Consider the following 72,089-nt stretch of genomic DNA (forward strand, 5'->3'; position numbering starts at 1 on the left):
TCCCCGGATGGGGAGGGAGTTTTTCTCCCATTAATGGTGTCCGTGTGTTTATTGGGGTTATTGGGTTAAGGGTATTGCATCACATAGCAGGTAAGGTATAGAGAGCTTTACCCTTAAGGCTGCATTTGTACATCCTCAGCCAGACTGACTACAATCTCAGCAGGTGATCAGGGGGTGGGACTGACAGCTGTTAACAGTGATGCCCCTCTGTGTGCTGGGTTACGATTGGTTGCTAAGATCATCACTAGGGGGCGTGTTGTGAGCTGACAAGAGAGATGGGCATTTTCAAAACCACTTTGCGTGGGAAAAGAGAGAGTTATTAATACCAAGTTGCCTGAAAGAAAATCCAGAAAAATAACCGTAAACTAATAAATTAGTTTCCGAATTTTCAGATCCATTCTTTATTCATATTCATTGAATTAATATAAATAAAGAATGTATCTGAAAACTCTAATCTAACTAAACCGCCGTCCCCCCACACCGCCAACACAAAATAAAGCTATTAACCCCTAAAAGCTATTAAACCCGCGGTCCCCCCACATTGCAATCACTAATAAAATGTATTAACCCCCAATCCGCAATTCCCCCACATCGCCAACACTAAATAAACCTATTAACCCCTAAACCGCCGTCCCCCCACATCGTTGACACTAAATAATCCTATTAACCCCTAAACCGCCGCCCCCCCCCACATCGCCAACACTAAATAAACCTATTAACCCCTGAACAACCACCCCCCACATCTCCAACACTAAATAATCCTATTAACCCCTAAACCGCTGTTCCCCCACATCGCCAAAACTAAATACTGTACACCGAAATTAAAGTTACAATATTACTAACTATCTAGTTAAAATAAATACAAACTTACCTGTGAAACAAAACCTAAGCTAGTTACAATATTACTATTTACTAACTACAGTACTTTAAAAAAACAAAAAAAAATTACCTTTGAAACAAAAATAAAACCCAAGCTTAAACTAAAAAAACAAAACTAACATTACTTGTTTAAAAAAAATACAAAAAAAACTAACATTACTAAAAATAATAAAACCTAAAATTACAAAAAATAAAAAAAATACCATTACAAACAATAAAAAATGAAATTGTCCAAAATAATCAAAATTATTCCTATACCCTGTATAAAAAAAACCACCCCAAAATAAAATCCCTAATCTATAAATAAATTACCAATAGCCCTTAGAAAAGGCCTTTTGTAGGGCATTACCCTAAAGCTAACAGCAATAAAATAAACCAAATACCCCCTAACATTACAACCCCCACCCAAAATAAAAAAATAACCCTAATCTACCCATTGCACCGAAAAGGGCATTTGTATGGGCATCATCTTCATTCATCATAAAAAATAGAATTTACCAGGAGTGCTAAAAAAAGCTAAAAGTGATATCCTAATATTAAAGTGCCAAGTGGTAGTGCAAATGAGTATGTGCAAAAAGTATTCTATCGAGTGAGAAAAAATTCAAACGGGAAAACAATGTATTCAACCAGGGTTATATATCTTAATATAAGCCTAAGTATTATATAAGTGGTACAGATACGTCTGAAAAAAACTTGTTTAAGTGTACAAATGTGATCCAGAAGGTCTATATATCTTAATATATGCCTATAAATACTAATGTCTCTAAAATTTCTTAAAGTGCAAGAGTGTAAGAATGGTCCTCTGACCAAGCGTGTATAGAAACCAAAACAGTAATTATCAAAATAATTCTATGAATTAGTGCAAGTGTAGGATATACATAAAAATGTATTAATACATGGCCAAATATGCAAACATTATATGCAATAAAAACAGAATATAGAAAATAGAATATACAAAACGGACGTCTCCGTATAAAATCAGGTTGCCACCACACAAGATTTCCTAAATGCGTATAGTTATTCGAAAAAACTTTCAGTCTTTGTGCAAAAAGTCACTTTTCTTAAGCGAAAGTTTTCTATTTGAAGGGAAAACCTTTTAGCTTACCCCCAGCAGTTCAGTCAGATCAGTCCGTCAGTTTGGAATTACCGCCGTGACGGAGTGACGTCACTCTTATAGACGTTGTCCTCAATCCGTGATCCGATTGGTCCTTAGATCCCAGCTCAAGTTTCTAAGCTGCCGTGTTCAGTAGACAATCGTATCCATAGTTTTCTTTTTATCCTCTTTTTTATAGTATAGATTTTAATTACTACACTTCTAAGTTATTGGATTTTCACATTTTAGACTCTTATATATGCACTAATAGAATTTGATACAAATCACAAGTAAGGTTGCCATAATAGAGGTTTGCCAATACCACCTTAAAAAATGTTCTAAACCACCTTAACTAATTATACTGAACCAATGAGAAATTGGGAACACCTTTAAAAAGGTGCAACTGTGGCAACATTTTCATCTTGAAAAAGCCCTGTATAGGGAGAAACGCGTTGATATTATGTACTGTTGTTGCTGAATACTCTTCTTAAGCTGTGGACCTATTCCTGTCATATTAATACCCTGGCAGATGGACATTCACAAACTTATTGGAATTTGCGCTTAAACACTGATATAGCGCCCTCTGAACTCTAAGGTGAAATCAGGAGTTCCAGCACTTACTCTAACTGTCTGCATACTGCAAATAGTATCCTGCGTGCTACTCAGCACTAAAGAGCGGATACGATTGTCTACTGAACACGGCAGCTTAGAAACTTGAGCTGGGATCTAAGGACCAATCGGATCACGGATTGAGAACAACGTCTATAAGAGTGACGTCACTCCGTCACGGCGGTAATTCCAAACTGACGGACTGATCTGACTGAACTGCTGGGGGTAAGCTAAAAGGTTTTCCCTTCAAATAGAAAACTTTCGCTTAAGAAAAGTGACTTTTTGCACAAAGACAAAGTTTTTTCGAATAACTATACGCATTTAGGAAATCTTGTGTGGTGGCAACCTGATTTTATACGGAGACGTCCGTTTTGTATATTCTATTTTCTATATTCTGTTTTTATTGCATATAATGTTTGCATATTTGGCCATGTATTAATACATTTTTATGTATATCCTACACTTGCACTAATTCATAGAATTATTTTGATAATTACTGTTTTGGTTTCTATACACGCTTGGTCAGAGGACCATTCTTACACTCTTGCACTTTAAGAAATTTTAGAGACATTAGTATTTATAGGCATATATTAAGATATATAGACCTTCTGGATCACATTTGTACACTTAAACAAGTTTTTTTCAGACGTATCTGTACCACTTATATAATACTTAGGCTTATATTAAGATATATAACCCTGGTTGAATACATTGTTTTCACGTTTGAATTTTTTCTCACTCTATAGAATACTTTTTGCACATACTCATTTGCACTACCACTTGGCACTTTAATATTAGGATATCACTTTTAGCTTTTTTTAGCGCTCCTGGTAAATTCTATTTTTTATGCTGATTTTATACACCTTTGATAGGGACCCTTAGGTTACTCAGGAGTTTAGTGATTACACTCTGCGCTTACTAGTCTTTTCTACCCTAGATCATCTTCATTCATCCTGGATCCATCTTCTATCTTCATGGCGGAGGCGGCGTGGTCGGTGGATGCACGGAGGTGGAGCAGAAAGTTATTAAAAATGATCAAATGTTTTAATGTATTTGAGTGGAAAGGGCACCAAAGTGCGTGTATGTGTATATATATATATATATATATATGTATGTGTGTGTATATATATATATATATATGTGTGTGTATATATATATATATATATGTATGTGTGTGTATATATATATATATATTTATGTGCATATACTATATATATATATATGTGTGTGTTTATATGTGTAAATATGCATGTATATATATATATTACATACACACACATATATATATTTATTTATGTGCATATACTATATATATATATGTGTGTGTTTATATGTGTAAATATGCATGTATATATATATATTACATACACACACATATATATATTTATTTATGTGCATATACTATATATATATATGTGTGTGTTTATATGTGTAAATATGCATGTATATATATATATTACATACACACACACATATATATATTTAGACATATGTATATATTATAGCCCTTTCCAGTCAAACACCTTGCTATACAACATATACCTTTTAACCCTTAAAAAAAATATTTACAAGAATAATTTTTATCAGAAAGTGTATATATGAGTGTAACACTTTATTTGAATGTATTCATGTTGTGTTTGGTGCACTTTTTTTTAACTCTTACATTTGTTGCTAGGTCTTCAGTCTGCACTTGAGCAAATGTGCTTACTTTCAACTTGTAATACGCATGTTAGTTAGCACAGTTGTGATATTGCTTAATTACCAATTTATACTCTGCATATATAAAATATGTATTATTAGCACAGGCCTTTTTTAATGCTGTGCTTAATTACTGATATACAGTATACCATGTACATATATACTGTACACATTTATTGTAATGTAGCATTTAATTACTGATATATACTGTGCTTATATAAACATTTATTGTGTGTGCAGACCTTATGTAATGCAGCACTTAATTACTGATATATACTGTGCTTATATAAACATTTATTGTGTGTGCAGACCTTATGTAATGCGGCACTTATTTACTGATATATACTGTGCATATATAAACATTTATTGTGTGTGCAGACCTTATGTAATGCAGCACTTAATTACTGATATATACTGTGCATATATAAGCATTATTGTGTGTGCAGACCTTATGTAATGCAGCACTTCATTACTAATATATACTGTGCATATATAAACATTTATTGTGTGTGCAGACCTTATGTAATGCAGCACTTAATTACTGATATATACTGTGCATATATAAACATTTATTGTGTGTGCAGACCTTATGTAATGCGGCACTTAATTACTGATATATACTGTGCATATATAAACATTTATTGTGTGTGCAGACCTTATGTAATGCAGCACTTAATTACTGATACATACTGTGCATATATAAACATTTATTGTGTGTGCAGACCTTATGTAATGCAGCACTTAATTACTGATATATAATGTGCATATATAAACATTTATTGTGTGTGCAGACCTTATGTAATGTAGCATTTAATTACTGATATATACTGTGCTTATATAAACATTTATTGTGTGTGCAGACCTTATGTAATGCAGCACTTAATTACTGATATATACTGTGCATATATAAACATTTATTGTGTGTGCAGACCGTATGTAATGTGACATATAATTACTGATATATACTGTGCATATATAAACATTTATTGTGTGTACAGACCTTATGTAATGTGACATATAATTACTGATATATACTGTGCATATATAAACATTTATTGTGTGTGCAGACCTTATGTAATGTAGCATTTAATTACTGATATATACTGTGCTTATATAAACATTTATTGTGTGTGCAGACCTTATGTAATGCAGCACTTAATTACTGATATATACTGTGCATATATAAACATTTATTGTGTGTGCAGACCGTATGTAATGTGACATATAATTACTGATATATACTGTGCATATATAAACATTTATTGTGTGTACAGACCTTATGTAATGTGACATATAATTACTGATATATACTGTGCATATATAAACATTTATTGTGTGTGCAGACCTTATGTAATGCAGCACTTAATTACTGATATATACTGTGCATATATAAACATTTATTGTGTGTGCAGACCTTATGTAATGTGACATATAATTACTGATATATACTGTGCATATATAAACATTTATTGTGTGTGCAGACCTTATGTAATGCAGCACTTAATTACTGATATATACTGTACATATATAAACATTTATTGTGTGTGCAGACCTTATGTAATACAGCATTAATTACTGATATATACTGTGCATATATAAACATTTATTGTGTGTGCAGACCTTATGTAATGTAGCATTAATTACTGATATATACTGTGCTTATATAAACATTTATTGTGTGTGCAGACCTTATGTAATGCAGCACTTAATTACTGATATATACTGTGCATATATAAACATTTATTGTGTGTGCAGACCTTATGTAATGTGACATATAATTACTGATATATACTGTGCTTATATAAACATTTATTGTGTGTGCAGACCTTATGTAATGCAGCACTTAATTACTGATATATACTGTGCATATATAAACATTTATTGTGTGTGCAGACCTTATGTAATGTGACATATAATTACTGATATATACTGTGCATATATAAACATTTATTGTGTGTGCAGACCTTATGTAATGTGACATATAATTACTGATATATACTGTGCATATATAAACATTTATTGTGTGTGCAGACCTTATGTAATGCAGCATTTAATTACTGATATATACTGTGCATATATAAACATTTATTGTGTGTGCAGACCTTATGTAATGTAGCACTTAACAACTGATATATACTGTGCATATATAAACATTTATTGTGTGTGCAGCCCTTATGTAATGTGACATATAATTACTGATATATACTGTGCATATATAAACATTTATTGTGTGTGCAGACCTTATGTAATGTGACATATAATTACTGATATATACTGTGCATATATAAACATTTATTGTGTGTGCAGACCTTATGTAATGTAGCACTTAACAACTGATATATACTGTGCATATATAAACATTTATTGTGTGTGCAGCCCTTATGTAATGTGGCACTTAAGTACTGATATATACTGTGCTTATATAAACATTTATTCTGTGCACAGACCTTTTGTAATACAGTACTTAATTACTGATATATACTGTGCTTATATAAACATTTATTCTGTGCACAGACCTTTTGTAATGCAGCACTTAATTACTGATATATACTGTGCTTATATAAACATTTATTGTGTGTGCAGACTTTATGTAATGTGGCACTTAATTACTGATATCTACTGTGCTTATATAAACATTTATTGTGTGTGCAGACCTTATGTAATGCAGCACTTAATTACTGATATATACTGTGCTTATATAAACATTTATTGTGTGTGCAGACCTTATGTAATGTGGCACTTAATTACTGATATATACTGTGCATATATAAATATTTATTGTGTGTGCAGACCTTATGTAATGCAGCACTTAATTACTGATATATACTGTGCATATATAAACATTTATTGTGTGTGCAGACCTTATGTAATGCAGCACTTAATTACTGATATATACTGTGCATATATAAACATTTATTCTGTGCACAGACCTTTTGTAATGCAGCACTTAATTACTGATATATACTGTGCTTATATAAATATGTATTGCCTGTGCAGATCTTTTGTAATGCAGCGTTTAATTACTGTTATATACTGTGCTTATATAAACATGCATTGTGTTTGCAGATCTTTTGTAATGCAGTGTTTAATTACTAATATATACTGTGAATATAAACATGTATTGTGTGTGCAGACCTTTTGTAATGCAGCCTTAGCCAGAGGGCAGTTTTAATATAGTCATTCTCAAACAATTCAGAAACAATAATATTTTCAGTCGAGAAAAAAAATAGATATTTTTATTAAAATACAAATGAAACATGCATTACCCTCTCCCCTGCACAAACAAATCATTACAAACATGCACACTCCGGAGTGATTGGCCATTCATATGATGCACATTATACAATTTAGGCAGCTGCCAACGGCAACTTTTGTTTATGGCTGGTTAAGTAATAGAACTCTGCATTACATCATCTCATGTAAACCTAGATCCCTACTACAGCTTCTCACAAACTGCACTCAGGTTAGTAGTGACATGAAGACCTGGAGTATCCAAGTAAGGGAACAGTGGTTGCTGCAAGAAAGATAACTTTATATATAATGTATGTGTGTGTGTGTAATATCCATCTATATACAGTATCTATCTTCTCTCTCTTTCTGTGTGTGTGTAATATGATATATCTATCCTCTCTCTCTCTCTCTATATATATATATATATATATATATATGTGTGTGTGTGTGTGTATAAACATAGGAACATATTATAGTGCAGTATCTTTGTTCAAACTGTAACTCTAAAGGCAGAAAATACTTCAAGAGTTAAAATAAACCCTATTCATTAACGATATTAATCTTGACCAATGAAAAAAATATTTGTACTGCTGCTGGCTTGTAGCACTAACATTAGCTACTATTTTAAGTTTATTTAAAAGGGACATGGAACCCAATTTTTTTTTCTTGATTCAGACAGAGCATATAATTTTAAACAACTTTTAAGTGTACTTCTATTATTGAATTTCCCTAATTCTCTTGGTATCCTTTGTTGAAAAGCATATTGAGATAGGCTCAGGAGCTTGGAGCTAGCTGCTCATTGGTGGCTGAAATTGTATGTCCATTTTCTTTGGATTACAAATGTGTTCAGCTAGTTCCCAGGAGTGTATTGCTTCTTCTTTAATAAAAGATACCAAGAAAATGAAGCAAAATTGATAACAGAAGTATATCGGAAAGTTGCTTAAAAACGAATAATATATTTATCACAAAACATTTTTTGGGGGTTTAAAGTGAAGGTCAATTTTGACAAATTAGTTCCCGTTTCTTAATAATCCTATTAAAAACAAGGGCACTTTAATTCATCAAAATTGACATTTCAAGCGTTTTCTTCAAAAACTTACCTTTTAATCCTGAGAGCCGCGGCAGCGATTCCTCTGCCCGTCGCAAGAAGTCTTTGTGGGTCCAAAATGACAAAACCGGCTTCATCCAATCACGGCGTTCCCTCAGGCCATGATCCCACCGGGGGGAACGCTGTGATTGGAGGAAGCCGGATTCGTAATTTCTGACGTAAGCAGGGGCTTCTGACGGCCGGGGGAATCGATGGAGCAGCTTTTAGGATTAAAAGGTAAGTTTTTGAAGAAAACGCTTAAAATGTCAATTTTGATAAATTAAAATGTCCTTGTTTTGAATAGGATTATTAAAAACCGGACACTAATTCGTCAAAATTGACCTTCACTTTAATGTACCTTTACGTTTTTAAGCTGGAGAGGTTTCCTATAGAAGATTAGGGGTTAACAAATGTCCATTAACAAGCAAATAATGTTGTTATGATTTAACTAATGTTGGGCAAAATGAAAGAAGAGTTTTTGTTGTGACGTGTGCTTGTCTGTGCATGTGTCTAACATATATATGGATCCCACATTGGTTGGAAGCTGCAGATTTCTGAATGACCCTGACCTTTGGTGACCTATGATCAGGAAGGGACAGTTCACAGATCCTGGTAGGTTAATGTAGCTATATATTTTTTCACATAAACACAAATGCAGCCACCTCCTTACTACAACACATACATAAAACAGCACTTTGGTTTTTCATTGTAAACATTCCCCTTGTTTGATTTCTTTTAAAGTCAACAGATTTGTGTAAAAAAAAAAAAAAAAAGTTTTACAAATATAGAAAAAAAAGAAGGAAACATATTTATCGTTACTTACAAATAAAAAAGTTGTTGAACCTGAGAGTGATATAAGGGAAAGACTGGTATATTCACAAAGTGTTACTTATTCAGTAAAAAGTACTAATAGAAAAGGATTCCTTGTAATCGCTCAAATGTTCCTTATAAATGTATTTGGTTTGTTTTAAATATTCAGACATTGGCAACAGCACATAAGCTCTTTTGATCTCTGTGGGTGCTATTTTGACAGAGTGTTTTGGCTTCTGTAACCGTTATCTTTGTGCCGCTAATACAGCTTCTTCCAGAATTGATTCCCAAGACTGGGTGTCTGAATTGGACGGACGGTTCGGAGTCACTGGCACTTAGATTCCAAGCTGCACCTTCATCTTCTCGTACACAACATAGCTAATACTGACAGCCGGCAGCACCTTTAGGAAATTGGGTGCGATACCCCTGTATAATCCTAGTAATCCCTCTTTAGCAATAATGTTTCTGAAGAGTCCACCCATATTCAGCTGTGGGGCACCCTCTATTGAAGCTGCAAAACAGGGAAAGTATTGTAGATGTTATTGAGATTCTGCTAATATTGCTACTGAAACTGGCTACTACTCAAGAAGCCCTTTGGCAAGTAAATATAGGAGTAATGCTCTGGCTTTGGAGGTTAAATATGGCCCTTGCAGTATTAGAGTCTACAGCAAAACAAATGGTTAATGAGGATGAGATAAAATTAAGTTTTAATGAAAAAAACAAAAACTAATTTGAGTAGAAAAGAATTTATTCAAACCCATTAATGACATTATAAGTTAAACAATGTCACATTCCTGTAGATATTTCTTATATTTAGCTTGCTCCTCTCACAGAACTTTGTTGTTGCAATTCTTCAAGTGGTTTCCTATCTTTTGTTGCACCAGGCAGTGTCAGTCTTGTGAGTTTGAAATGCTGTGAACACAACCAACCAGCAGCACCCAGCGACATAAATGTTAGATAATTATCCACTTTAGGACTTGATACACCAAAGACATATAGAAGGGTAAACTAAACACTTTAAAAGGGACATAATACCCAAATGCTGAAGGACTTGGAAATGATGCACCACATCTGTAAAAAGCCGACTAGAAAATATCACATGAACATCTCAATGTAAAAAAGGAAGATATTTTACCTCAGAATGTCCTCAGTAGCTACATCTAATTGTAAAGGGACTTCAAGCAGCCAATCAGGATGCTAGTCCCAGGACTTGCAAGGCAGTGTGAATCTGGTTTGTGCAGCACAACCACTTTATTCCCTTCCTCAGTGCAAGGAAGTTTACTATGGAATCTCACAGGATTATGGTGAAATCCCACAAGATCACATAAGTGCGGTATAGCACGGATAATGCAAATTGGCTGTTTTTTTCGCCAGTAAGCAGAGCAGCTCTGGATCACACAGCAGTACTAATTTGATCAAGTTTCCCTTACTCTTGGCCACCTTTCTATGACAACATACTAAAGTAAGCTCTGGGGTGTGCTTTGAGCATTATGATTAATAATCTTGCAAACACTGTTGCTATATAGTGCATAAGACGTGCACACACCTGAGCATACCTCTGTATGCTCTCCTGGAAAGGAGCCAAGTTTCAACAAAAGAGAGCAAGAGAAAGAGAGAAATCTGATTAGAATTAAAGAAGAATAAAAAGCTCTGTCTGAATCATGAAAGTCCCATCTTGACATCTACATCCCTTTAATTTAGAGACCAACACAACACAAGATGTAGGAACATGATCCAGTATTTTAGTTCTTTAATGTTTGCTCACAGTCTCCACCTAATGGTGATATACAACATATATAGGCTGTTACTACATCAAACAAGGACCCTCGTTCCAATCAATTAGCGTTTGTCGCTCACAGTTACAATTCAACTTATTTCATTTGTCTCCTTCCTCTTGTATAGCAATCTGACCCATTAGAAGCAGAGCTGATTACATTAAATAAAGCTTCAAAGTTATATGTTAATCCAAACAACAGTTTATTCTAACAGTCGGATATATGATTGATAGGACTTTAGATTTTCACACACATACACAGAAACTAAACGTATGTCACAAAACCTAAACAAAACAAAACATGCACAATAATTTCACATCATTTTGTGTACGTTTCACAGTACCCAAGCGAGATCTGACTTTCTATTAAACTAGGACATACTATATCAATGTCCACGGTATGCCATGTGATACAGGCCAAAATATGTTTTTCAAGAATGTACGTTAAATCTGAAAAACCCACAAACTATGTGAAGACTGGCACAAAAAGTATCTCAGATAGATTGGCATGGATTTAAAACTGAAAAACCTGTAAATAACTTTGTGAGTCACTTTGCACAACTAACAAATTCAGTCTTTAGATGTTTATGTCCTAACAATTGTGTGCAACTGATGTTCCACGGTTATCAGAGAGCTATAGAGGAACAGCTGGATACTACTGCAGATCATGGCTCTAGCTCAGGGTTGTATATAAGAAACAAGCCCTAGAAATGCAACTTCATTTGGGGGGGGGGGGGGCTTTTACAGGTCAACATATTAATGATCAGTTTACTCTCTGGAGTATTTCTTCTCCTGATGGGACTCCCTGTTACAAGGAATAGCCCAAACTTATTTTGAAAGGGAATAAAAGCGTTATAACATGTTGGAAGTTAGTCGTGCAGTAAAAAATTCAAGGTCTATGTTTAAGAAATTGTAAAGAACAACTAATAACCTGCCTCAACCATTAGGCAAATTCATAAAAATTACGTTAGTGTATTACATTTTAGTGTTATCTGTGGGTTAATCTCTATGCAATGAAGAATTAGTTAAAAGTATAATTTAAGCACTCCTTACCTTGAGCTTGCATTCGTGTCCTGATAAGAGCAAGTGGGTAACTGGCTAGTTGACCACATGTGCTGGACACAGTTCCACAGGCGAGAAGTACCAGTATACCGGGGTTTGCAGAATCAGTAGCATATTTCTGCAGCCAATTATTCTTGAGAGTCTGTCAACAGAAATTAATCATTTGGGATGGAAGTACTCTGTGATCCCACTGCTGACACCAAGTGTCAAAGCTTATTAAGATTAGCCCATTTCCATGCTATTGAGGTAAAATAAAATTGGTATTTAACACAACTAGAACAAATTAAACCGGGTTTGCACAAAATCATCACTGGATTACAATGTTTCCATACATTGTAAATAAACGATAAATAGCTGGATATATTGTCTGTGTCCGTTTTACAAATGTGTGTGTGTTGATGGTTGTTTTGCCATTATTTGGTAATGTACCATTATATAAATGCATCCTGTATTACTTAAAGGGACAGTAAGGTCAAAATTAATCTTTCAAGAATCAGACAGAGCATGCAATTTTAAACATGTGCTTTGTACTCTTGGTATCCTTTTGAGCAGCAATGTGTTCAGCTAGCTCCCAGTAGTGAATTGCTGCTCCTTCAAAAAAAGGATATAAAAAGAATGACGCAAATATGATAATAGAAGTAAATGGGAATGTTTTTTACAATTGTATGCTCAGTCTGAATCATGAAATATATATTTTGGGTTTCATGTCCCTTTAAAGAGATGCTGCTTCCTATCTAGAGAGGGCTTTGAATACTGTGAGGGAACAAGACTATACAAATGATCTACAGGCAGCCAGAATACCACATAGAGACAGTTAACACTAACAGACAGTGTATAAAAAGAGTTGAGGGTCCGAAATAAAAAAATTGTCTTAATTGTGATAGTACAAGAGAATCACAGAAAAAGAATGAGGTTTGGTAAAGGGAAGGCTCAAGATATTTTGAGGGAGTATCTCATTACCCCAGAAATCTCACCTCGTAGACAGCCAGGTCAATTCCGGCATAAGGGATAATACCCAGGATGTTGGGTATGTAGCCTTTGTAAAATGCCCGTACACCTTCCTTCTTCAGAATCTTTTTAGCACAATCAAACATGCCATCATATTGTCCAGTCTTCCCTACTGCCAAACGAGTCTTGAGAACCTGTCAGATAAAACAGATTATGAGGCTGTACTCAAAATTTCCCTAACACTCTTCTTCAGCACCTGTTACTTAAACTGACCCTAAACCCTCCTGTATACATCTCCTCTCTTCTGTGTATACAACTTCAGATCCTGAAAATTCTTCTTATTAATATTCCTAGTCATGGTGTATGACATCTGTGGAGCACACTGACTGATGTGTAAGTGGAACTACTGACCTCCATAGGGTAGATTGATGTCTGGGCAGTAGCTCCGGCAAGAGATCCAGCTATGAATCGCTCAGCGGTGCCCAACTTCCCACTCTCTGACGTAAACATCTTCTTATACTAGAGAGAAAGGGAGATGTAGAAGCAGATTATTATAGATAAATATACACAGCCTTATAGCAAAGGTTACTCAAATCTAAATATAAGAAAATGATCAATTTCTTACTACTTGTCTGATTTTTTTAGTCTGGAATTAGGTTTTTTAATCAATATTGTCTAACACATTCCAGCACCAAGTAAATATATGTTTGACTGGTAGGGACTACAATATGGACTCTATTGTATAAAACATCATTTATGCTTTCCTGATAAATTAATTTATTTTATGATGGTGAGAGTCCATGATCCATTACTCCTGGGAATTACTCTTCCCTACCACTAGGAGGCAGCAAAGATTCACAAACCCTAGGAACTTTATAAAAACCCTACCATCTTACCAGTACCTCAGTCTAACATATAGCCGAGCACAAAGAGAAAGGAAAAGAAAAAAGGAAAAACAAAATAGCAATAAAGAAAAGGCGCTTCCATGTGTGTATCTGTGTTATACTCACAAGTGAGGCAGCACTCAGCGGTGTTATACTCACAAGTGAGGCAGCACTCAGTGGTGTTATACTCACAAGTGAGGCAGCACTCAGTGGTGTTATACTCACAAGTGATGTAGCACTCAGTGGTGTTATACTCACAAGTGATGTAGCACTCAGTGGTTTTATACTCACAAGTGAGGCAGCACTCAGCGGTGTTATACTCACAAGTGATGTAGCACTCAGCGGTGTTATACTCACAAGTGATGTAGCACTCAGCGGTGTTATACTCACAAGTGATGCAGCACTCAGCGGTGTTATACTCACAAGTGAGGCAGCACTCAGCGGTGTTATACTCACAAGTGAGGCAGCACTCAGCGGTGTTATACTCACAAGTGAGGCAGCACTCAGCGGTGTTATACTCACAAGTGATGTAGCACTCGTGGTGTTATACTCACAAGTGATGTAGCACTCAGTGGTGTTATACTCACAAGTGAGGCAGCACTCAGTGGTGTTATACTCACAAGTGAGGCAGCACTCAGTGGTATTATACTCACAAGTGAGGCAGCACTCAGTGGTGTTATACTCACAAGTGATGCAGCACTCGGTGGTGTTATACTCACAAGTGAGGCAGCACTCAGTGGTGTTATACTCACAAGTGATGCAGCACTCAGCGGTGTTATACTCACAAGTGAGGCAGCACTCGGTGGTGTTATACTCACAAGTGATGCAGCACTCAGCGGTGTTATACTCACAAATGAGGCAGCACTCGGTAGTATTATACTCACAAGTGAGGCAGCACTCGGTGGTATTATACTCACAAGTGATGTAGCACTCGGTGTATTATACTCACAAGTGAGGCAGCACTCGGTGGTGTTATACTCACAAGTGAGGCAGCACTCAGTGGTGTTATACTCACAAGTGATGCAGCACTCGGTGGTGTTATACTCACAAGTGATGTAGCACTCGGTGTATTATACTCACAAGTGAGGCAGCACTCGGTGGTGTTATACTCACAAGTGAGGCAGCACTCGGTAGTATTATACTCACAAGTGATGCAGCACTCGGTAGTATTATACTCACAAGTGAGGCAGCACTCAGTGGTATTATACTCACAAGTGAGGCAGCACTCGGTAGTATTATACTCACAAGTGAGGCAGCACTCAGTGGTATTATACTCACAAGTGATGTAGCACTCAGTGGTGTTATACTCACAAGTGAGGCAGCACTCAGTGGTATTATACTCACAAGTGAGGCAGCACTCAGTGGTATTATACTCACAAGTGAGGCAGCACTCAGTGGTATTATACTCACAAGTGAGGCAGCACTCAGTGGTTTTATACTCACAAGTGATGCAGCGGACACACTTAGGATTAACAGCCCCTCAGTTCACTGCTCCAGGGAATCTGCTCCAGGAGAATTTAAATGACAATACAGAAAAGGCACTTCCATGTCTGTACCTGTGTCTGTGAAAAACTTCAACAGATCCCCTCTCCACACACATACAAACATGGAAGCACATTTTCTTTATTGGCATTTCGGTTTTCTTGAAGCAGCCTTGCACAATTGGTCCAATAATAAAACATTCTTAGAAACACAAGAAATGGCAACTAGTCTGATAGAATGAGCAGAAATCCGTCTAGGTGTAGGTTGACCTGCCTATAAGCCGTATGAAACAGAAGCTCCAACCAAGAAGCCAAAAAAACAGAAGAACATTTCTGCCCGCTCATAAAACCAGCAAAAGGAACAAACTAAAGGCTCTTCTAAAAACCTTAGTAGTGTCTACATAACACTATAAAGCTCTAGCAGAATCCAAAACATGAAGAGATCACTCTAAATAATTCTAAGTATTAAGACATAAAGAAGGAACAACAATGTCCCAACTTATATTGTCAGAAAACACAACCTTATCCAGAAGAAAAATAAGAAAAGGAGGAACACAAGAAAGAGCAGAACACTCAGAAACTCTTCTAGCAGATGAAATAGCTAAAAGAAACAAGTTTAATATCCACCTGATTCATATCCTCAACAGGAAGAACCTGCAAAAATCATCAAAACCAAATCAAGGTTCCAAGGAGGAAACATTGGATAATAGCAAGCTTAATTCTAGGCCGGACTTGAACGAAACCATGAATGACAGGAAAAATAGTAAAAAAAAAAATAAAAAAAAAAAAAAAAAAAAAATATATATATATATATATATATATATATATATATATATATATATATATATATATATATATATATATTTCAAAAAACTGGCAGATAAACCCTTATCCAAACCATCCTGTAAGAACAGAAAGAATTCTAGGAATTCTAAAAGAATGCCAAGAAAAAACCCTGAATCGAACACCAAGAAATAAAGTCTTTTCAGACATTAAAATAAAAAGTCACAGACTTACAAGCCTGTACAAGAAATTTAGTAAATGAACAAATAGTTCCGGATGCAAAAAATGGCCTTGATATAGAAGGTCCAGATACAAAGGAAACAGCCAATGAGAGAAATTGGACATCAGAACCAGATTTGAATTACCAAATTCTGCAGGAACAGCTGGAGCAATCAGAATCACCAAAGCTCTTCCTACCAAATCTTGGCAAACACCCTGGGAAAGAAAATGACCAGAGGTGGAAAGAAATATAGGCTATCCAGAATCACCACAAACACAGCATCACCAAACACAGTCCAAAGATCCCTGCCCTTGCACAGTACCTGGGAAACTTTAGATTCAACAGAGAAGCCATCAGAACTATATCTGGGTGAACCCAAAGATCTATTATCTGATAACCTGATGAAGAGACCACTCTTCCAGATAGAAAAAAACTGCTTCCTAGTTGTCCAGTCATGGAACATGAACAGCAGAAATTAGACAGTAATAAACTTCTGCCCAGGAAAGAATTCAAGAAACTATCTTCATAACTAGGGAACTGTAAGTTCCCCCTGATGAGTAACATAAGCTACAGATGTAACATTGACTAACTGAAAACAGAGAAAAGATTCCCTTTTCAATAGAGGCCAACCCTGAAGTGCCCTGAACTCCTTATGCCTTCTGAGACCCCCAGACAGCCCCTTATCCTGAAAAAACTTGCATCTTTAGAGATTACATAAAGAGCTAATAGTCTAGCCACAAAGACAGAAACAGACTTGTTCTGGTATGTAAAGGACTCCTCAGAGACAACTCAGTATTAACCCTTTATCATTGGTAAATATACAAAGCTGAAGAGGGCTCATATGGAAGAGAGCAAACAGAACAGCAACCAAAGCCTCAAACATGCAATCTGACATCTCCATGCAAAAAGTGACCAAAGGAAAAAAACAGAGACTGAAGGTTCCAACAGGCAAACCCCAGCTTCAACTGTCTTTGGTCTGTCAAAGAAAGACTCATAGAAACTGAATATCTCATCAAGGTCAGAAAACACTGCAATACCCAAAGATCTGATTACCGAAAAGAGGGTATCCAGAACTTTGGAGAATATTATGAGAGCTGTAACAAGACCAAACAGAAGAGCAGCAAACTGAAAAAACTCAACCAAAAAAGCAAACTTCAGAAACCGATGATGTTCCTTAAAATAAGAACATAAAAGGTAAGCATCCTAAAGATCTATTGTGGACATAAACTGACCGAATAGCTTCCATTCCAAAAGTAGGAAATTGAGAAAGTTGTTCAAAGTTTCTAGATCAGAATTGATCTGAAAGCTCCCTCCTTTGAAACAATGAATAGGTTGGAGTTCATATCTACCTGAGCATTTACAGGGATCCTAGGAACATTATCAGAAAAAAAAACTACCCTTGGGAGGCCTTAATCTGAATTTATCTGGCAAGCATAAATTATGTTTTCCTTCCATAAGGCAGGGAGAGTCCACAACTTCATTCCATACTGTTGGGAAAACTATACTTAAGCTCCATAGGACACTGAAGGAATAACAGGAGGGAACAAAAAAAGGCGGACCCGATTCTAAGGGCATACCCCTGCCTGCAAAACTTTTCTCCCGAAAGCTGCTTCAGTCGAAGCAAACACATCAAACTTGTAAAATTTAGAAAAAGTATGTAAGGAGGACCAGGTAGCCGCCTTACAAATCTGATCCATTGACGCTTCATTCTTAAAAAGAGGAAGCCACTGCTCTAGTGGAATGAGCCATTATCCTTTCAGGAGGCTGTCTCATAAGCTAAGCGGATGACATTCCTCAACCAGAAAGACAGGGAAGTCGTAATAACCTTCTGCCCCTTACGCTTCCCCGTATAGATGACAAACAAAGAGGAAGATTGTCTGAATTCCTTAGTAGCCTGAAGATAGAACTTCAAGGCACAAACCACATCTAGATTGTGAAGCAAACGTTCCTTCGCTGAAGAAGGATTAGGACACAAAGAGGGAACAACAATTTCTTTATTAATGTTACGATCCAACACCCCCTTAGGGAGGAACCCTAATTTAGTATGCAAAACCGCCTTATCAGCATGGAAACCCAGATAAGGGGGGTCACATTAGAAAGCTGAAATCTCGCGCAGAGGCAATAGCCAACAAAAAAAAAGAACCTTCCAAGATAACAATTTGATGTCAACGTATACATAGGTTCAAATGGAGCCTGCTGCAAAACACTAAGAACAAGATTTAGGCTCCAAGGTGGAGCCACAAATCTAAACACAGGTCTGATCCTAGTCAGAGCCTTAACAAAGCCCTCCACACTTTATGGTAGATACGACAAGTAACTGGTTTATGAGCTTGAACCAGAGTGTCAATAACACTCTCAGAAAACCCTCTCTTGGCTAAGACTAAGCGTTCAATCTCCACGCAGCTAGTCTCAGAGAATTTAGATTTTGATGAACGAAGGGATCCTGTATCAGCAGATCTCTGCGACAAGGTAAACTCCACTGCGGAGATGAGGACATCCCCACCAGATCCGCAAACCACGTTCTTCACGGCCACTACAGAGCAATCAGAATCACTGATGTACGCTCCTGCTTGATGTGCGCCACCACACAAAGGAGAAGCGGTAATGGAGGAAAAAGAGATACGAGCCTGAACCTCCATGGTACTGATAGGGCCTCTATCAGTTCCGTCTGAGGATCCCTCAACCTCGACCTGTACCTGGGTAGCTTGGTATTGAGGCAGGATGCCATGAGATCCATTTCCGGCATCCCCCACTTGCTGCATATCTCTGCAAACACCTCGGGGTGGAGAGACCATTCCCCTGGGTGAAAGGATTGCCTGCTGAGAAAGTCCGCTTCCTAGTTGTCCACACCCGGAATGTGGATCGCTGACAGCATACATCCGTGAGTCTCCACCCACTCTAGTATCTGAGATACTTCTCTCATAGCAAAGGGACTTTCGTTCCCTCCTGATGGTTGATGTAGGCAACAGAGGTTAAATTGTCTGATTGGAATCTGATAAACTGGGATGAACCCAGAAGGAGCCAAGCCTTCAAGGCATTGAAGATTGCCCGGAGTTCCAATATATTAATAGGAAGGGAGTACTTCTCCTGAGTCCACAGCCCTTGTGCCTTCTTGACACACCAAACAGCTCCCCAGACGGAAAGGCTTGCGTCTGTAGTCACAATCTCCCAGGACGGTCTCATGAAGCACGTGCCTTGGGACAGATGATCTGGACAGAGCCACCAAGAGAACGAGTCTCTCAACAGGTTGTCCAGCACAATTTGTTGAGCCAGATTTGAATGGTTGCGTTCCATTGTTTCAGCATGCATAGTTGTAAGGGTCTGAGATAGAATCTGGCAAAGGGAATGATGTCTATACAGGACACCATGAGTCAGATCCCCTCCATACACTGGGCCACTGAGGGTCTCAAGGAGGCCTGGAGGGCAAGACATGCAGTAGTTAGCTTGCAACGTCTCTTATCTGTGAGAAATATTCTCATGAATATGCAGTCTATTATTGCCCCCAGGAAATTCCCCCTTGTACTTGGAGTAAGAGAATTGTTTTCCAAGTTTATCTTCCATCCATGTGATCTAAGAAGACTGAGAAGGGACTCAGAGTGTTCTTCCGCTAGATGAAAAGATGGTGACTGTACCAAGATATCATCCAGGTAAGGCAATACTGCAATACCTTGTATTCTGGCAATGGCTAGAAGAGCCCCTAGAAACTTTGTAAATATCCTTGGAGCAGTAGCTAGGCCAAACAGAAGAGCTATGAACTGGAAGTGCTGGTCCAGAAAGGAAAGCCTCAGGAACTGAAAATGCTCCCTGTGTATCGGAACGTGAAGGTATGCATCCTTCAGGTTTATGGTGGTCATAAACTGTTCTTCCTGAACCAGAGGAAGGATTGACCGTATTGTCTCCATCTTGAAAGAGGGAACACTCAGAAACTTGTTTAGGCACTTTGACTCCAGAATTGGACGAAAAGTTCCCTCCTTTTTTGGAACCACGAAAAGGTTTGAATAAAACCCCAAACCTCTTTCTGCTGTAGGTACCGGGACAAATACTCCTAGAGAGAAGAGATCCTGTATGCAATCTAAAAAGGCAGTCCTCTTCTCTGGTCTTGTAGACAGTCTAGAGAGTAGGAATCTGCCCCTGGGTGGATGAGATTTGAATCCTATCCTGTATTCCTGAGATACAACCTCAAGGACCCAAGGATCCTGTACATCCTGGAACCAAGCGTCTGTAAAAAGAGAGAGACTGCCCCCTACACGATCTGATCCCAGATCCGGGGCTGCCCCTTCATGCTTATTTGTTCTCGGTGGGCTTCTTAGTCTGTTTGGACTTATTCCAGGACTGAGCTGGCTTCCAAGTACTCTTGGGCTGCTCAGACTTGGATGAGGATTGCTGTCAATGCGATTTGTCAGAACAAAAAGAACGAAAATTAGATGATGCCATCCCTATTCTTTTTATAGTAGGAAGGCACCCTTCCCTCTGGTAACCATAGAAATAATGGAGTCCAGCCCTGGACCGAATAAAATCTTCCCCTTGAAAGGAAGAGAATGAAGGAGTTAGCAATTCTTAGAGCTTTAATTCTCTCCTGAATATCCTTGAGGGGAGTTTCCACCTCAATGAGCTCAGACAGTGTCGAACCAGTAGGTAGCTGCTCCAGCAACCAAGGGTACAGCTGCCACCAGTTGAAATAAAAACCCTGTATGTTGAAACATCTTCCTCAGAAAAGTTTCCATTTTCTTATCCTTAGGCTCTCTAAAAGAAGAACTATCCTCCAGGGGAATAGTAGTATGCTAAGCCAGGGTAGTAATAGCGCCATTCACCATAGGGATGGGGCCCCACAAATCCAATTGAGTGTCAGGGACCGGGAATAATTTTTTAAAAGCAAACGAGGGGGAAAAAAAAAGTTCCTATTCTTTACCATTCGTTACTAATAATGTTCGCCATTTAACTGGCCCAGGAAAAGTCAGAGGGACCTTCCGGTCTTCATAAACCCTGTCTAATTTTAGGATCTAAGGTTCCTCAGGGAGTGTAGCCTCTGGAACCTCTAGCGTAGACAGAACGTCCTTTAATAAAAAACGCAGATGCTCAATTTTAAATCTAAAGGAGGGTTCCTCTGCTGAAGGAGGTTTAGAAACTGAAGTCTCCGACTTAGAAAGTTCACCCTCTGAAACTACAGAGGTTAACTCATCCTTGGATAGCTGGGACATGGTAGCTAAATCCGACTAATATTTAGATGACTCTAGGTCAGGAGAACTATGTTTAACCCATCTCTTACGTTTGCTAGAGGGAGGTAAGGCACTCAGGGCCGCAGACACCGACGATTGTAACTGTGCAGTAAAGTCCGCAGGGAAAAAAGCCCCCTCCAGGTGGAGGATTAGTTGAGCCATAGGGAACTGCATGTGGAGCAGGTAGTGTAGAAAGGGTAGTAATCTCTCTGGACACAGATTCCTGAGAGGTAGACGACTCAGAGGGGCTAATAGCACTATGAGTATTAGCAGGCTTGTCTCCCTTCTTAGACTTTAGAACAGTGCTTAGACAAATGGAACAAAATTGAGCAGGAGGGCAAACCACAGCCTCCTCACAATATAAACAGGAATTATTCATCAGTACAGAAGGAGCGGAACCTTCTAATGTAGTATCAGAGTCCTCCATAGCTAAGATATATTCACAGAAGGACAGACAGAAAAGAACGCTTTTATTAAAAAAACGGCACCTTTATAATCCCAATGGCTGGGGCACTCACCACCTCCTAGACCCAGACAGCTAATAGTGAAAATGCTCTCCTTAGGAGTGATGTCCGCAGTAGAATCGTAGGAAATTGAAAAGACCGCACCCGGTCACGTGGTGCATAAGACAGGACTTCCCCTGCTTTAAAAAAGGTGCTAAGCTATTAGGAGCTGCGCAACACTCAAAAACGAAAGTGAAACCGGTTTGTTCCAAGACAAAGCACATAGTCTATGAGCCCAAAACCCCTCACATTAAAGCAGTTATAAATAGCCCCTAGCTGTTCAAATAATCTCCCTGAAGGAGATGATATTAACCCTTGATCCTATAGAGGCATAAAGGAGCCACACTGTGACCCTGTATAGCAAAAGTGTATATATAAAACAGTCTTAACCTCCAGGATCCATGCTGTGGAACAGGCACAACCTCTCAAGTGTGACAGTCTTGCAGCAACGCCTCTGACATTGACTTGAGTGTGTAACAGCAAGCAGTGAAACTTGTCAACTCTGATTGCTCATGGGCTGTTAGGCAACAGTCTGAATGGGTTCGAAGAAAAACTTTCCCTGCATCTCCAATACTCTCACTGAGAGGTTGACATGATTACTAAAAACTCCAGTCTCTTACAGGACTATCCAAATCTTCTGACACTTCTCTGCCACCTCCTATAGTGACAAAAGGCAAAGAATGACTGGGGGATAGGGGAAGAGGGAGGGATATTTAAGCCTTTTGGCTGGGGTGTCTTTGCCTCCTCCTGGTGGTCAGGTGTTGAATTTCCCAACAGTAAGGAATGAAGTTGTGGACTCTCCCTGCCTTATGGAAGGAAAACGTTCCCTGTATAGAAGGAGATAAGAGTCTGGAAATCAGCAGATTCTAGTTATAATGCTCTTCTAGAAAGATATACTGTATCATCAATGAATGATGTCAAAAAAGACCTCACAAAAGACAGCATTTGCACACATTGGGGGGTAGTTATCATCGTGTCAACTTTCCTGCCTTCTCCGGCCCAATACACCCGCCTAAGCTCGCCTACCTTCGCCGCCGCGGACCTGAAAAAATACGCATAAGTTATCAAACAAAGCTGTCAAAAAGCCGCGGGGCGATGAGCAGCGGACTGTGAGAGTTATCACTCATCCGATCTCGCTGCTCTTCGGCTTTTTCCCAGCTTTATTGCTAGCCTGTCACTAAGCACTCACACTAAACTGCACTGTTCTACCCCCTATTCCGGCGCCCCCGGAGCCCCCCGCAACTAAATAAAGTTACTAACCCCTAAACCGCCGCTCCTAGACCCTGCCGCAACTCTGATAAATGTATTAACCCCTAAACCGCCGCTCCTAGACCCCGCCGCAAGTCTTATAAATGTATTAACCCCTAAACCGCCGCTCCTAGACCCCGCCGCAAGTCTTATAAATGTATTAACCCCTAAACCGCCGCTCCTAGACCCCGCCGCAAGTCTTATAAATGTATTAACCCCTAAACCGCCGCTCCCGGACACCGCTGCCACCTACATTATACCTAGTAACCCCTATCCTGCCCCCCCTACACCGTCGCCACCTATAATACATTTATTAACCCCTATCCTGCCCCCCACTACACCGCCGACACTGTAATAAAATTATTAACCCCTAAACCTAAGTCTAACACTAACCCTAACACCCCCCTAACTTAAATATTAATTAAATAAATCTAAATCATATTTCTATTATTAACTAAGTTAATCCTATTTAAAACTAAATACTTACCTATAAAATAAACCCTAATATAGCTACAATATAAATAATAATTATATTGTAGCTATCTTAGGATTTATTTTTATTTTACAGGTACCTTTCAATTTATTTTAACTAGGTACAATAGCTATTAAATAGTTATTAACTATTTAATAGCTTACCTAGCTAAAATAAAGAGAAATTTACCTGTAAAATAAAAACTAACCTAAGTTACAATTACCCCTAACACTACACTATCATTAAATAAATTATTCCTATTTAAAACTAAATACTTACCTGTAAAATAAACCCTAAGATAGCTACAATATAATTAATAATTACATTGTAGCTATCTTAGGATTTATATTTATTTTACAGGTAACTTTGTATTTATTTTAGCTAGTTAGAATAGTTATTAAATAGTTATTAACTATTTAATAACTACCTAGCTAAAAGAAATACAAAATTACCTGTAAAATAAATCCTACACTATCATTAAATAAATTAAATAAATTAACTACAAATAACTACAATTAAATACAATTACATAAACTAACTAAAGTACAAAAAATAAAAAAGCTAAGTTACAAAAAAAAAAAAAAGTTACAAACATTTAAAAAAATATTACAACAATTTTAAGCTACTTACACCTAATCTAAGCCCCCTAATAAAATAACAAACCCCCCCAAAATAAAAAAATGCCCTACCCTATTCTACATTTAAAAAGTTCAAAGCTCTTTTACCTTACCAGCCCTTAAAAGGGCCTTTTGTGGGGGCATGCCCCAAAGAATTCAGCTCTTTTGCCTGTAAAAGAAAAATACAACCCCCCCAACATTAAAACCCACCACCCACATACCCCTAATCTAACCCAAACCCCCCTTAAAATAACCTAACACTAATCCCCTGAAGATCATCCTACCTTTAGTCGTCTTCACTCAGCCGGGCCACCGATGGAACTGAAGAGGAGACCCGGACCGGCAGAAGTGATCATCCAAGGGGCGCTGAAGAAATCTTCCATCCGGGCGACGTCATCTTCCAAGAGGCGCTGAAGAAGTCTTCTATCCGGGCGAGGTCATCTTCGAAGCCGGGTCTTGAATCTTCATCCCGCCGACGCGGAACATCCTTCTTTCCCGATGGACTACCGACGAATGAAGGCTCCTTTAAGGGACGTCATCCAAGATGGCGTCCCTTCAATTCCGATTGGCTGATAGGATTCTATCAGCCAATCGGAATTAAGGTAGGAAAAATCTGATTGGCTGATTGAATCAGCCAATCAGATTCAAGTTCAATCCGACTGGCTGATCCAGTCAGCCAATCAGATTGAGCTCGCATTCTATTGGCTGATCGGAACAGCCAATAGAATGCGAGCTCAATCTGATTGGCTGACTGGATCAGCCAGTCGGATTGAACTTGAATCTGATTGGCTGATTCAATCAGCCAATCAGATTTTTCCTACCTTAATTCCGATTGGCTGATAGAATCCTATCAGCCAATCGGAATTGAAGGGACGCCATCTTGGATGACGTCCCTTAAAGGAGCCTTCATTCGTCGGTAGTCCGTCGGGAAAGAAGGATGTTCCGCGTCAGCGGGATGAAGATTCAAGACCCGGCTTCGAAGATGACCTCGCCCAGATAGAAAACTTCTTCAGCGCCTCTTGGAAGATGACATCGCCCGGATGGAAGATTTCTTCAGCGCCGCTTGGAGGATCACTTCATCGGATGGAAGATTTCTTCAGCGCCCCTTGGATGATCACTTCTGCCGGTCCGGGTCTCCTCTTCAGTTCCATCGGTGGCTCGGCTGAGTGAAGACGACTAAAGGTAGGATGATCTTCAGGGGATTAGTGTTAGGTTATTTTAAGGGGGGTTTGGGTTAGATTAGGGGTATGTGGGTGGTGGATTTTAATGTTGGGGGGGTTGTATTTTTCTTTTACAGGCAAAAGAGCTGAATTCTTTGGGGCATGCCCCCACAAATGGCCCTTTTAAGGGCTGGTAAGGTAAAAGAGCTTTGAACATTTTTAATGTAGAATAGGGTAGGGCATTTTTTTATTTTGGGGGGTTTGTTATTTTACTAGGGGGCTTAGATTAGGTGTAAGTAGCTTAAAATTGTTGTAATATTTTTTTAAATGTTTGTAACTTATTTTTTTTTTTTTGTAACTTAGCTTTTTTTATTTTTTGTACTTTAGTTAGTTTATGTAATTGTATTTAATTGTAGTTATTTGTAGTTAATTTATTTAATGATAGTGTAGTGTTAGGTTTAATTGTAACTTAGGTTAGGATTTATTTTACAGGTAATTTTGTATTTCTTTTAGCTATGTAGTTATTAAATAGTTAATAACTATTTAATAACTATTATAACTAGCTAAAATAAATACAAAGTTACCTGTAAAATAAATATAAATCCTAAGATAGCTACAATGTAATTATTAATTATATTGTAGCTATCTTAGGGTTTATTTTACAGGTATTTAGTTTTAAATAGGAATAATTTATTAAAGTATAGTGTAGTGTTAGGTGTAATTGTAACTTAGGTAAGTTTTTATTTTACAGTTACATTTCTCTTTATTTTAGCTAGGTAAGCTATTAAATAGTTAATAACTATTAAATAGCTATTGTACCTAGTTAAAATAAATTGAAAGGTACCTGTAAAATAAAAATAAATCCTAAGATAGCTACAATATAATTATTATTTATATTGTAGCTATATTAGGGTTTATTTTAAAGGTAAGTATTTAGTTTTAAATAGGATTCATTTAGTTAATAATAGAAATATTATTTAGATTTATTTAATTAATATTTAAGTTAGGGGGTGTTAGGGTTAGTGTTAGACTTAGGTTTAGGGGTTAATAATTTTATTACAGTGGCGGCGGTGTAGTGGGGGGCAGGATAGGGGTTAATAAATTTATTATAGGTGGCGACGGTGGGCTCCGGGAGCGGCGGTTTAGGGGTTAATATATATAGAGTAGCTTGCGGTGGGCTCCGTGAGCGGCGGTTTAGGGGTTAATCATTTTATTTAGTTGCGGCGGTGTAGGGGGGGGACAGATTAGAGGTGTTTAGACTCGGGGTACATGTTAGGGTGTTAGGTGTAGACAGCTCCCTTAGAAATCAATGGGATGTCTGGCAGCAGCGAACTTGTACTTTCGCTATGGTCAGACTCCCATTGATTCCTATGGGATCCACCGCCTCCAGGGTGGCGGTTTGAAAACCAGGTACGCTGGGCCGTAAAAGTGCCGAGCATACCTGCTAGTTTTTTGATAACTAGCAAAAGTAGTCAGATTGTGCCGCACTTGTGTGCGGAACATCTGGAGTGACGTAAGAATCGATCTGTGTCGGACTGAGTCCGTCGGATCGAAGTTTACGTCACAAAATTCTACTTTTGCCGGTCTGTAGCCTTTGATAACTAAGGCGAATCAGCCTTGCCACAAATACGCTGTGGAATTCCAGCGTATTTGAGGTTGACGGCTTGATAACTACCCCCCCTTAATCTTCACTGGCAGAATCATAAGAAAACTGCCCAGAAATACTATATATCCAAAATATCAAGCAACAGCAGTAGATATTACTGGACTGAAAACTTGTTTGCAAAAAAGCCCCCCCCCCCCCCACCAAGGGGGATTAAGCTTCTATCTAAAGGGGCTAAAAAGAAGAACTTTGAAGCAATAAATAGTAGTAGTAGTAGTTATCAGCATGCATTAAAACATTAGTACATTTATTGCATAGGATCTCTGAAGGAAATACCTTAGCATATACGAATATAAACATTTAATACTGGTAGTAAAATGTTCAAATGACCCAGCTTCAAAGGCAGATTTAGGGACATAATTATAAGGCTCCATAACTGCAAATAAACTAATAATAAAGAAATTAAAAAACATCACCTTATCGTGGTGGAGAGGTTTGGGTGTCCCTATGAACCTGAGAGCTGTGTTGTCTGGAGCCTTGTGCTCCTGGTAGGGTATCCCATGGCAGAGTGGTCTCAGATGAGGTGCCAGACAAAGAATGGTTCAAAAAAGACCCATGAAGAAAACTAGTAGAGGAAATGAGACCCGGCCCGGAGGAAGCCCGGGGCCCCCGTCTGGAGCCAGGCCCAGACGGCAGGCTCGTCATCGAGCGCCTGGTTGCTGGGTTTGCCACGGAGCACGGTTGGGCACAGCCCGAAAGAATTATGTGGCATCTCACTCCTCTTAATCTTGTGGGCCCACCACTCACAGGAAAAATTGCATGGGTCGGGAGCACTGTCATACGGGTGGGAGTGAAGGTCAGGGGCCTTGACGGAGCAGATCAGGGTAGCAGAAGTTGACTCTGGGGACGTGCAATGTCACCTCTTTGGGAGGCAAAGAGCCGGAGAATGTGTGGGAGGTGGAGCACTACCAGTTGGATCTGGTGGGGCTTACCTCTACGCACACCCTCTGTTCTGGAACCATACTCCTGAATAGGGGTTGGACTCTATTCTTTTCTGAAGTTGCCCAGGGTGAGAGGCGCCAGGTGGGTGTGGGGATACTCACAAACCCCTGGTTGAGCAATGCTGCGTTGGAGTTTACCCTGATGAATGAGAGGGTTTCCTTCCTACGCTTAAGGGTGGCAGGGGGGAAAACTCTGACTGTTTGTGCATATGCACCAAACAGCAGTTCTGAGTATTCAACCTTCTTAGAGACCCTGAATGGAGTCCTGCATGAGGCTCCAGTAGGGGACTCTATTGTTCTGCTGGGAGACTTCAACACCCACATGGGCAACGATGGAGATACCTGGAGAGGTGTGATTGGAAGGAACGGCCTCCATTATATAAACCAGATTTGTTGTTTGTTGTTGGACTTCTGTGCTAGTCATGGATTGTCTATAACAAAACACTATGTTCTAACATAAGGATGCTCATAAGTGTACGTGGTACCAGAGCATCCTAGGCCGAAGGTCGATTTTGTGATCGTATCGTCCGATCTGAGGCCATATGTTTTGGACACCCGGGTGAAGAGAGGGGCGGAGTTGTCAACTGATCACCATTGAACCTGAGTGGGCAATGTTCAAAGCTTCCATTGCTGAAGCTGCGGTGGTAAGCTGTGGTCTCAAGGTCTTAGGTGGACACCGGTGGTCAGGGAAGCTGTCCGACTGAAGGAGTTCTTTAGGGATATGTTATCCCAGAGGACTCCGGAGGCAGTTGCAGGGTATCGACGGGCCCAGAAGGCTGCAGCTACTGCCGTGTCAGCGGGTGTAGGAGAAGTTTGAATATGCTATGGAGAAAGACTTTTGGTCGGCACCAAGGTGCTTCTGGAAAACCGTTCAGCACCTCTGAAGGGGGAAATGGGGAACCATCCAAGCTGTGTATAGTATGGATGGGACACTGTTTACCTTAACTGAGGACGTAGTCAGGCGGTGCAAGGAGCATTTTAAGGAACTCATAAATCCGACTCACACGTCCTCTATGATAGAGGCAGAGCTAGAGGGTCATCGTCAATTTCACTGGCAGAGGTCACTGAGGTAGTCAAACATCTCCACAGTGGCAAAGCCCCTGGGACTGACGAGATCCGTCCAGAAATGCTGAAAGCTTTGGGTGGGGAAGGGCTGTCTTGGTTGACACGTCTCTTCAACATTGCGTGGGAGTCTGGGACAGTGCTAAAGGAGTGGCAGACCGGGGTGGTGGTTCCCCTGTTCAAAAAGGGGGACCAGCGAGTGTATGCCAATTACAGGGGTATCACACTTCTCAGTCTCCCTGGTAAAGTCTACTCTAAGGTGCTGGAAAGGAGGGTTCGGCTGATAGTCAAACCTCAGATTGAAGAGGAACAATGCATATTTCATCTTGGCCCGGGAACAACAGACCAGCTCTTTACGCTTGCAAGGATCTTGGAGGGGGCCTGGGAGTATGCCCATCCAGTCTGCATGTGTTTTGTGGAACTGGAGAAGGCATATGACCAGGTACCCTGGGAAATTCTGTGGGAGGTGCTGCGGGAGTATGGGGTCTCTTCTCAGGGCCATCCAATCGCTGTACGTTCAAAGCGAGAGCTGTGTCTGGATTCTTGGCAGTAAGTTGGATTTGTTTCCGGTGGGGATTGGCCTCAGCCAGGGCTGCTCTTTATCACCAATCCTGTTCGTGATATTCATGGACAGGATATCGAGGCGTAGCCATGGAGCGGATAGGTTGCAGTACGGTGGGCTGAGGATCTCATCACTGCTTTTTGCAGATGATGTGGTCCTGATGGTATCATCGGTTAGTGACCTTCAGCACTCACTGGATCGGTTCACAGCCAAGTGTGAAGCGGCTGGGATGAGGATTAGCACCTCTAAATCTGAGGCCATGACTCTCAGCAGGAAACCAGTGGATTGCACACTCCAGGTAGGGAATGAGTCCTTACCCCAAGTGAAGGAGTTTAAGTACTTTTGGGTTTTGTTCGCGAGTGAGGGGACAATGGAGCGTGAGATTGTCTGGAGAATCGGAGCAGTGGGGGCCAGTGTTGCATTTGCTTTACCGCACCATTGTGATGAAAAGAGAGCTGAGCCAGAAGGCAAAGCTCTCGCTCTACTGGTCAATCTTTGTTCCTACCCTCACCAATGATCATGAAGGATGGGTCATGACCGAAAGAACGAGATCGCAGGGTACAAGCGGACGAAATGGGTTTTCTCAGGAAGGTGGCTGGCGTCGCCCTTATGGATAGGGTGAGAAGCTCAGTCATCCGTGAGGAACTCTGATTAGAGCCGCTTCTCCCTTACGTAAAAAGGAGCCAGTTGAGGTGGTTCGGACATCTGGTAAGGATGCCCCTGGGCGCCTCCCTAGGGAGGTGTTCCAGACATGTCCGGCTGGGAGAAGGCCTCGGGGAAGACCCAGGACTAGGTGGAGGGATTGTATCTCCACACTGGCCTGGAAAACACCTTGGGATTCCCCAGTCAGAGCTGGTTAATGTGGCCAGGGAAAGGAATCCCCGCGACCCGACCCCGGATAAGCGGATGAAGATGAGAGATGAAGTTAAATGATAATAACCCTTATTATAAAAAATCAGAGAGAGAGAAGAGAGAAGGGGGAGAGAGGGGGAGAGAGAGAATAGAGAGAGGGGAGAGAAACATAACAGGAGAGGAACTGGAATAGGAGTACATCGACAGGCAGAAGCCTTGGGACCCCCCATGGCTAAATCTCCACTGGTGAAAATATATGTCACTTCCAATACAACGATCTGAAAACCCCTCTCTCTGAAGAATCAAATGCACATCTTCATCATTCGATCACCTTCAGCAGAGGAAAAGACAAGACTGAGGTACTGGTGGGAGGGGTTTCTTTGCCTCCTCCTAGTAATTCCCAGGAGTAATGGATCATGGACTCTCACCATCTATATGAAAGAAATACAGATTGCATACACACAGATTGTACCAACAATGTATTTATGCTAAATAGTGCTGTCCTTTCTCTGTACAACACTTAAGTATTTATTTAGGAAGTTTGTATTCCTGTGTGGATGCACAGTACATATTTACAAACACACAGTTTAGCGCACTCACGTACACATTTACACACACACAGTTTAGCGCACTCACGTATACATTTACACACACACACACACACAGTTTAGCACACTCACGTATTAGCATGCACACATACACATTTACACACACAGTTTAACGCACTCACGTATTAGCATGCACACATAAATTGTACTTTTATCAGACAGATTACGCTAGGGCTGGGTTTAGCTAGTATTTGTGGTTATTAGGGCATTGCGGCCTGAAGATTTGAAAAGTGTACAGAGAGGAAGTGCTGAACTATCTGGAACAAGAGAATCAAAAACAGCAATAACAATTTGCTTCTAATTTTGCCATCTGCCATTGCAGCAGAATGTTGTCCCTGCTGTGGTTTATAGGGAAATACCACAGACTGTAAAGTCTAACATGTGCGTGTTTTTGCCTTTGTAAATTTCAACAGGTTTAAACACTATTAAATATTTATCTTTCCACCAGACAGTATTGTTTTTCTTTGTTTAATTATAGTTATTTTTATATGTGGATCACTGTTAATTGTATTGCATGAGTCTGGGTGTATAATTTATTGCAGGGGGCTGGGGGCATCATTTTATTGCAGGGGGGCTGGGGGCATCATTTATTGCAGGGGGCTGGGGGCATCATTGTATTGCTGGGATCATCATTTTATTGCAGGGGGCTGGGGGCATCATTTTATTGCTGGGAGCATCATTTTATTGCTGGGGGCATCATTTTATTGCAGCAGGGCTGGGGATATCATTTTATTGCAGGGGGGCTGGGGGCATAATTTATGGCTGGGGTCATCATTTTATTGCAGGGGGGCTGGGGGAATCATTTATTGCTGGGGGCTGGGAGCATAATTTATTATGGGGGGGCTGGGGCATTATTTATTGCAGGGGGGCTGAGGCATAATTTATGCTAGTTCAGTAAATCTATAATCCCTTCTATAATTTAAAGTGACAAATGAGGCGCAAGAGTGACCTCACCTGTTGTAAAAGGAAGCTACGTTTTTAATCATTTTTTTTTATTCCATAATATTACTGGTAAGGTCCAACAGTGACCATTACAATTGCTAGATCTCTTCTTCCTAGTTCCATCAGGTTAAGTTGGTACAAGATTGACCTTCTGAGTCTTGAGGGGAATTTATTATAGAATAATTAGGTTTCATTTATATCTGCCCATTCTTATTGGTAATACATGTGGCTCCTACTGTTACTGGCATTGTTTTACTTTGTGCATTTTACTTGTAGGTTCTATCAGATAGTTATATCCTCTGCCTGAAATTATCCTCTTTCAATTCACTGGGATATAGAACCTGTTTTTTTCCATGTATGTCATTGAGATGCAGATTATTTACTTAAAGGGACACTGAACCCAATTTTTTTTTTCATGATTCAGATAGTTGCATAAAATGTCATGCTCTATCTAATTTACTCCTATTATCATTTTTTCTTCGTTCTCTTGCTATCTTTATTTGTAAAAGAAGACATCTAAGCTTTTTTCTTGGTTCAGGACTCTGTTCAGCACTTTTTATTGGTAGATGAATTTATCCACCAATCAGCAAGGACAACCCAGGTTGTTCACCAAAAATGGTCCGGCATCTAAACTTACATTCTTGCATTTCAAATAAAGATACCAAGAGAATAAAGAAAAATTGATAATAGGAGTAAATTAGAAAGTTGCTTAAAATGTCATGCTCTATCTGAATCACAAAAGAAAAAATTTGGGTTCAGTGTCCCTTTAAGGCTTTTGTTGCTTGGTTTCATGTCTTGTGCATTTGTGTGCAAAGTTATGCAAGGGCAGTTTGAACCACGGTTCTCAAGTACCCCCAACAGGCCAGGTTTTCATTCTAGCTGAACCAGTGCACAGGTGAAGTAATCAGCTGACCAGTAACACCCAATTTACTAACTTGCTCTCACCCATCAGCTAATTATTTCTCCTGTGCACTGATTCAGCTATAATGAAAACCTGCCCTGTTGGGGGTCCTTGAGGCCCATGATTGAGAAATAATGCTTTAGTTTAATTTAAGCTACCTCTATTGAGTTCATATATGTGTTTCTCTGGTGTAACATAGCCGGTGCCTCACCAGCCTCTGACCTCACCGCACGTCACTGACACGTACACATTTACACACACAGTTTAGCGTGCACACGTACACATTTACACAGACAGTTTTTGCGTGCACACATACACATTTACACACACAGTTTAGCGTGCACACATACACATTTACACACACAGTTTAGCGTGCACACATACACATTTACACACACAGTTTAGCGTGCACACATACACAGTTTAGCATGCACACATACACAGTTTAGCGTGCACACACACATTTTAGCATATACACATTTACACACACAGTTTAGCGTGCACACATACATATTTACATACACAGTTTAGTGCCGCACGTACATATTTATATACACAGTTTAGCATGCACACGTTCACATTTACATACACAGCTTAGGATGCACACATACACAGTTTATCGCACACGTACACCATTTACACACACAGTTTAGCGTGCACACGTACACATTTACACACACAGTTTAGCGTGCACAGTTTAGCATGTACACATTTACACACACAGTTTAGCGTGCACACATACACATTTACATACACAGTTTAGTGCCGCACGTACATATTTATATACACAGTTTAGCGCACATGTACACATTTACATACACAGTTTAGCGTGCACACATACACATTTACATACACAGCTTAGCGTGCACACATACACATTTACACACACAGTTTAGTGTGCACACGTGCATATTTATATACACAGTTTAGCGTGCGTACACGTGCATATTTATATACACAGTTTAGCGTGCACACATACACATTTACCTACACAGTTTAGCGAACACGTACACATTTACACACACAGTTTAGCGAACACGTACACATTTACACACACAGTTTAGCGTGCACACGTACACATTTACACACACAGTTTAGTGCCGCACGTACCTGCTCATAAGCCCAGAATTTCATGGCCGTCTCAGGTGCAATTTTGATGACATTAACCCCATTGCCCCTCCACAGAGAGCGGATGCCCCCCTCCTTCACCATCTGCTTCAGGCCGGCTAGCATGTTAGAGTTTCCTTTAGTTCCATGAACCTAAAAGCATTACAAAACCACAGGCAGTTTGATATTGCCAGACACAGATGTTACATGTTATCAAATATCTGATCAGTAAGCAAGAGGATGGTCAGCAAGCAGGGGGCGGGTCAGCAAGCAGGGGGATGGTCAGCAAGCAGGGGGATGGTCAGCAAGCAGGGGGCAGGTCAGTAAGCAGGGGGTGGGTCAGCAAACAGGAGGCTGGTCAGCAAGCAGGGGGATGGTCAGTTAGAGCAGTCTGGCAGGGGAAGCAGGTGGGTATTTCAGACCTATTGGGATATGCAAGGAAGGACAGTACAGTCTGGCGGGGGAAGCAGGTGGGTGTTTCAGACCTATGGGGATAGGCAGGGAAGGATAGTAGTCTGGTGGGGGAAGCAGGTGGGTGTTTCAGACCTATGGGGATAGGCAGGGAAGGACGGTACAGTCTGGCGGGGGAAGCAGGTGGGTGTTTCATACCTATGGGGATAGGCAGGGAAGGACAATACAGTCTGGCGGGGGAAGCAGGTGGTGTTTTAGACCTATGAGGATATGTAGGGAAGAACAGTGAAGTCTGGCAGGATTAGCAGGTGGGTGTTTCAGACCTATGGGGATAGGCAGGGGAGGACAGTGCAGTCAGGCGGGGGAAGCAGGTGGGTGTTTCAGACCTATGGGGATAGGCAGGGAAGGACAGTACAGTCTGGCAGGATTAGCAGGTGGGTGTTTCAGACCTATGGGGATAGGCAGGGACGGACAGTACAGTCTGGCAGGGAAGAAGGTGGTGTTTCAGACCTATGGGGATATGCAGGGAAGAACGGTGCAGTCTGGCGGGGGAAGCAGGTGGGTGTTTCAGACGTATGGGGATAGGCAGGGAAGGACAGTACAGTCTGGTTGGGGAAGCAGGTGGTGTTTCAGACCTATGGGGATAGGCAGGGAAGAACAGTGCATTCCGGCGGGATTAGCAGGTGGATGCTAGAAAGACCTGACCATTGGACAGCAGGGGGATCTGGGTATATACAGACATATCTGATCTGTCTCACCTGCATCATGACTTTCAGACGGTCCAGGGGAGCTGTTCCTGTACGAGACACTGCACCGGCCATCGCTCCCGACAAAAGCTGCCTCCACCACTGTCCTGTTTTCTTTTCCTCCTCTGTAAACTCATCAGGAATAGTGAGACTGTCCCCTATATCCAGCACCTAATAATACACCACATCTATAGCTATCACAAGGTACAGTCTCTGACTTTACTGTACGATAAACAGTCACAGATGAGATAATATTTTTGTGCCGTATTGCAAGAGTAAAAAGCGCTTTATTGTATGTGGGGCATTATAGGATTACACAAGACCAATCTCATGATGGGCAGTGAGATGAAAGGTGCTTGTGTCACACAGCCAATGGCAGAACATTCAGGGGGTGCTGTGTGTTCAACAGCTTAAAGGGACATTAAACAATAAATAAATGTTAGAAAGAATGAAGCATTCAAATGAAAGATCAAGCTGAGAATAACACGTAGATGTTGTTTAAATATTAATAAAATAAGTATTAACTTTGTGTCTATAAAACAATGGGAGCTGCCATGTTGTAACTTAGGTTACCTTCTCTGCTTTAGTATATTTATATTCAGTAGGGAAATACCAGCACTCACTGTTGCGAGGCATAAAGTCTGGGTGCTACCCAGAAATATGTAGCATAAAAGTCCATAGAGAGCACTCACCGTGAAAAAAAAGTGTTTTATTTAGAGAGTTAACGTTTTCAGGGAGTAACCCCCGTCCTCAGACTCCTGTGAAAAAACAACACTTGGTACACCGCGTGTGCTGTATAGTGCGCATGACGTAGGTACACCGCGTGTGCTGTATAGTGCGCATGACGTAGGTACATCGCGTGTGCTGTATAGTGCGCATGACGTAGGTACATCGCGTGTGCTGTATAGTGCGCATGACGTAGGTACACCGCGTGTGCTGTATAGTGCGCATGACGTAGGTACACCGCGTGTGCTGTATAGTGCGCATGACGTAGGTACACCGCGTGTGCTGTATAGTGCGCATGACGTAGGTACACCGTGTGTGCTGTATAGTGCGCATGACGTAGGTACATCGCGTGTGCTGTATAGTGCGCATGACGTAGGTACACCGCGTGTGCTGTATAGTGCGCATGACGTAGGTACAGTGTGTGTTCTGTATAGTACGTATGTACAGTGTGTGTTCTGTATAGTACGTATGACGTATGTACAGTGTGTGTTCTGTATAGTACGTATGACGTATGTACAGTGTGTGTTCTGTATAGTACGTATGACGTATGTACAGTGTGTGTGTTCTGTATAGTGCGTATGACGTATGTACAGTGTGTGTTCTGTATAGTATGTATGACGTATGTACAGTGTGTGTTCTGTATAGTACGTATGACGTATGTACAGTGTGTGTTCTGTATAGTGCGCATGACGTAGGTACACCGCGTGTGCTGTATAGTGCGCATGACGTAGGTACACCGCGTGTGCTGTATAGTGCGCATGACGTAGGTACACCGCGTGTGCTGTATAGTGCGCATGACGTAGGTACAGTGTGTGTGCTGTATAGTACGTATGACGTATGTACAGTGTGTGTTCTGTATAGTACGTATGACGTATGTACAGTGTGTGTTCTGTATAGTACGTATGACTTATGTACAGTGTGGGTTCTGTATAGTGCGTATGACGTATGTACAGTGTGTGTTCTGTATAGTGCGTATGACGTATGTACAGTGTGTGTTCTGTATAGTGCGTATGACGTATGTACAGTGTGTGTTCTGTATAGTGCGTATGACGTATGTACAGTGTGTGTTCTGTATAGTGCATATGACGTATGTACAGTGTGTGTTATGTATAGTGTGTCTGATGTATGTACAGTGTGTGTTCTGTATAGTGCATATGACGTATGTACAGTGTGTGTTCTGTATAGTGCGTATGACGTATGTACAGTGTGTGTTCTGTATAGTGCATATGACGTATGTACAGTGTGTGTTATGTATAGTGTGTCTGATGTATGTACATTGTGTTATGAATAGTGCGTATGACGTATGTACAGTGTGTTTTATGTATAGTGTGTCTGATGTATGTACATTGTGTTATGTATAGTGCGTATGACGTATGTACAGTGTGTGTTATGTATAGTGTGTCTGATCTATGTACATTGTGTTATGTATAGTGTGTACAAAGCCACTAGCCAGGGGTACGTGACTACCCACACCTGGAGCCTGTCTTGTCCGGTATTGTTGCAACCGGGATACGCCATGTATTTTTAAAGGAACCAATAAAGATTGACTTTTATCCAACAGTCCGGTGCTCTGGGCTTTGTTTTTTCGTCCTTTTGTGTACAAAGTATGTATACTTGGTTATGTATAGTGTGTATGAAGTATGTATACTGTGTGTTATGCATAGTGTATATGACGTATGTACAGTGTATTATGTATAGTGTGTATGACGTAGCTTAGGTATACAGTGTGTATGACTTATGTACACTGTGTGTTATGTATAGTATGAATGACATTTTGTATACTGTGTATGACATAGGTGCACTGTGTTATGTATATTGTGAATTACATTATTTATATTGTGTATTACATATCACGTGTCAGGGATCAGTGCTGCTTTATATACACAAGTTCCCACAACACACACCAGTAAAACTGCGCCACTCACCGTTGAGTGTTTCCAGTAGCGAATGATTTCCTCTATGTTATCTGCCGGATTGAACAAAAAGTGATCTCTCCACTCGTTCCAGTCCACTGTGAGCGTACCGTCTGCGTCCATACTGGGGGGCGGTAAAGAGAGGAATTAGACTTTCATCGTATGGCTTCTACTGAATCATTAGATTATACTATATAGATAGTGAAAACAAGTCACTATGGTTTACCAGTCAGGCGGAAAATGATCCTCAACTCATCCACTAATTCTTTTTCTGCAAGTCCAGGTCTAGTAGATTATTATAGCTGTACTTTGTATTCAAATTGCATTTCAAAATGCTTAAAATGTTTCAATGTATTAAACATTTCAGCCTCGATTACGAGAGGAGCACTATCATAAATGCGATCCCAAGACTGTGGTTTTCTTTACGCTCAAATCCATATTACAAGTGATGCAATGTTATGCCTATTCTAAACCCCCCTAAAGTGAACCAGCTTTTTTTCTTAAAAAACAAACAGAAAAACAGCTTTTAACATTACCCCCCCCCCCCCCCCCCCCAAAAAAAAAAAAAAATTAAAGCTTTTTCTATTGGCTGATTTGAATATGAAATCAGCCAATAGGAATGCAAGGGTACTCCTATATGAAGAGGATCGTTATTGAAGAGCTGAAGATGAAGACCACCACCACTAGAATGAAGATAAGAATAAGGACCACCACTAGGATGAAGATAAGAATAAGGACCACCACTAGGATGAAGATAAGAATAAGGACCACCACTAGGATGAAGATAAGAATAAGGACACCACTAGGTGGAAGATAAGAATAAGGACCACCACTAGGATGAAGATAAGAATAAGGACCACCACTAGGATGAAGATAAGAATAAGGACACCACTAGGTGGAAGATAAGAATAAGGACCAACCCTAGGATGAAGATGGAGCGCTGCTGCCCAGATTAATCTTTGGTGAGTACCATCTTGGGGTTTAGTGCAAGGTTGTTTTTTTGGGTGTTTTGTTTGTTTGTTTTTTTAGATTTTTTTTTTAATTTTCTCTGGGTAGCAAAAGCGCTAAATGCCGTTTTAAGGGCAATGCCCAGCCAAATGCCCTTTTCAGGGCAGTTACTAGAGTAGGTTTTTTAAGATTGTTTTTATGGGGTGGGGGACTAATGTTAGAAGGTGGTAGTTTTTTTTTAAGATAAAGAGCTGGTTCACTTTAGAACAATGCCCTACAAAAGGTCCCTTTAAGGGCTATTTGTAGTTTAGTGTTAGAATAGTTTTATTTATTTTGGGGTGGGGGTTTAGAATTGGCATAACTATTTTTAGTCATTTGTTTATTTTTTGTAATGTTAGTTTTTTTTTACAGTAATGGTATTTTTTTATTTGTTTTTAAAGGTAAGGTTAGATTTTTTTTAAATTACTCAGATAAGTTTTTTTTTTTTAAAGGTAGGGTTAGTCTATTTTGGGTTAACTCAGGGGATTTTAGGTTAGGGGGTTACTTTGCGGTGGGGGTGGCAGCAGTTTGGGGGTTAATAATTTAGTAGGGAGTTTAGGGTGTGGGGGCTGGTGGTTTAAGAGTTAATAGTGTAGTGGGGACTTTGAGATGTTGGGTGTGGAGATTCATGGGTTAATTGGAAGGTTGTTTAAAACTGCGTGCCCTATCTGAATCATGAACGTTTAGTCTTGACTAGACTGTCCCTTTAAGTGCATTGTCTGGTATGGTTTATAAGTGGAAGCGCACTGCCTCCTACAGTGATACAGACTTATATAGATAGAGTTATAAACAACATAAATGTATTAATTCCTAAAAACCAAACAAAATAATCTACTATATCTACTGTATGTCTTATTTATAATTGGTTACAATAAAATATATATTATACAGTTAAAGGGACACTGAACCCAAATTTTTCTTTCATGATTTAGATAGAGCATGCAATTTTAAGCAACTTTCTAATTTACTCCTAATATCAATTTTTCTTTGTTCTCTTGCTAGCTTTATTTGAAAAAGAAGGCATCTAAGCTTTTTTTGGTTCAGAACTGTGGACAGCATTTTTTTTATTGGTGGATTAATTTATCCACCAATCAGCAAGAACAACCCAGGTTGTTCACCAAAAATGGGCCGGCATCTAAACTTAAATTCTTGCATTTCAAATAAAGATACCAAGAGAATGAAGTAAATTTGATAATAGGAGTAAATTAGAAAGTTGCTTAAAATTGCATGCTCTATCTAAATCAGGAATGAAAAATTTTGGGTTTAGTGTCCCTTTAACATTTACAATGTTGTAAAATCCATAGTTAAGCAAATGAAGCTGTCAGATTCTCTAGCGTGGTCCATGTGTCATACGCCTTTGGTTGTCAGACATATTGCTGGGGAAGGGTGTAGCCTCTGCCTAGGGCAGCACAAAACTGAAATACACCTCTGCATAGTTCAGTTACATATATACATATATATATACCAATCCAATTTACAGGTGCACTTCATAAGACTTAACACAACTGCCGTGGTGCTGCATAACCAATAGATACACAATCAAATTTTACTCCAATGTAGAATAAAAAATGCTGCACTCACCAGTCTTGAGAAAAAAGTCCTTTTATTTAAAGCTTAATAAGACAACCAAAGCACAATTACCCCCAAACGTTTCGGTACCCCTCTGGTACCTTTCTCAATGGGTTTATTCCAAATCTCCAACAAGCGATCGTTTGTTGGAGATTTGGAATAAACCCATTGAGAAAGGTACCAGAGGGGTACCGAAACGTTTGGGGGTAATTGTGCTTTGGTTGTCTTATTAAGCTTTAAATAAAAGGACTTTTTTCTCAAGACCGGTGAGTGCAGAATTTTTTATTCTACATTTACATATACACATATATATATATATATATATATATATATATATATATATATTTAGATTGGTAGCTGCTCAGTTTAACTTATATATCAGATTCTAAACATTGACTCTAACTGAAGGATTCTAGTCCCTTGTTAAGCGTATTGCTTATGAATTATTTATATAAATTCTATAGGGATAGAATTGTAAAAGCCAGAGGACACATGTATCATACACACATAAGTTGTAATGTAAAAGATAAACAATACGCGTTTCACTATCAGAAACAATACAAATTGCTCAATTACAGCACAGACATATTTTCTGACCTCTGCAGGATTTTTGTGGCGTGGTCTGAGGAGATGTTGATACCCAAAATCTTGAGAGAGTTCATTATCTCTGATGCTTCAATCTTCCCTGGAAAAAAAGCATATTAGGGAATGCGTGTTGCGAGTGCGCTGCAGAGATAAACGTTCATCTGCCCTCTCATCTTACCATCCTCATTCTTATCAAGACTTGTGAAAGCGATCTTCATTTTCTTCTCGTGATCTTCCAAATATTTTATAAACTCAGCGAAATCCAGCTGCCCGTCCTTGTTGGTGTCTCCGGCTGCCACGATTTTCTAAAATGTAAATAATATAAACATTTAATACGGGAGTCATGCTGCACTAGGCACAGCTCTACATCCGTGTACACTGACAGCCTCTGGTAGTGACCTACCTATCTGTGCACTTACAGCCTCTGGTAGTGACCTACCTCTTTGTAGCCTGAAACACAATACATGGGCACATGCAGAAATGTTTCTGATAAAAATACAAAAATAACTTGCCCTAAAATGTAGATAAAAAAACAACAAACAAAACTAAATAGTTTAATATCCTCTCTGTTTATAACTGTAAAGCATGTACTGTATCTAGTGAGATAACTGGTATTTTCACCTCAACCATATGATAAATAAAGGGGTCACGTGACAACCGTATGATGATAAGTAGAGGGGTCACATGAGAACCGTATGATGATAAGTAGAGGGGTCACGTGACAACCGTATGATGATAAGTAGAGGGGTCACGTGACAACCATATGATGATAAAGGGGTCACGTGACAACCGTATGATGATAAATAGAGGGGTCATGTGACAACCGTATGATGATAGAGGGGTCATGTGACAACCGTATGATGATAAGTAGAGGGGTTATGTGACAACCGTATGATGATAAATAGAGGGGTCATGTGACAACCGTATGATGATAGAGGGGTCATGTGACAACCGTATGATGATAAGTAGAGGGGTCATGTGACAACCGTATGATGATAAATAGAGGGGTCATGTGACAACCGTATGATGATAGAGGGGTCATGTGACAACCGTATGATGATAAGTAGAGGGGTCATGTGACAACCGTATGATGATAAATAGAGGGGTCATGTGACAACCATATGATGATAAGTAGAGGGGTCATGTGACAACCGTATGATGATAAATAGAGGGGTCACGTGACAACCTTATGATGATAAGTAGAGGGGTCACGTGACAACCGTATGATGATAAGTAAAGGGGTCATGTGACAACCGTATGATGATAAGTAGAGGGGTCACGTGACAACCGTATGATGATAAGTAAAGGGGTCATGTGACAACCGTATGATGATAAGTAGAGGGGTCATGTGACAACCGTATGATATCATGAGACCCACAGGTTCTCTAGGGTCCTGTTAGTGGTGACATGGGTTATTCCGGGAGGTGGGTAGTTGTTTAACCTGCAGGTGCTTATGGCAGATGGTTAGGCTGTATATTTTTATGCACAACGTCTTTGTTATAAAGGACAATTTATCAGTAGTCTGTTCAGTGCTCATCACAACACATTTTAGTAAGGTACCAAGTAGACTACTGGCTGTGCACTAGGTGAACCTGTGAGGTTAATAAGATTAATTCACATCATGTAAATGGGTTTTTCTGCTCCTCCCACACTACAAGTAAATAAAAGTAAATCCGTCTTGTGGCTTCATTATGAGTTTGCAAACAAAGCGCTGAACTAGAACGACACAGCCAGGGAATGAATAGATTTGCTGTCTCGTTCAGTAACGTTTGTATTATCTGCGCTACTTAGTAACATAATATTACTACCAAACCACTGCAGTATGAATGTGATATTTGTTATATTATTACATGTATAGCACACGATGTGAATATCTTCAGCAGCAATATTCACTGAAATGACGTGAATGAGAGGTTCTGTAGTGTTTATGTTTAGATCTGAGAGGTTAAATGCTCTTATCCATAGGCCACAGCTGTGTTATAGGAAGTGCGACAGGCACACTTGTCTACATATAAACGCCACTGGGTGCCTGTAGCACTCACGTGCCAACAGCAGCAGGGGTTTAATATGCATAGATATTAATATAATGAGAGGCTGCATGTTATACAGAGCGGTGTAATGTAAACAGGATAATATAATGAGAGGTCTGTCATGTATACAGGGATAATAATATAATATAAGGAGAGGCTGCACCTAATACAGAGGGATGTAATGTATACAGGGATAATAATATAATATAAGGAGAGGTTGCACCTAATACAGAGGGATGTAATGTATACAGGGATAATAATATAATATAATGAGAGGCTGCACCTAATACAGAGGGATGTAATGTATACAGGGATAATAATATAATATAAGGAGAGGTTGCACCTAATACAGAGGGATGTAATGTATACAGGGATAATAATATAATATAAGGAGAGGTTGCACCTAATACAGAGGGATGTAATGTATACAGGGATAATAATATAATATAAGGAGAGGTTGCACCTAATACAGAGGGATGTAATGTATACAGGGATAATAATATAATATAAGGAGAGGTTGCACCTAATACAGAGGAATGTAATGTATACAGGGATAATAATATAATATAAGGAGAGGTTGCACCTAATACAGAGGGGTGTAATGTATACAGGGATAATAATATAATATAAGGAGAGGCTGCACCGAATACAGAGGAATGTAATGTATACAGGGATAATAATATAATATAAGGAGAGGTTGCACCTAATACAGAGGGATGTAATGTATACAGGGATAATAATATAATATAAGGAGAGGCTGCACCTAATACAGAGGGATGTAATGTATACAGGGATAATAATATAATATAAGGAGAGGCTGCACCTAATACAGAGGGATGTAATGTATACAGGGATAATAATATAATATAAGGAGAGGCTGCACCTAATACAGAGGGATGTAATGTATACAGGGATAATAATATAATATAAGGAGAGGCTGCACCTAATACAGAGGGATGTAATGTATACAGGGATAATAATATAATATAAGGAGAGGCTGCACCTAATACAGAGGGATGTAATGTATACAGGGGATAATAATATAATATAAGGAGAGGTTGCACCTAATACAGAGGGATGTAATGTATACAGGGATAATAATATAATATAAGGAGAGGCTGCACCTAATACAGAGGGATGTAATGTATACAGGGATAATAATATAATATAAGGAGAGGTTGTACCTAATACAGAGGGATGTAATGTATACAGGGATAATAATATAATATAAGGAGAGGCTGCACCTAATACAGAGGGATGTAATGTATACAGGGATAATAATATAATATAAGGAGAGGCTGCACCTAATACAGAAGGATATAATGTATACAGGGATAATAATATAATATAAGGAGAGGCTGCACCTAATACAGAGGGATGTAATGTATACAGGGATAATAATATAATATAAGGAGAGGTTGTACCTAATACAGAGGGATGTAATGTATACAGGGATAATAATATAATATAAGGAGAGGTTGCACCTAATACAGAGGGATGTAATGTATACAGGGATAATAATATAATATAAGGAGAGGCTGCACCTAATACAGAGGGATGTAATGTATACAGGGATACTAATATAATATAAGGAGAGGCTGCACCTAATACAGAGGGATGTAATGTATACAGGGATAATAATATAATATAAGGAGAGGTTGCACCTAATACAGAGGGATGTAATGTATACAGGGATAATAATATAATATAAGGAGAGGCTGCACCTAATACAGAGGGATGTAATGTATACAGGGATAATAATATAATATAAGGAGAGGCTGCACCTAATACAGAGGGATGTAATGTATACAGGGATAATAATATAATATAAGGAGAGGCTGCACCTAATACAGAGGGATGTAATGTATACAGGGATAATAATATAATATAAGGAGAGGTTGCACCTAATACAGAGGGATGTAATGTATACAGGGATAATAATATAATATAAGGAGAGGCTGCACCTAATACAGAGGGATGTAATGTATACAGGGATAATAATATAATATAAGGAGAGGCTGCACCTAATACAGAGGGATGTAATGTATACAGGGATAATAATATAATATAAGGAGAGGCTGCATATAATACAGAGGGATGTAATGTATACAGGGATAATAATATAATATAAGGAGAGGCTGCACCTAATACAGAGGGATGTAATGTATACAGGGATAATAATATAATATAAGGAGAGGCTGCACCTAATACAGAGGGATGTAATGTATACAGGGATAATAATATAATATAAGGAGAGGTTGCACCTAATACAGAGGGATGTAATGTATACAGGGGATAATAATATAATATAAGGAGATTATGTACCTAATACAGAGGGATGTAATGTATACAGGGATAATAATATAATATAAGGAGAGGCTGCACCTAATACAAAGGGATGTAATGTATACAGGGATAATAATATAATATAAGGAGAGGCTGCACCTAATACAAAGGGATGTAATGTATACAGGGATAATAATATAATATAAGGAGAGGCTGCACCTAATACAGAGGGATGTAATGTATACAGGGATAATAATATAATATAAGGAGAGGCTGCACCTAATACAGAGGGATGTAATGTATACAGGGATAATAATATAATATAAGGAGAGGCTGCATATAATACAGAGGGATGTAATGTATACAGGGATAATAATATAATATAAGGAGAGGTTGTACCTAATACAGAGGGATGTAATGTATACAGGGATAATAATATAATATAAGGAGAGACTGCACCTAATACAGAGGGATGTAATGTATACAGGGGATAATAATATAATATAAGGAGAGGTTGCACCTAATACAGAGGGATGTAATGTATACAGGGATAATAATATAATACAAGGAGAGGCTGCACCTAATACAGAGGTATGTAATGTATACAGGGATAATAATATAATATAAGGAGAGGTTGTACCTAATACAGAGGGATGTAATGTATACAGGGATAATAATATAATATAAGGAGAGGCTGCACCTAATACAGAGGGATGTAATGTATACAGGGGATAATAATATAATACAAGGAGAGGCTGCACCTAATACAGAGGTATGTAATGTATACAGGGATAATAATATAATACAAGGAGAGGCTGCACCTAATACAGAGGGATGTAATGTATACAGGGATAATAATATAATATAAGGAGAGGCTGCACCTAATACAGAGGGATGTAATGTATACAGAGATAATAATATAATATAAGGAGAGGCTGCACCTAATACAGAGGGATGTAATGTATACAGAGATAATAATATAATATAAGGAGAGGTTGTACCTAATACAGAGGGATGTAATGTATACAGGGATAATAATATAATATAAGGAGAGGCTGCACCTAATACAGAGGGATGTAATGTATACAGAGATAATAATATAATATAATGAGAGGTTGCACCTAATACAGAGGGATGTAATGTATACAGGGATAATAATATAATATAAGGAGAGGCTGCACCTAATACAGAGGGATGTAATGTATACAGGGATAATAATATAATATAAGGAGAGGTTGCACCTAATACAGAGGGATGTAATGTATACAGGGATAATAATATAATATAAGGAGAGGTTGCACCTAATACAGAGGGATGTAATGTATACAGGGATAATAATATAATATAAGGAGAGGCTGCACCTAATACAGAGGGATGTAATGTATACAGGGATAATAATATAATATAAGGAGAGGTTGCACCTAATACAGAGGGGTGTAATGTATACAGGGATAATAATATAATATAAGGAGAGGCTGCACCTAATACAGAGGGATGTAATGTATACAGGGATAATAATATAATATAAGGAGAGGCTGCACCTAATACAGAGGGATGTAATGTATACAGGGATAATAATATAATATAAGGAGAGGTTGCACCTAATACAGAGGGATGTAATGTATACAGGGATAATAATATAATATAAGGAGAGGCTGCACCTAATACAGAGGGATGTAATGTATACAGGGATAATAATATAATATAAGTAGAGGCTGCACCTAATACAGAGGGATGTAATGTATACAGGGATAATAATATAATATAAGGAGAGGCTGCACCTAATACAGAGGGATGTACTGTATACAGGGATAATAATATAATATAAGGAGAGGCTGCACCTAATACAGAGGGATGTAATGTATACAGGGATAATAATATAATAAATGAGAGGCTGCACCTAATACAGAGGGACATAATGTATACAGGGATAATAATATAATATAAATAGAGATTGCCCCTAAAACAGAGGGATGTTTTTTATACAGGGGATAATATTACCATAAGGAGAGACCGCACCTAATACACAGGTACGTTACGTATACAGAGGATAACAGCATCATATAAGAACAGGACCCCCAGGCAGGGTCGGCTCTAAGGGGGGGCATTGGGGGGCCCCAGGGCAAAAGAAGTGATTTAAAAAAATATATATATATTTTTTTTACATTTTAAAAGTGACGGAACGTCCAGGGTCCCAAATGTCGCATCAACCATTCGCAGCCACTGGACCCTGGAGATCTGACACTAGAGGGCCCAGCTAATCTCTTTACTCTCATCTATTTACAACCAGATAACAAATAAAGTTGCATGCCCCTCCTCCTGCTAGCCCACTTACTACAGAGCTGAAGTGAGATGATGACATCATCAGACCTCTGCAGGAAGTGCTGGGAGAAGCTAACAGTCAGTGAGAGGGAAGGCAGAAGTAATTTTGTGAAAACACAGCCGTATAACCAATGTGTGTGTGAGAGTAGTATCCCTTCCCTATTGTGCTTTATATCCTGGCAGCCACAGATAAAGAAGCAAATTGGGAATTCCTTGGTTTCCCCACTGCAGGTCACACAAAACAAGTGTGCATTGTGCCTGCTTTATCTGCAGTGATCAGTGTAAAACATGTGTCAGATTATAGGTGCTCAAATACACACACTTCAAATGTAGCTGTGGGACAATGAGTGAAATAGCCTTATGTTTATTATTTACATGTTTCAAAACATCTCCTATTTGTCCCCAAGGTTGTTTTATTTATATATATATATATATAACGACTTCCAGCTCAGCCCTCCAAATGGTCAATAGCCTGGGTGCAAGGATAATGGTGCATATGTAGACAGAAGATGCACTCACAGGACTTTCACAAAGAAACACAATTTAATGTTGGAACGTTTTCGGGTTCACAACCCCTTCATCAGCATGCAAACAAGACATAAATCAAACCTTTTATAGTGTGTATAATAGAGTGTATAATCACACTAGTGATTATACACACTATAAAAGGTTTGATTTATGTCTTGTTTGCATGCTGATGAAGGGGTTGTGAACCCCGAAAACGTTCCAACATTAAATTGTGTTTCTTTGTGAAAGTCCTGTGAGTGCATCTTCTGTCTACATATATATATATATATATATATATATATACACACATATACATATACACACACACATACATACATACAAACAATACACACACTGTGTGTATATATATATATATATATGTATATATATATATGTGTGTGTATATACATATATACTGTGTGTGTGTGTGTGTGTGTGTGTGTGTATGTATGTATGTATATATATATACATATACACACACATTTTGTGTGTGTATATATATATATATATATATATATATATATATATATATATATACACATATACACACACACAGTTTGTGTATATATATATATATATATATATATATATATATATATATATATATATATATATATATATATACATACACACAGGTAGCCCTCAGTTTACGCCGGGGTTAGGTTCCAGAAGGAATGGTTGTAAATCGAAACCGTTGTAAATTGAAACCCAGTTTATAATATAAGTCAATGGGACGTGAGGTTCCAAACCCCTCTCAAAATTCTCATAAGTAACACCTAATACATTATTTTTAAAGCTTTGAAATGAAGACTTTAAATGCTAAACAGCATGATAAACCTAATAAAATAATCACACAACACAGACTTCACTTGCATTTTTCTGCAAACAGTTCTTTCTATGCATTCCAATCTGGACTGATTTATAGACAGAAAGATCTTGTTCCTTTGAAATCTGCTTGATAGCTCAGGTCTGGTTAAACTAATTAATTTCAGCTTGCTTGGCTTTGCTGCAACACAAGCGGACAGCTCCACCTACTGGCTATTTTAATAAATGCACTGCTTCTCAATGCTTTTGAATAGCAGTCATATGACTGGAAAAAAAAGGTTGTTATTCTGAAACGGTGTAAATTGAACCGTTGTAAAACGAGGGCCACCTGTATATATATATACTCAAACTTATTGTCACGTAAAAGCTTATTTGATCATTAGTAGGGTCATTGGTAGAGCTACACATGCAAACAGTGTCCACTGGCTGTGTCATATGTGGGAGACATTCCTGAGATATGACAAATGTAACCCCTGCACTGCCATAAAACTGGTAAATGTAACTGCTGCGGCACTGCCAGACATCTTATAAATGTAACCCCTATACTCCTTGAGATATGACACATGTAACTGCTGCACTTCCAGAAATATAAACAAATCTAACTCCTGCACAGCCAGAGATCTGATAAATGTAACCCCTGGACTGCCACAGTAGGTCTGCTCTTATATTGACTCTCATACATGCTTTTTAAATGCGTGCCGCCTCGTGAAAAAAAAATGCCCCCCCCATTTCATTCGTTCTGGAGCCGACCCTGCCCCCAGGTACAAAGTATTCCTTATTATATTATTCTGATTGCTGTACAATTCTGCGGTTGCGCTAGTTGCTTTTACAGACACCGCCCGCCCAGTGACCTCACACATGTAACAAAAGGAATTCTGGGAGTTTATGTTGAGCTGCAGTCAGTTCATATCTCCAGCCCAGCAGCAGGTGACAGCTCTGTGTCCCACACACTGGGAAAACAAGGGTTAAATGAGAGAAATGTTTTATGGTATCTACACCCACAGACCTTACTAGAGCGTTACCGCCATTACTGCACCAGGAAGCACAGACACGCCCACCTTATTGCCTTATAATTTAGATTCTATCACTGCTGATAAAGAGTCCCAGTGTCATATGACATCTAACCGCTCCTTATAGAGAGAGATACTGACTAAACTTTATACCCTGTATGAGATGTTTGTAGGTGATGTACGTCTGTGCAGAGCTATTCCTCAGTATTGTTTACCGGCTGATGAGGACGACTAACAATTCTCTATTGGTGGAAAGGGACAAGTCCACAATCTCACTTTATGTTCCATTTAAAACAAACATCTCCTGTCCAGAACCAAAATAAATAGAGAGGAAGTTAAGAAACTCTTCTGCAGATCCTAAGGTCACAAACAGGTCCGGCAGCGCCCACACCCTGCGGTTACCCTGTGAGCACATCTGGGGCCCCTGACTATTGTTACTTTCAGTAAAATGACCATCACTACATAGCAGCTATGTGGGTTGGTCTGGTATATGCTGGGAAAACGATTTACTGATTTATAAAGGGTCTCTCCAGCTGGGCTTGACAATCTCAGGAGCCAAATTAGGCAGTGGCAACCTGGTTTAGAGGGCACAAGACACCCACTGACTCCCACCACCCCCAGGTGTGCGACTGGATCCTTTCTAGGTCTTGCAGCTGTGAAATAAAATCCAACTATAACTTAAGGATCGACAAACATTTATATCTTCTACATTTATGAGCTGGCTCCTAGATTTTGAACAAAGTTGTCAATATCAGGCTCAGGCCAAAGTCGCCTACAGCACCCACATTATATATGCCATATAATAAATATGATGCGTGAGGATGATGTGCCAACTCAATAAGTGCCTGGGGGAGGAGAAGGACCAAGGGATTAATGGCCTGTGATGGTGCACAGGAAGGAGATGGGGATTTGTCTGATGAGACTATGACTTCTAGAAGAAGCTAGCGCAGGAGGCCGTATCGCCTGCGAGTCAGTGTGCATTATGGCTGTAGCATAACACAAGTATATTGCAAGAAAACTGTATGTGAAACTCCCAGCTGTGCGTTACATTTTTATTAAATCGCCAAATCTACATAATCATAACAGAGCCTTAAATTAAAAGAGAGAAGCCCAGTACACTGCTCTCTGCGTATAAAGCCGGAGCAGAGAGCTAGCGCCAGAAGCCTACACACAGGCAGCTGTTACATCCCAGCATACACTGATATGGGCTGCACAATATTTCCCCACTGTTACATCCTCAGAGCTGGTTTAATCATCAGATTTTATACACAGGAGATTTTATTCCCAGCCCACGAGATTCCCTAACTGTATGAAGCACTCAGTATCTAATAAGTATGTGTCCTTGTGTTTGTACTGAGCAGGACCTCTTGTTGTGACACCCCATTCTCTGCTTTACTCTATGCATGTCCTTTGTCCCGAGTGACCCCTGTGTCTTCCTAGCTCTCAAGTCTCCTAATTTCCCATACAACAGTACAAGCAGCATCCCTACGTTAGTACAAGCTGTAAGTAGAATGTGAGGTCATGTAACACGTCATGTGCACAAGCTGTAAGTAGAGTGTGAGGTCATGTAACACGTCATGTGCACAAGCTGTGAGTAGAGTGTGAGGTCATGTAACACGTCATGTGCACAAGCTGTAAGTAGAGTGTGAGGCCATGTAACAATTCACGCGCACAAGCTGTAAGTAGATTGTGAGCTCATGAAACAAGTCACGTGCACAAGCTGTAAGTAGAGCGTGAGGCCATGTAACAATTCACGTGCACAAGCTGTAAGTAGAGCGTGAGGCCATGTAACAATTCACGTGCACAAGCTGTAAGTAGAGTGTCAGGCCATGAAACAAGTCACGTGCACAAGCTGTAAGTAGAGCGTGAGGCCATGTAACAATTCACGTGCACAAGCTGTAATTGGATTGTGAGCTCATGAAACAAGTCACGTGCACAAGCTGTGATCCTCTGCTGCTGTCATTGCTGTATTTGGGGCCCTAAGTATGAAATGCTGCAGCTGCTGCACAAAATGTAGCATCAAAAATGTTTCGAAGTTGCAAACTAAAAATGATATAATCTGCTGCAGGAAGAGTTGGGATACAGACAACGTACTGGCAGTCAAGGGGTTAATATAAAACACACAATATTGTGATCAGCAACTTATAAAATGTGCTAATTATGCACCACAACATATTAATTACAGTTTGTCATTTGTACAGCGCTACTGCATATGACAGCACTAGTTATAGATTTATTTTACCCCTCTGTACTACTGTATTACTAGTTATACATTTATCTTACCCCCTCTGTACTACTGTATTACTAGTTATACATTTATCTTACCTCCTCTGCACTACTGTATTACTAGTTATACATTTATCTTACCCCCTCTGTACTACTGTATTACTAGTTACATTTATCTTACCCCCTCTGTACTACTGTATTACTAGTTATATTTATCTTACCCCCTCTGCACTACTGTATTACTAGCTATACATTTATCTTACCCCCTCTGTACTACTGTATTACTAGTTATACATTTATTTTTCCCCTCTGCACTACTGTATTACTAGTTATAGATTTATTTTACCCCCTCTGCACTACTGTATTACTAGTTATACATTTATCTAACCCCCTCTGTACTACTGTATTACTAGTTATACATTTATCTAACCCCCTCTGTACTACTGTATTACTAGTTATACATTTATCTTACCCCCTCTGCACTACTGTATTACTAGTTATACATTTATCTTACCCCCTCTGTACTACTGTATTACTAGTTACATTTATCTTACCCCCTCTGCACTACTGTATTACTAGCTATACATTTATCTTACCCCCTCTGTACTACTGTATTACTAGTTATACATTTATTTTTCCCCTCTGCACTACTGTATTACTAGTTATAGATTTATTTTACCCCCTCTGCACTACTGTATTACTAGTTATACATTTATCTAACCCCCTCTGTACTACTGTATTACTAGTTATACATTTATCTAACCCCCTCTGTACTACTGTATTACTAGTTATACATTTATCTTACCCCCTCTGCACTACTGTATTACTAGTTATACATTTATCTTACCCCCTCTGTACTACTGTATTACTAGTTATACATTTATCTTACCTCCTCTGTACTACTGTATTACTAGTTATACATTTATCTTACCCCCTCTGCACTACTGTATTACTAGTTATACATTTATCTTACCCCCTCTGTACTACTGTATTACTAGTTATACATTTATCTTACCCCCTCTGCACTACTGTATTACTAGTTATACATTTATTTTTCCCCTCTGTACTACTGTATTACTAGTTATACATTTATCTTACCCCCTCTGTACTACTGTATTACTAACTATACATTTATCTTACCTCCTCTGTACTACTGTATTACTAGTTATACATTTATCTTACCCCCTCTGCACTACTGTATTACTAGTTATACATTTATCTTACCCCCTCTGCACTACTGTATTACTAGTTATACATTTATCTTACCCCCTCTGCACTACTGTATTACTAGTTATACATTTATCTTACCCCCTCTGTACTACTGTATTACTAACTATACATTTATCTTACCTCCTCTATACTACTGTATTACTAGTTATACATTTATCTTACCCCCTCTGTACTACTGTATTACTAGTTATACATTTATCTTACCCCCTCTGCACTACTGTAATACTAGTTATACATTTATCTTACCCCTCTGCACTACTGTATTACTAGTTATACATTTATCTTACCTCCTCTGTACTACTGTATTACTAGTTATACATTTATATCTTACCCCCTCTGTACTACTGTATTACTAACTATACATTTATCTTACCCCCTCTGTACTACTTTAATACTAGTTATACATTTATCTTACCCCCTCTGTATTACTGTATTACTAGTTATACATTTATCTTACCTCCTCTGTACTACTGTATTACTAGTTACATTTATCTTACCCCCTCTGCACTACTGTAATACTAGTTATACATTTATCTTACCCCCTCTGTACTACTGTATTACTAGTTATACATTTATCTTACCCCCTCTGTACTACTGTATTACTAGTTATACATTTATCTTACCTCCTCTGTACTACTGTATTACTAGTTATACATTTATCTTACCTCCTCTGTACTACTGTATTACTAGTTATACATTTATCTTAACTCCTCTGCACTACTATATTACTAACTATACATTTATCTTACCCCCTCTGTACTACTGTATTACTAGTTATACATTTATATCTTACCCCCTCTGTACTACTGTATTACTAACTATACATTTATCTTACCCCCTCTGTACTACTTTAATACTAGTTATACATTTATCTTACCCCCTCTGTACTACTGTATTACTAGTTATACATTTATCTTACCCCCTCTGTACTACTGTATTACTAGTTATACATTTATCTTACCTCCTCTGTACTACTGTATTACTAGTTATACATTTATCTTACCCCTCTGTGCACTACTGTATTACTAGTTATACATTTATCTTACCCCCTCTGTACTACTGTATTACTAGTTATACATTTATCTTACCTCCTCTGTACTACTGTATTGCTAGTTATACATTTATCTTACCCCCTCTATGCACTACTGTATTACTAGTTATAAAATTTATCTTACCCCTCTGTACTACTGTATTACTAGTTATACATTTATCTTGCCCCCTCTGTACTACTGTATTACTAGTTATACATTTATCTTACCCCCTCTGCACTACTGTATTACTAGTTATACATTTATCTTACACCCTCTGTACTACTGTATTACTAGTTATACATTTATCTTACCCCCTCTGTACTACTGTATTACTAGTTATACCTTTATCTTACCTCCTCTGTACTACTGTATTACTAGTTATACATTTATCTTACCCCCTCTGCACTACTGTATTACTAGTTATACATTTATCTTACCTCCTCTGTACTGCTGTATTGCTAGTTATACATTTATCTTACCCCTCTATGCACTACTGTATTACTAGTTATACATTTATCTTACCCCCTCTGTACTACTGTATTACTAGTTATACATTTATCTTACCCCCTCTGCACTACTGTATTACTAGTTATACATTTATCTTACCTCCTCTGCACTACTGTATTACTAGTTATACATTTATCTTACCCCTCTGTGCACTACTGTATTACTAGTTATACATTTATCTTACCCCCTCTGTACTACTGTATTACTAGTTATACATTTATCTTACCCCCTCTGCACTACTGTATTACTAGTTATACATTTATCTTACCTCCTCTGCACTACTGTATTACTAATTATACATTTATCTTACCCCTCTGTACTACTGTATTACTAGTTATACATTTATCTTACCTCCTCTGCGCTATTGTATTAGTGGTTATACATTTATCTTACCTCCTCTGCGCCTCTGCCCACAGCCATGCCCATAGACCGGAGTCCCTGCTGCAGCTCCAGGATGTCCACTTTGCCATCCTTATTGACATCCAGCTTACTGAAGAGCTCGGCGTACCTGGTCTGAGGCTCTGAGGGTTCGCAGGTGGCGCTGGGCAGTAGCAATCTTCGGGCTAAATCAAACATTACTGCAGCAGCGCTCTGGGGAAACAAGGGGCTAAAAATAAGGGGAAAAAACAAACAGGAGAAGAGAACAAGAAAAGGCCAAAAAATGCAGAAAAGCCAGTGAGAGAGCACAGGACACCGCCCAGTGCCAGGGAGGGAGCTGGAGGGAATTCCCTGCAAGGGGGAGGGGTAGCTGGGTAACACCTCCCAGCCCTCACACACTTAACCCTTTAGTTGCTAAAAACTGGCAGTCATTGGGTTAACTGTATTCTGTTACACCCTTCCCCCCTCTTCCTGTGTATTTATTTCTGTTGCTACAACAAAAAGTAACAGCTGCAGCACACAGAGCAATCAGACCACATTCATCAAAGTGCCTCAATAGTCTCTCCAGCCTCACCCCATACTGTGTTATTCTGTGCAGCTGAATTGTGACACACTATGTGAGGTCTGTGCCCCAGTTCTCTCTATGTGACACACTATGTGAGGTCTGTGCCCCAGATCAAATTATGTGACACACTATGTGAGGTCTGTGCCCCAGTTCTCTCTATGTGATACACTATGTGAGGTCTGTTCCCCAGATCAAATTATGTGACACAGTATGTGAGGTCTGTTCCCCAGTTCTCTCTATGTGACACACTATGTGAGGTCTGTGCCCCAGTTCTCTCTATGTGACACACTATCTGAGGTCTGTTCCCCAGATCAAATTATGTGACACAGTATGTGAGGTCTGTTCCCCAGTTCTCTCTATGTGACACACTATGTGAGGTCTGTGCCCCAGTTCTCTCTATGTGACACACTATGTGAGGTCTGTGCCCCAGTTCTCTCTATGTGATACACTATGTGAGGTCTGTTCCCCAGATCAAATTATGTGACACAGTATGTGAGGTCTGTTCCCCAGTTCTCTCTATGTGACACACTATGTGAGGTCCGTGCCCAAGATCAAATTATGTGACACAGTATGTGAGGTCTGTGCCCAAGATCAAATTATGTGACACACTATGTGAGGTCTGTGCCCAAGATCAAATTATGTGACACAGTATGTGAGGTCTGTTCCCCAGTTCTCTCTATGTGACACACTATGTGAGGTCTGTGCCCCAGTTCTCTCTATGTGACACACTATGTGAGGTCTGTGCGCCAGATCAAATTATTTGACACACTATGTGAGGTCTGTTCCCCAGATCAAATTATGTGACACAGTATGTGAGGTCTGTTCCCCAGTTCTCTCTATGTGACACACTATGTGAGGTCTGTTCCCCAGTTCTCTCTATGTGACACACTATGTGAGGTCTGTTCCCCAGTTCTCTCTATGTGACACACTATGTGAGGTCTGTTCCCCAGATCAAATTATGTGACACAGTATGTGAGGTCTGTTCCCCAGTTCTCTCTATGTGACACAGTATGTGAGGTCTGTGCCCCAGTTCTCTCTATGTGATACACTATGTGAGGTCTGTTCCCCAGATCAAATTATGTGACACAGTATGTGAGGTCTGTTCCCCAGTTCTCTCTATGTGACACACTATGTGAGGTCTGTGCCCCAGATCAAATTATGTGACACACTATGTGAGGTCTGTTCCCCAGATCTCCCTATGTGACACACTATGTGAGGTCTGTTCCCCAGATCTCCCTATGTGACACACTATGTGAGGTCTGTTACCCAGATCAAATTATGTGACACACTATGTGAGGTCTGTTCCCCAGTTCTCTCTATGTGACACACTATGTGAGGTCTGTGCCCCAGTTCTCTCTATGTGACACACTATGTGAGGTCTGTGCCCCAGATCAAATTATGTGACACACTATGTGAGGTCTGTTCCCCAGATCTCCCTATGTGACACACTATGTGAGGTCTGTTCCCCAGATCTCCCTATGTGACACACTATGTGAGGTCTGTTACCCAGATCAAATTATGTGACACACTATGTGAGGTCTGTTCCCCAGTTCTCTCTATGTGACACACTATGTGAGGTCTGTTCCCCATTTATCTCTATGTGACACACTATGTGAGGTCTGTTCCCCAGATCTCCCTATGTGACACACTATGTGAGGTCTGTTCCCCAGATCTCCCTATGTGACACACTATGTGAGGTCTGTTACCCAGATCAAATTATGTGACACACTATGTGAGGTCTGTTCCCCAGTTATCTCTATGTGACACACTATGTGAGGTCTGTTCCCCAGATCAAATTATGTGACACACTATGAGAGGTCTGTGCCCCAGATCAAATTATGTGGCACACTTTGTGAGGTCTGTTTCCCAGATCAAATTATATGACACAGTATGTGAGGTCTGTGCCCCAGATCAAATTATGTGACACACTATGTGAGATCTGTTCCCCAGTTCTCTCTATGTGACACACTATGTGAGGTCTGTTCCCCAGATCAAATTATGTGACACAGTAAGTGAGGTCTGTTCCCCAGATCAAATAATGTGACACACTATGTGAGGTCTGTTCCCCAGATCTCCCTATGTGACACACTATGTGAGGTCTGTGCCCCAGTTCTCTCTATGTGACACACTATGTGAGGTCTGTTCCCCAGACCAAATTATGTGACACACTATGTGAGGTCTGTGCCCCAGTTCTCTCTATGTGATACACTATGTGAGGTCTGTTCCCCAGATCAAATTATGTGACACAGTATGTGAGGTCTGTTCCCCAGTTCTCTCTATGTGACACACTATGTGAGGTCTGTGCCCCAGTTCTCTCTATGTGACACACTATGTGAGGTCTGTGCCCCAGATCAAATTATGTGACACACTATGTGAGGTCTGTTCCCCAGATCTCCCTATGTGACACACTATGTGAGGTCTGTTCCCCAGATCTCCCTATGTGACACACTATGTGAGGTCTGTTACCCAGATCAAATTATGTGACACACTATGTGAGGTCTGTTCCCCAGTTCTCTCTATGTGACACACTATGTGAGGTCTGTTCCCCATTTATCTCTATGTGACACACTATGTGAGGTCTGTTCCCCAGATCTCCCTATGTGACACACTATGTGAGGTCTGTTCCCCAGATCTCCCTATGTGACACACTATGTGAGGTCTGTTACCCAGATCAAATTATGTGACACACTATGTGAGGTCTGTTCCCCAGTTCTCTCTATGTGACACACTATGTGAGGTCTGTTCCCCATTTATCTCTATGTGACACACTATGTGAGGTCTGTTCCCCAGATCAAATTATGTGACACACTATGAGAGGTCTGTGCCCCAGATCAAATTATGTGGCACACTTTGTGAGGTCTGTTTCCCAGATCAAATTATATGACACAGTATGTGAGGTCTGTGCCCCAGATCAAATTATGTGACACACTATGTGAGATCTGTTCCCCAGATCTCCCTTTATGACACACTATGTGAGATCTGTTCCCCAGTTCTCTCTATGTGACACACTATGTGAGGTCTGTTCCCCAGATCAAATTATGTGACACAGTAAGTGAGGTCTGTTCCCCAGATCAAATAATGTGACACACTATGTGAGGTCTGTTCCTCAGATCTCCCTATGTGACATACTATGTGAGGTCTGTTCCCCAGTTCTCTCTATGTGACACACTATGTGAGGTCTGTTCCCCAGACCAAATTATGTGACACACTATGTGAGGTCTGTTCCCCAGATCTCCCTATGTGACACACTATGTGAGGTCTGTTCCCCAGATCTCCCTATGTGACACACTATGTGAGGTCTGTTCCCCAGATCTCCCTATGTGAGGTCTGTTCCCCAGATCTCCCTATGTGACACACTATGTGAGGTCTGTTCCCCAGATCTCCCTATGTGACACACTATGTGAGGTCTGTTCCCCAGATCAAATTATGAGACATGCTATGTGAAGTCTGTTCTCCAGATCAAATTATGTGACACACTATGAGAGGTCTGTTCACCAGATCAAATTATGTGACACACTATGTGAGGTCTGTTCACCAGATCAAATTATGTGACACACTATGTGAGGTCTGTTCCACAGATCAAATTATGTGACACAGTATGTGAGGTCTGTTCCCCAGATCGAATAATGTGACACACTATGTGAGGTATGTTCCCCAGATCAAGTTATGTGACACACTATGTGAGGTCTGTGCCCCAGATCAAATGATGTGGCACACTATGTGAGGTCTGTTCCCCAGATCAAATTATGTGACACAATATGTGAGGTCTGTGCCCCAGATCTTATAAAGGCTTTGAGGAGCCGATACGCGTGGTTACAACTTAATAGCTCCAACTATAGAAGATAATTGCATCTAGCTTCCAAGACCGCTGCAACCATAACACCTGCTGTATTATATTGTATATACGGAGGGACTTTGGGGGAATAGATGTAGGAGCAAAAAATAAATCTTTTTTTATCTCAGGAAGTGCGCGCACTCACGACCATCCAGCTAAGGCCTTATTGGTCCAGGAAGCCCATTTGACCAAAACCCGGTTCTTGGATACAAAGTTCCAACGGCTAAGGACGCCACAACAAAAAAGAAGATCAATGAATGTTTCCACTATGCAGTAAGGTACAGTGTCACACAGGATATAACACAAGGTGAAAGAAAAATCACTGAAACCTTTAATATCACCATTGAAGTGAACGGAATTGACCAAAGTTGCTACAAACGTGACATTCATATTTGTAGCAAATCTGGCGTTTGTATATTCTACTGGCTACATAATTACTGTATGTGACCCTACTGGGGTTTTGCATAGAGACTGAACAGTAATATATATATACATGTAAATTGCAAAACTGTTGTATGTTTTCCTGGCTAAAATCCTATAATATCCTCATTGAACACTGAAAAGTGATATGCAGGCTATTGATTATTTTTTAAGATTTTTTTTCACACTGTTGTCTTTTTAGAAGTGTTTTAAATGTATTTTAACTTATCGTCTTCCATATAAATACATAGCATAGGATAGACTGAAGACCTATTGTTATTTTATAACATGTCTCTTCAATAAATGTTGTATTATTATTCAATTTGTCGAAAGTCTCCAAATTTGCAAGTATAGACTCGCTATTAATTTAAAGAGTTTTTGCTTAGGGAATATTATATCCTTTAACACAGATAGTTCATTAACCATAGAATCATCACTAAGAAAATTATTAAAGCACAGTACCCAATTAGATACAGATAAATTCAATTGCCATAACGTCAACACTGATTATATATATATATTTTTATCACTCAAGTAACCTTTCACATAATTTGTCCTTTAATCAATCTCTTTTAAACACATCTGTTATACAGTTTTCACAAATACTTTACAGATCTCACTATCACATATTAAGTGATTTAACACTTAATAGTATCCAATTTGACAAACACAGAATTGGTCACATTAAATATAAAAATTCACGAATGCACAAGTATTGAACACAGAAATATAAAGTGGTATCAATTAAATAGAGAAAGATATAGTGATATTGATTAAATCCTAATCAGCAATTTGTAAACTTCCATTTTAATTAAAAACCAGACTACCTGTGGCGCCCCCACCTAACCACCACTTCATTGTCCTCACACACCCATAGACCATCGAGAAACACCCACAAACTGTCCTCACACACCCACAGACCATCGAGAAACACCCACAAACTGTCCTCACACACTCACAGACCATCGAGAAACACTCACAAACTGTCCTGACACACCCACAGACCATCGAGAAACACCCACAAACTGTCCTGACACACCCACAGACCATCGAGAAACACCCACAAACTGTCCTCACACACCCACAGACCATCGAGAAACACTCACAAACTGTCCTGACACACCCACAGACCATCGAGAAACACCCACAAACTGTCCTCACACACCCACAGACCATCGAGAAACACTCACAAACTGTCCTGACACACCCACAGACCATCGAGAAACACTCACAAACTGTCCTGACACACCCACAGACCACCCAAAAACACCCACATACTGTCCTGACACACCCACAGACCATCGAGAAACACTCACAAACTGTCCTGACACACCCACAGACCACCCAGAAACACCCACATACTGTCCTGACACACCCACAGACCACCCAAAAACACCCACATACTGTCCTGACACACCCACAGACCACCCAGAAACACCAACATACTGTCCGGACACACACACAGACTACCCAAAAACACCCACATACTGTCCTGACACACCCACAGACCACCCAGAAACACCCACAAACTGTCCTGACACACCCACAGAACATACAGAAACACTCACATACTGTCCTGACACACCCACAGAACATCCAGAAACACCCACATACTGTCCTGACACACCCACAGAACATCCAGAAACACCCACATACTGTCCTGACACACCCACAGAACATCCAGAAACACCCACATACTGTCGGGACACACCCACAGACTACCCAGAAACATCCACAAACTGTCTTGACACACCCACAGAACATCCAGAAACACCCACAAACTGTCCTGTCACACTCACAGAACATCCAGAAACACCCACAAACTGTCCTGACACACCACAAACTGTCCTGTCACACCCACAGACCACCCAGAAACACCCACATACTGTCCGGACACACCCACAGACCACCCAGAAACACCCACATACTGTCCTGACACACCCACAGAACATCCAGAAACACCCACAAACTGTCCTGACACACCCACAGACCACCCAGAAACACCCACATACTGTCCTGACACACCCACAGAACATACAGAAACACCCACAAACTGTCCTGACACACCCACAGAACATCCAGAAACACCCACATACTGTCCTGACACACCCACAGACCACCCAGAAACACCCACATACTGTCCTGACACACCCACAGACCACCCAGAAACACCCACAAACTGTCCTGACACACCCACAGAACATCACTGACACATCCACAGACCACCCAGACAAACCCATGATCCATCCCTTCCCAAAACAGCTCCACCCACAAAATTGTAATGTGCTCCTATCAACCTCCTGTGTCCCTCATTCTCAGCCACAAATTGGGAGGGATTAAAAGATGGGAACCCTATGAAATGGAGTCTCATCAGGACCAAGAGAGTAACTATGTGGTGCTGAAGCTTAGGGCTTCATTTATTAAACTGCTTTAGGGGTTTTGTGGTGCAGGTGCATAAGAGAACCCTGCTAATTAGTATAAATATGCATAAATAATTCTAGAGCAGTTTATTGTTAGATTACAGCATAACCATAGCAGGACATGTATTTCTATATTTATTCTTTATTATCTACAGTTGCAGCTGTGCCAGTAATATACCTGCTGTGCCAGTAAAATACCGCTGTGCCAGTATTATACACACTGTGACAGTAAAAAAGCCAGCTGTGCCAGTAATGTACTTGCTGTGCCAGTAACATTCCGATGTGCCAGTCATGTACCTATTGTGCTGGTAACAACCACCTGTGCCAGTTACATACCCAGTCTGCCAGTAATATACCCACTGTGCCAGCAATATACCTGCTGTGCTAGTAACAAACTCACTGTGTCAGTAACATACCCAATGTGCTGGTAACATGGCCGGTGTGCCAATAACATACCCACTGTGCCAGTATCATACCGGTGTTAAAGTAACATACCCAGTGTGCCAGTAAAATACCCAGTGTGCCAGTAATAAACCCTCTGTGCCAGTAGCAAACCAGCTGTGCCAGTAACATACCCAGTTTGCCAGTAATAAACCCACTGTGCCAGTAGCAAACCAGCTGTGCCAGTAACATACCCAGTGTGCCAGTAATAAACCCTCTGTGCCAGTAGCAAACCAGCTGTGCCAGTAACATACCCAGTTTGCCAGTAATAAACCCACTGTGCCAGTAGCAAACCAGCTGTGCCAGTAACATACCCAGTGTGCCAGTAATAAACCCTCTGTGCCAGTAGCAAACCAGCTGTGCCAGTAACATACCAAGTGTGCCAGTAATAAACCCTCTGTGCCAGTAGCAAACCAGCTGTGCCAGTAACATACCTAGTGTGCCAGTAATAAACCCTCTGTGCCAGTAGCAAACCAGCTGTGCCAGTAACATACCCAGTGTGCCAGTAACATACATGCTATGCACTAGGCACAGATCATTATTTTCCCCAGCTGCACTAGACACAGGTGAGTACTGCCCCCCCCCCAGCTGCACTAGGCACAGATCATTACTTCCCCCAGCTGCACTAGGCACAGGTGAATACTGTCCCCAGCTGCACTAGACACAGGTGAGTACTGTCCCCTGCTGCACCAGGAACAGGTGAGTACTGCCACCCCCAGCTGCACTAGGCACAGGTGAGGTTTTCCCCCCAGCTGCACTAGGCACAGATCATTACTGCCCCCAGCTGCACTAGACACAGATGAGTACTGCCCACAGCTGCACTAGACACAGGTGAGTACTGCCCCCAGCTGCACTAGACACAGGTGAATACTGTCCCCAACTGCACTAGACACAGATGAGTACTGCCCCCAGCTGCATTAGACACAGATGAGTACTGCCCCCAGCTGCACTAGACACAGATGAGTACTGCCCCCAGCTGCACTAGACACAGGTGAGTACTGCCCCCAGCTGCACTAGACACAGGTGAGGTTTTCCCCCTAGCTGCACTAGACACAGGTGAGTACTGCCCCCAGCTGCACTAGACACAGGTGAGCACTGCCCCCAGCTGCACTAGACACAGGTGAGTACTGCCCCCAGCTGCACTAGACACAGGTGAGTACTGCCCCCAGCTGCACTAGACACAGATGAGTACTGCCCCCAGCTGCACTAGACACAGATGAGTACTGCCCCCAGCTGCACTAGACACAGGTGAGTACTGCCTTCAGCTGCACTAGACACAGGTGAGTACTGCCCCCAGCTGCACTAGACACAGATGAGTACTGCCCCCAGCTGCACTAGACACAGGTGAGTACTGCCCCCAGCTGCACTAGACACAGGTGAGCACTGCCCCCAGCTGCACTAGACACAGGTGAGTACTGCCCCCAGCTGCACTAGACACAGATGAGTACTGCCCCCAGCTGCACTAGACACAGGTGAGTACTGCCCCCAGCTGCACTAGACACAGGTGAGTACTGCCTTCAGCTGCACTAGACACAGGTGAGTACTGCCCCCAGCTGCACTAGACACAGGTGAGGTTTTCCCACTAGCTGCACTAGAAACAGATGAGTACTGCCCCCAGCTGCACTAGACACAGATGAGTACTGCCCCCAGCTGCACTAGACACAGATGAGTACTGCCCCCAGCTGCACTAGACACAGATGAGTACTGCCCCCAGCTGCACTAGACACAGATGAGTACTGTCCCCAGCTGCACTAGACACAGGTGAGTACTGCCCCCAGCTGCACTAGAGACAGGTGAGTACTGCCCCCAGCTGCACTAGACACAGGTGAGTACTGCCCCCAGCTGCACTAGACACAGGTGAGTACTGCCTCAAGTTGCCCTATGCACAGGTGAGTACTGCCCCCAGCTGCACTAGACACAGGTGAGTACTGCCCCAGCTGCACTAGACACAGATGAGTACTGCCCCCAGCTGCACTAGACACAGGTGAGTACTGCCCCCAGCTGCACTAGACACAGGTGAGTACTGCCCCCAGCTGCACAAGACACAGATGAGTACTGCTGTCCCCAGCTGCACTAGACACAGGTGAGTACTGCCCCCAGCTGCACTAGACACAGGTGAGTACTGCCCCCAGCTGCACTAGACACAGGTGAGTACTGCCCCCAGCTGCACTAGACACAGGTGAGTACTGCCCCCAGCTGCACTAGACACAGATGAGTACTGCCCCCAGCTGCACTAGACACAGGTGAGTACTGCCCCCAGCTGCACTAGACACAGGTGAGTACTGCCCCCAGCTGCACTAGACACAGGTGAGTACTGCCCCCATCTGCACTAGACACAGGTGAGTACTGCCCCCAGCTGCACTAGACACAGGTGAGTACTGCCCCCAGCTGCACTAGACACAGATGAGTACTGCCCCCAGCTGCACTAGACACAGGTGAGTACTGCCCCCAGCTGCACTAGACACAGATGAGTACTGCCCCCAGCTGCACTAGACACAGGTGAGTACTGCCCCCAGCTGCACTAGACACAGGTGAGTACTGCCCCCAGCTGCACTAGACACAGGTGAGTACTGCCCCCAGCTGCACTAGACACAGGTGAGTACTGCCCCCAGCTGCACTAGACACAGGTGAGTACTGCCCCCAGCTGCACTAGGCACAGGTGAGTACTGCCCCCAGCTGCACTAGACACAGATGAGTACTGCCCCCAGCTGCACTAGACACAGGTGAGTACTGCCCCCAGCTGCACTAGACACAGGTGAGTACTGCTCCAGCTGCACTAGACACAGGTGAGTACTGCCCCCAGCTGCACTAGACACAGATGAGTACTGCCCACAGCTGCACTAGACACAGGTGAGTACTGCCCCCAGCTGCACTAGACACAGATGAGTACTGCCCCCAGCTGCACTAGACACAGATGAGTACTGCCCCCAGCTGCACTAGGCACAGGTGAGTACTGCCCCCAGCTGCACTAGGCACAGGTGAGTACTGCCCCCAGCTGCACTAGGCTCAAGTGAGTACTGCCCCCAGCTGCACTAGACACAGATGAGTACTGCCCCCAGCTGCACTAGACACAGGTGAGTACTGCCTCAAGTTGTCCTAGGCACAGGTGAGTACTGCCCCCAGCTGCAGTAGACACAGGTGAGTACTGCCCCCAGCTGCACTAGACACAGGTGAGTACTGCCTCAAGTTGTCCTAGGCACAGGTGAGTACTGCCCCCAGCTGCAGTAGACACAGGTGAGTACTGCCCCCAGCTGCAGTAGACACAGGTGAGTACTGCCCCCAGCTGCAGTAGACACAGGTGAGTACTGCCCCAGCTGCACTACACACATGTGAGTACTGCCCCCAGCTGCACTAGACACAGGTGAGTACTGCCCCCAGCTGCACAAGACACAGATGAGTACTGCCCCCAGCTGCACTAGACACAGGTGAGTACTGCCCCCAGCTGCACTAAACACAGGTGAGTACTGCCCCCAGCTGCACAAGACACAGATGAGTACTGCCCCCAGCTGCACTAGACACAGGTGAGTACTGCCCCCAGCTGCACTAGACACAGGTGAGTACTGCCCCCAGCTGCACTAGACACAGGTGAGTACTGCCCCCAACTGCACTAGACACAGATGAGTACTGCCCCCAGCTGCACTAGACACAGGTGAGTACTGCCCCCAGCTGCACTAGGCACAGGTGAGTACTGCCCCCAGCTGCACTAGACACAGGTGAGTACTGCCCCCAGCTGCACTAGGCCCAGGTGAGTACTGCCCCTAGCTGCACTAGGCACAGATCATTACTGCCCCCAGCTGCACTAGACACAGGTGAGTACTGCCCCAAGTTGCCCTAGGCACAGGTGAGTACTGCCCCCAGCTGCACTAGGCACAGATCATTACTGCCCCCAGCTGCTCTAGGCACAGATCATTACTGCCCCCAGCTGCACTTGACACAGATCATTACTGCCCCCCAGCTGCACTAGGCACAGATCATTACTGCCCCCAGCTGCACTAGGCACAGATCATTACTGCCCCCAGCTGCACTAGACACAGATCACTACTGCCCCCAGCTGCTCTACGCACAGATCATTACTGCCCCCAGCTACACTAGACACAGATCATTACTGCCCCCAGCTGCACTAGGCACAGAGCATTACTGCCCCCAGCTGCACTAGACAGGGATCATGAATGCCCCCAGCTGCACTAGGCACAGATCATTACTGCCCCCAGCTGATACAGAACACAGGTCAGGAGTAGGGAGCAGTTTATCTGTGGCTGTAATAACAGCTCTGCCCGCACCGCGTCGCTCTTGCACTGGTTGATTTTACTGCAGTAATTATTTTACCCAGAGGGAGCCGCTGCTAGTGTAATGAGTTTGTTGTTGTTGTTGTAGTTCTCGCTTTGTCCACCTGATGTCACTGCCGAGCGGGCTGCTACTGGTGACTGTCACAGTTACGGAAGCTCAGTGTAGACAGAAAGGTTCAGTGCAAAGCGGGCGGCTCCTGAGACAGCGACACTGAAAGCAGCACCTTTAGGACCCCAAGTCTGTGCAGGCACCGCTAGGACTATCACCTGCAGGGACCCCCAGACTGTGCTGGCACCGCTAGGACTATCACCTGCAGGGACCCCCAGACTGTGCTGGCACCTCTAGGACTATCACCTGCAGGGACCCCCAGACTGTGCTGGCACCTCTAGGACTGACACCCACAGGGACCCCCAGACTGTGCTGGCACCGCTAGGACTATCACCTGCAGGGACCCCCAGACTGTGCTGGCACCTCTAGGACTGACACCCACAGGGACCCCCAGACTGTGCTGGCACCGCTAGGACTATCACCTGCAGGGACCCCCAGACTGTGCAGGCACCTCTAGGACTGACACCCACAGGGACCCCCAGACTGTGCAGGCACCTCTAGGACTGACACCCACAGGGACCCACAGACTGTGCTGGCACCTCTAGGACTGACACCCACAGGGACCCACAGACTGTGCTGGCACCGCTAGGACTATCACCTGCAGGGACCCACAGACTGTGCTGGCACCGCTAGGACTATCACCTGCAGGGACCCCCAGACTGTGCAGGCACCTCTAGGACTGACACCCACAGGGACCCCCAGACTGTGCTGGCACCTCTAGGACTGACACCCACAGGGACCCACAGACTGTGCTGGCAACGCTAGGACTATCACCTGCAGGGACCCCCAGACTGTGCTGGCACCTCTAGGACTATCACCTGCAGGGACCCCCAGACTGTGCTGGCACCTCTAGGACTATCACCTGCAGGGACCCCCAGACTGTGCTGGCACCTCTAGGAACGACACCCACAGGGACCCCCAGACTGTTCTGGCACCTCTAGGACTGACACCCACAGGGACCCCCAGACTGTGCTGGCACCTCTAGGACTGACACCCACAGGGACCCCCAGACTGTGCTGGCACCTCTAGGACTGACACCCACAGGGACCCCCAGACTGTGCTGGCACCTCTAGGACTGACACCCACAGGGACCCCCAGACTGTGCTGGCACCTCTAGGACTGACACCCACAGGGACCCCCAGACTGTGCTGGCACCTCTAGGACTGACACCCACAGGGACCCCCAGACTGTGCTGGCACCTCTAGGACTGACACCCACAGGGACCCCCAGACTGTGCTGGCACCTCTAGGACTGACACACACAGGCCCCCCAGACTGTGCTGGCACCTCTAGGAACAACACCCACAGAGACCCCCAGACTGTGCTGGCACCTCTAGGACTGGCACCTGCATGACCCCCAGAGCTTGTGCTGAGTTTTGAGACCTCTAGGGCTAGACATAGACTTGTTACTACTGAAACACTCATGTCAGAATATCTAGGTACTGGGTAAACTCAGACCCCTAGGATTGTACACTGAGACCCCCAGAGCTGGGACCTCTAGATCGGTTTGTGTGCTGGTCATGCTGTGTATTTTATCTTATGTGAGTATAAGTGACGCAGATACATATTATACTTATGTACTATACACACGGTCACTGTCACATACATATTATACTTATGTGCTATACACACGGTCACTGTCACATACATATTATACTTATGTACTATGCACACGGTCACTGTCACATACATATTATACTTATGTGCTATACACACGGTCACTGTCACATACATATTATACTTATGTGCTATACACACGGTCACTGTCACATACATATTATACTTATGTGCTATACACACGGTCACTGTCACATACATATTATACTTATGTGCTATACACACGGTCACTGTCACATACATATTATACTTATGTGCTATACACACGGTCACTGTCACATACATATTATACTTATGTGCTATACACACGGTCACTGTCACATACATATTATACTTATGTGCTATACACACGGTCACTGTCACATACATATTATACTTATGTGCTATACACACGGTCACTGTCACATACATATTATACTTATGTGCTATACACACGGTCACTGTCACATACATATTATACTTATGTGCTATCCACACGGTCACTGTCACATATATATTATACTTATGTGCTATACACACGGTCACTGTCACATACATATTATACTTATGTGCTATACACACGGTCTCTCACTGTCACATACATATTATACTTATGTGCTATACACACGGTCACTGTCACATACATATTATACTTATGTGCTATACACACGGTCACTGTCACATACATATTATACTTATGTGCTATACACACGGTCACTGTCACATACATATTATACTTATGTGCTATACACACGGTCACTGTCACATACATATTATACTTATGTGCTATACACACGGTCGCTGTCACATACATATTATACTTATGTGCTATACACACGGTCGCTGTCACATACATATTATACTTATGTGCTATACACACGGTCACTGTCACATACATATTATACTTATGTGCTATACACACAGTCACTGTCACATACATATTATACTTATGTGCTATACACACGGTCTCTCACTGTCACATACATATTATACTTATGTGCTATACACACGGTCGCTGTCACATACATATTATACTTATGTGCTATACACACGGTCTCTCACTGTCACATACATATTATACTTATGTGCTATACACACGGTCTCTCACTGTCACATACGTTTCTGTACCTGACCCCAGAGATGTTATCTAATGTGACCTCTTACAGGATTGATAATTTGTATGTCAAGCACAGGACGCTGCACCCAAAGGTCAGCTATGATATCCAGGCAAATCCCCACTGAGTGAAGCCTGAGAAGTCCGCTCCATGTAACCTGAAGTCTCTGCAAGAAACCCCAGGAGGTCTCAGGTTATTGTGTCTGACAGCAGCTGACTACCCTGGGCACAACAGGTGAGTAGCTGCTATCTTAGGTCTGACAGCAGCTGACTACCCAGGGCACAACAGGTGAGTAGCTGCTATCTTAGGTCTGACAGGATGATGTTATCGTGCAAACATCTGGGGGGCAAAAAAGGGCAGATAAGGAGGAGGAAAACAGCAACACAGTACAATTCTCTGCCCTTGTACATTACACTGCCTGTCCTGTGTGTGCCAACTCTCCTGTACCCAACACAGCTTGTGCTGCATCCTGTGCCAACTCTCCTGTACCCAACACAGCTTGTGCTGCATCCTGTGCCAACTCTCCTGTACCCAACACAGCTTGTGCTGCATCCTGTGCCAACTCTCCTGTACCCAACACAGCTTGTGCTGCACCCTGTACCCAACTCTCCTGTACCCAACACAGCTTGTGCTGCACCCTGTACCCAACTCTCCTGTACCCAACACAGCTTGTGCTGCACCCTGTACCCAACTCTCCTGTACCCAACACAGCTTGCTGCATCCTGTGCCAACTCTCCTGTACCCAACACAGCTTGTGCTGCTCCCTGTATCCAACTCTCCTGTACCCAACACAGCTTGTGCTGCACCCTGTGCCAACTCTCCTGTACCCAACACAGCTTGTGCTGCATCCTGTGCCAACTCTCCTGTACCCAACACAGCTTGTGCTGCACCCTGTACCCAACTCTCCTGTACCCAACACAGCTTGCTGCACCCTGTGCCAACTCTCCTGTACCCAACACAGCTTGTGCTGCACCCTGTACCCAACTCTCCTGTACCCAACACAGCTTGTGCTGCACCCTGTACCCAACTCTCCTGTACCCAACACAGCTTGTGCTGCACCCTGTACCCAACTCTCCTGTACCCAACACAGCTTGTGCTGCATCCTGTGCCAACTCTCCTGTACCCAACACAGCTTGTGCTGCACCCTGTGCCAACTCTCCTTTACCCAACACAGCTTGTGCTGCACCCTGTGCCACCTCTCCTGTACCCAACACAGCTTGTGCTGCATCCTGTGCCAACTCTCCTGTACCCAACACAGCTTGTGCTGCACCCTGTGCCACCTCTCCTGTAACCAACACCGCTTGTGCTGCACCCTGTGCCAACTCTCCTGTACCCAACACAGCTTGTGCTGCATCCTGTGCCAACTCTCCTGTACCCAACACAGCTTGTGCTGCATCCTGTGCCAACTCTCCTGTACCCAACACAGCTTGTGCTGCATCCTGTGCCAACTCTCCTGTACCCAACATAGCTTGTGCTGCATCCTGTGCCAACTCTCCTGTACCCAACACAGCTTGTGCTGCATCCTGTGCCAACTCTCCTGTACCCAACACAGCTTGTGCTGCACCCTGTGCCAACTCTCCTGTACCCAACACAGCTTGTGC

The 72,089-nt window shown here is 41.4% G+C and overlaps 2 protein-coding genes across 2 annotated transcripts in view; one reads left to right on the plus strand and one right to left on the minus strand.

Annotated features, from left to right (window-relative positions):
* Nucleotides 1-7,486: 7,486 nt before the first annotated feature.
* Nucleotides 7,487-56,020, minus strand: SLC25A24 (solute carrier family 25 member 24). Its single transcript, XM_053693785.1, has 10 exons — nt 55,718-56,020; nt 41,529-41,655; nt 41,363-41,450; nt 38,222-38,333; nt 35,583-35,741; nt 34,417-34,566; nt 13,603-13,710; nt 13,218-13,385; nt 12,235-12,385; nt 7,487-9,918 (listed from the first exon to the last, which is right to left on the minus strand). Exons 1-10 carry the CDS (start codon nt 55,898-55,900, stop codon nt 9,743-9,745), a joined length of 1,422 nt encoding a protein of 473 aa, XP_053549760.1. The 5' UTR covers nt 55,901-56,020; the 3' UTR covers nt 7,487-9,742.
* A 14,569-nt stretch (nt 56,021-70,589) lies between these two features.
* EEIG2 (EEIG family member 2) overlaps nt 70,590-72,089 on the plus strand; it is a gene marked incomplete in the record, with an annotated part of 89,995 nt that continues 88,495 nt past the window's right edge. The window contains 1 exon segment of the mRNA XM_053693786.1: nt 70,590-70,722.

The sequence above is a fragment of the Bombina bombina genome, chromosome 10 (assembly GCF_027579735.1).
Source record: "Bombina bombina isolate aBomBom1 chromosome 10, aBomBom1.pri, whole genome shotgun sequence".
Lineage (NCBI taxonomy): Eukaryota > Metazoa > Chordata > Amphibia > Anura > Bombinatoridae > Bombina > Bombina bombina.

Excerpts from the sequence above, each read along its gene's own strand:
- SLC25A24 (XM_053693785.1), bottom strand. The coding sequence starts at position 55,900 with ATGTTTGATTTAGCCCGAAGATTGCTACTGCCCAGCGCCACCTGCGAA. Across the intron at positions 35,742-38,221 it reads GCTACTGGAAACACTCAACG|GTGCTGGATATAGGGGACAG; the intron begins GTGAGTGGCGCA and ends GTGTATTATTAG. Across the intron at positions 13,386-13,602 it reads CATCAATCTACCCTATGGAG|GTTCTCAAGACTCGTTTGGC; the intron begins GTCAGTAGTTCC and ends TTTATCTGACAG.